This window comes from Phascolarctos cinereus, unplaced genomic scaffold (assembly GCF_003287225.1).
Source record: "Phascolarctos cinereus isolate Bilbo 61053 unplaced genomic scaffold, phaCin_HiC Scaffold_4;HRSCAF=312, whole genome shotgun sequence".
NCBI classification, from domain to species: Eukaryota; Metazoa; Chordata; class Mammalia; order Diprotodontia; family Phascolarctidae; genus Phascolarctos; species Phascolarctos cinereus.
In genome coordinates, this window is record NW_027555847.1 from 322,317,116 (window position 1) to 322,389,204 (window position 72,089).

Below are 72,089 nucleotides of genomic sequence, written 5' to 3' on the forward strand. Positions count from 1 at the left end.
TTAGTCAGGTCTTCTAGTCACCACTATCATTGATCAGGGAAGGTATGGTTAGTAAGCTAGTGAAAGGGAATGCTACAGCTCTTTTAATCATTTTTTTGGCTCCTCACTAGGACTCTGTTACAGTCTTCAGTCATCTCATAATCTTCTGGGAAACCTGCTATTCTGTCTACTTTCCACCAGGAGAGGGAGCCATGGGAAATGGTTAATAAGCCTCTCCATGAGAAGGGAGGATTATAGCTCTTTTAGCCAGCGGTCATAAACCACTTCCCCTCAGCCAGGCTATACCAGAAAGTAACATTTCCAGACTAAGATGAAGGCTGATTTTTTGTACTACTTTCTCACCTATGGCATTCTCTGATTCCCTGCTAACTTTGGTTTATGTTCAGAAGCCTTTTAATTAATTGATCTTATTTGATTGTTTTTAATGTATAAAAATCTGTCTCCCCCTGTTTTCAGGGTCCAGTGACAAAATTCAGGAAGGTTACTGGTCCCAATTTGTTGGGCAATTGCCATGCACTGCTTAATAAATCAATATGCTCAGAAGATCAAACCTTTAATTTCCTCAGTCATTTCAGCTTTCACCTGCTATGCCTCAGAACTAGGGGGACCATTTCCACTCTATCACCTTGGTCCCTGTGAGGAAAGTTAGCTCAGAGTTTAAGTGGTAGCTACAAACATTTGTCCTACCACCAAGTTCACGTCCAGTTGTGGCACAGCTGATGGACAAATTACTCTCTTTCTTGCAGGACCTGGTGTCTGAGGCTGCATCAAGCTAGTTGCTCCAGAGGGCTGGTGCCTTTCTGAGTTCAACTGCTGAACCCCAAGTGGTAGACCCCTGAGCTCCTGGGATCTCACAAGACCTTATACTAAAGGAAAGAAAGCACACACAGGAGGTAACCCTGTCCCAAACACAGACTCACCTAGGAGACCCAGGGAAGACAACTCTCTATGGTGTTTAAGTAACTTAGACAGTCATTGTTTCGGGAAGTGAAGAGAAGAAAATGGCCTATTGATTCCTTTTGTAGGCGCACTTGGTTCCAGCTCAGCAAGTCAAGTCAATCAGCATTTATTAAGCACTTAATATACTTAATTGTTGTTGTTCAGTCATGTCCAACTCTTCCTGACCCCATGGACCATAGCATACTAATGCTGTCAATGGGGTTTTCATGGCAAAGGTACTGAGTGGTTTGCCATTTCCTTCTCCAGTGGATTAAGGCAAACCCAGGTTAAGTGATTTCTTGTTGTTGTTCAGTTGTTTCCAACTCTTCATGACCTCAGAAAGATACTGGAGAGCTTTGCAATTTCTTTCTCCAGCTCATTTTACAGATGAGGAACTGAAGAAAATCGGGGTAAGTGACTTGCCCAGGGTCATACAGCTAGTGAGTGTCTGAGGCTGGATTTGAACTCAGGAAAGTTCAAAATCCTTACTCCAAGCCCAATACTCTATCCACTGAGCCATCTAGCTGCCCAATATGCCTAATTAGTATCCAGTTAAAAGGCTTTCACATTTCCAGAAGCAGACTCACTGAACATCCACGTAAGTCACCAGACACCCTTAATGACCAGTATCCCCTACCTTTACACTTGAAAAGGTGATCAGCCTAGGTCTGTTTGGCTCCAGAAAACAGGAGAGATGAGATGTGAACTATGGAAGAATGGCTTAACAAACAGAGCTGTCCAAAGTGGTGTGGGTTTCCTCAGGAAGCAGCAGGCTCCTGCCTCTCACCAGAAGCCTTCAAGTATGGTATAGAGGGAGATTCTTTTCCAGGTATAGGTATAGGCAGCCTCTGAGGTCTTATTTATTCCTGACATTCTGTGATTCTTACAGGTTGATTACACTGTCATCACTCTTCTCTCGCTTCTTCTCTCTAAAAGTCAGTGTTACACCATCTTTGGTCTCCCCAGTTCCCATGTATATGCATTGCCGTAATAATAATAGCTAACATTTATATAGCACATATTATGCACCAGGTACTGTGCTAACAGCTTTACAATTATTATCATTTGATCCTCACAACAACCCTGAAAGATAGGTGGTATCATCAGCCCCATTTTATAGTTGAGGAAAACAAGGCAAACAGGGGTTAAGTGATTTTCCCGGGACCACACAGGCTGAATTTGAACTCGGGTCCTCTTGACTCTGGATCTGGTGCTCTATCCACTATGTCACCTAGCTGCCTCTGAGATGCCTACATGCCATATATCATCCAATGTCCCAGATCTGTTTTCTTACCATTCTGCTCCGATTGGGTTGTGCCTGAGCTGCTGTACACAATACTCTTCTTCATTTAAGGTTTTCCTACCAACAACTATTACTTTCAACAAAGGGGTAGGCATAGTGGGAATCCTGGTGTTCCACCTGTCACACACCTCTCTTCTACCAGCACCTGCTGATAAAATTCACTTCCTCCAGTAGTCCCTCCCTATGCTCCATGAATGCTTAAGCCCAGAGTAGAAAGAAACCCAGAGAACCACAGAGCAATTTGGCCTGCATTGTGGATAATGAAGAAACAGAGACCGAGCTCTGAGCTCCTCACCACCTGGTTGTCTGCTTTGAATGTGACTCCAAAAAGCTGTCTTTCCTCAAAAGAATTCCCTCACTTGGTGAGCCAGCCTCTTCCCTTTCATGTTCCCTTATAAAGGGGCAGCAGCCATCCTCAGCATTATTTTTACCCCTTTTATTTGTACTGATCTTCTTAGCTGAAGCTCAAATCTTACCTACTGGGAAATAAGGCTTAGGGTGTAGGGGGAGGTAAGAAGATGATTAAAGTGCTGTCACCCCAAACCTGACACTCCATTCACCCATGCTGGCATCAGCTCCCTTCAAAATAACCATCTCTGAGGGATACTATAAGAATCAAAGTTGTGCTAGGGTGAACATTGAAACCCAAAGGAACTCCCCCATTCCAAGGCCTGGGCAAGTTACTTAACTTTTGTGAACCTCAGTTTCCTTATCTAGAAAACGAAGAGAACTGCACCTACCTCAAAGGACTGTGGGAAGCCAGCTGGTGCACTGGATAGAGCACTGTGGTTGGAATCAGGAAGAGTCATGTTCATCGGTTGAAATCCAACCTCAGACATTTACTAGCTGTGTGACCCTGGGCAAGTCACTTTGCCCAGCTTGCCTCAGTTTACTTATCTGTTAAGTGAGCTGGAGAAGGAAATGGCAAACCACTCTAGTATCTTTGCCAAGAAAACCCCAAATAGGGTCATGAAGAGTCAGACATGACTGAACAACAACAAAGGATTATAGTCAGGATCAAATGAGATGTGTGCAAAGCACTTTGCAAACCTGAAAGCATTTTTAGTGTGGTATACTGGACAAATAAATTATATTCAAAGTGGCCACATTCTATCCCAGTCAGACCACATTTGGAATATGGCACTCGATGTTGGCCATCACATTTTCAGAAGGAAATTGACAAGCTAGAGTAGATTCAGAATGCAACCAGGATGATGAAAACCATGCCAGGCTTCAGCCTGATGGTGTTTGGCTTATGGCAGAGAAGACTTGGAGGCAGGGACATAATAATTGAAGAACTGTCACATGGACAAGGGATTAGATTTATTCTGGGAGAAGGAGAGGGCGAGGTGGAGAAGAGAGAATTAGAATGTATGAGTGGAAGTTGCAAAGAGGCAGATTTAGGCTCACTGTAAGGTGACACCCCTGGAAATCAGAAAGTTATCTAGAGGGCTGCCTTGAGAGGCTGTGGGCTTCCCCTCGCAAAGACCTTAAAGTAAAGACTGGATGACAACTTGTCAAGGATGCTCTAAGGATGGGCTGGGAGGCAATTGAGTGGTGCAATAGATACAGCACTGGACCTAGAGTCAGGAACAGTTGCCTGAGTTTGAATCTGACTTCAGATACTTTCTAGTTGGGCAAGTCACTTTACCTCTGTCTATCTCAGTTTCCTCAAGTGTAAAGTGGGGATAAAGATAAAGATAGCACCAACCTCCTAGGGTTGTTGGGAGGATAAAATGAGATAGAATTTGCAAGTGCTGGGCACAGTGCCCAGCACATAGTAGGTGCTTCATAAATTTGTATTTTGTTTCTTTTCAGGGATGGGCTGGAGTAGATGACCCTTGAGGGCCTTTTCTACTTTGATTTTGCATGAAACTATATGCCTCAAACTATACAATGTTGTCATGTGTTTTACTGGAAAAAGAGGGGACCCCCCAAAAAAGGGGAGAAAACCTCCTTCCACTGAATAATACAATGCATTTTCTACTACCAAAAGAAATCGTAATACCCAATGAGAACATTCACTTCAAGGAATAATGCTAAATTTTTACTAGAACTACTCTAGCAACTTGAGATTTTATTGAGAAAATAGTTATTTTGACATATCTAACCTCTACTCATTTTTCAGAAATTCCTTACATATTATTAGTCATAGCTCTAAGTACTTATATAGCATTTCTCAGAACACAGTAATACCTCAGACATTGCTAGTACTTTGAAACTGTGGGTGGTATTTTTGATTTTAAGTTTTGTTTTTGTTTTCTAATAAAACCAATATTTCATTAGGTTTACGCCATGTATACTAGTATGGATGTTCAAAATGTCCATTGTTGAATTCTAGGAATAGGAGAACATAAAACAATTCACTGAAATACATATAATTCTTATCTTGAGTCAGTCTTCTAGGAAATTCAAGTTATATTACAAATACTTCCCATTTCAACATCATTATAAATTAAGTAAATGAAAAATAGCTTTCTAGTCTACAAATCAGGAAACTGAAACTGGATCCAGCTCAATCCCCTACTCCGCCCTCTAGGTCTTGGTACCTCTAGGTTTCTCCAAGAGGTAGAGATGCCAAGTTTATGCAGCAAAGGATGAATGACTAGTATTTTCCCTAGCTCATGAAAATCAGAACCATGAAGTACTTTTGGCAAAGTCATATCTCTTTTTTCTTTTCTTTTTTTTTTTTGATTTTATTAATTTATTTATTTTTAGTTTTCAACATTCACTTCCACAAGATTTTGAGTTCCAACTTTTCTCCCCATCTCGTCCCTCTCCCCACCCCAAGATGGCGTGCATTCTGAATACCCTTCCCTTAATCTGCCCTCCTTTCTATCAAACTCCCCTTCTCTTATCCCCTTCCCCTTCTATTTCTTATATCTTATATCTTATTTCCCAGTTGCATGTCCATTTTCCTACAGGGTAAGATAGATTTCCATACCCAATTGAGTGTGTATGTTATTCCCTCCTTAAGCTAAATACCATGAGAATAAGATTCATTCCTTCTCACCTTCCCCCATTTCCCCTCCACTGTAAAAGCCTTTTCTTGTCTGTTTCATGTGACATAATTTACCCCATTCTACCTCTCCCTTTCTCTTTCTCCCAGTGTAATCCTCTCTCACCCCTTAATTTTCTTCTCCAGATATCACCCCTTCTTCAACTCACCCTGTGCCCTCCATCTATCTATCTAGCCATCCATACATATAATTTTTTTCCCCACCAACTACCCTAATACTGACAAATGTCTCATGAGTTACAAATATCATCTTTCCATGCAGGAATGTAATCAGTTCAACCTTAATAAGTCCCTTATGATTTCTCTTTCTTGTTTACCTCTTCATGCTTCTCTTGAGTCTTGTATTTGAAAGTCAACTTTTCTATTGAGCTCTGGTCTTTTCATCAAGAATACTTGAAAGTCTTCTATTTCACTGAATATCATTTTTCCCCTGACGGATTATACTCAATTTTGCTGGGTAGGTGATTCTTGGTTGTTATCCTATCTCCTTTGACCTCAAGAATATCATATTCCAAGCCCTCCAGTCCTTTAACGTAGAAGCTGCTAAATCTTGTGCTATCCTGATTGTGCTTCCACAATACTTGAATTGTTTCTTTCTGGCTGCTTGCAATATTTTCTCCTTGACCAGGGATCGGTGGATTCTCTCAATTTCTATTTTGCCCTCTGGTTCTAGGACATCAGGGCAGTTTTCCTAATAATTTCTTGAAAGATGATGTCTAGGCTTTTTTTTTTTATCATGGCTTTCAGATAGTCCAATAATTTTTAAATTATCTCTCCTGGATCTATTTCCAGGTCAGTTGTTTTTCCAATGAGATATTTCACATTGTTTTCTATTTTTTTATTCTTTTGGTTTTGTTTTACAATGTCTTGATTTCTCATAAAGTCACTAGCTTCCATTTTCTCCTTTCTAATTTTTAAGAAAGTATTTTCTTCAGTGAGCTTTTGGACTTCCTTTTCCATTTGGCCAATTCTGCTTTTGAAGGCAGTCTTCTCCTCATGGCTTTTTGGACCTCTTTTGCCATTTGGATTAGGCTATTTTTTAAGTTGTCATTTTCTTCAGTACTTTTTTGGGTCTCCTTTAGCAAGCTGTTGACTAGTTTTTCATGACTTTTTTGCATCACTCTCATTTCTCTTCCCAGTTTTTCCTCTACTTCTCTTACTTACTTCTCAAGATCCTTTTTGAGCTCTTCCATGTCCTGGGACCAATTCACATTTTTCTTGGAGGCTTTGGATGTAGGAGTTTTGACTTTGTTGTCTTCTTCTGGTTGTATGTTTTGATCTTCTTTGTCACCAAAGAAATTCTATGGTTTGACTCTTTTTTTGCACTGTTTGCTCATGATCCCAGCCAATTACTTGAGTTATAAACTCTTTGTTAAGGTAGTGGTCTGCTTCCAATGTGAAGAATGTACTGTTCCAAGCTTCAGGGGTTTTGTGCAGCTGTTTTCAGAGATACTTCTAGGGATCTGTCAATTTTCAGTTCTTCTAAGGTGGTATGATCAAGGGTGAAGTGTTTACTCCTTTCCTGGCCTGGGCTCTGGTCTATGAGTGACCACAAGCACTCTTTTCTGCCTTGGAACTGTGAAGAGGATTCTCTCTGTACTGCCACTACAAGCTCTACCATGCCAGTCCTCCTTGCCCCAGGACCACCACCCAGAACTGTGATCCAGGTCCAAGCACAGGCAAAGCAAGAGAATCCTGCACCAACAAAGAGATCCCTGCAATCCCCCTCTGATCAGCCATTTGTTTCCCCCTTCATCTGTGGGCTGAGTTCTGGAAGCAGCCACCACCCTGGGGCTGTGCCTGAGACTGGGGCTGGGCCTGAGCTTCTCTCTCACTGTGGTCACAGACTTTTCCTACTGACCTTCTAAGTTGTCTTTGGCATTTGTAGGTTGAGAAGTCTGGAAACCACCACAGCTGCCTGTGATTTAGTCCTCTGAGGCCTGCTCCAGGTTCTCTGAGGCCTGGTCTTTGACTGCACATCCAGGCTGAACTACGTTCCTCTCCCTGCCTGGTGTGATATACCTTTCCAATCAACCATCCAGGCTGTCATGGGCTGGAAATTTGTTTCACTCTGTCTTTTTGTGGGTTCTGCTGCTCTAGAATTTGTTTAGAGCCACTTTTTACAGTTATTTGGACGCGTCTGGGGACAGCTCAAGCAAGTCACTGCTTTTACTCCACCATATCAGCTCTGCCCCCTTTCTTTTCTTTTAAATGTATAAGCCTAATGCATTTTTGTGACCTGCAGGAGTAAAATTGATAACAAAATATCAAAAAATCCACTGATTTTCATGCAGCTATTTACAAATGAGGTATCCAATAAATGTAGTGCTGTTGTTCAGCTGTGTCTAACTCTCGGTGACCCCATTTGAGGTTTTCTTGGCAAAGATATTGAAGTGATTTGCCATTTCCTTCTCCAAAGTATAGTATTACATACTAAACAATATAAACTTTCTAACTATAAACTCAGAAGGCTAGCTATAAGAACTAGCACTGTAATTTCATTGGTACAGGGAACTCCCAGATAAGGGAATGCCCTCCACTAAGGCAAGTCACCACCCTCTACAACTTGCAGTCTTAGTACTTGGAGTAATGAGAGGAAGAGCAGCTTGTGCAGGGTCACTCAGTCAGTGTTGTGGCAGAGGTAGGAATTGAACCCTGGTCTTCAAGGCCAGTTTGTTATCTACTCTGCTATACTCTTTCTCACAAACTCAAAAAAGAAATTTAAAACACATAAATACTTGGTTTGATATAGAGGTCATTTTATATGTGTGTGTGTGTGTGTGTGTGTGTGTGTATATATGTATATATATATACATATATATATATACACACACATACATATACATATATATATATGTATATGTATGTGTGTGTATATATATATATGTATATATATATATACATATATATACATATATATATATACACACACATACATATACATATATATATATATATATATATATATATATATATATATGCACATATATACACACATATATACCAACAGAATCATAGAACTTGAGAGTTGGAAAGGGACCTCAACAACCATTTAGTTCAACCCATACAATAAAGGAATTCCCATTACAATAGATCTTGACCAGTGGTTATCCAGTGTCTGCTTGAAGACTTTCAAGGAAAGGATATCTTCCACCCCCCAAAACATCCCATTCCACTCTGGGATAGCTCTGTTAGTTTTTCCTGATAGCAAGTCTAAATTTACCTCCTTGTAACTGCCACCCCTTGCTCATGGTTCTATCCCACTCATATTTGACTGAACTTGTTATATATTTTGAATAACCTAAATTTTCATTCTGACCACATTTTCACTAATAAGGCAAACATTTTGAACAATAACCATCTATTTTATTTTGCATAGTGCAGCAACTCTGAATTGTGAATGTAACTGAGCACAGTTCCTACATAAACATAACTACATTTTACATCTCAGTTGTTGAAATTTATTTTTATAGTTTGAACTAGAATTAATATGGGTTGAGATATGCGAGGACAGATATGCCTACATACTTCAAGACATCAATGATATGTGAAACCCAATGTCTGGCGATGTTGCCCTAAAGCCAGCTTAACCTGTCTTCTTGAGTTGCCATATTTACCACCAAGATATGATGAAGTTTCTGGAGACAGCCTGGTCTCTTGAGCACATTTGGGAGATACTACAATTTTATCAATAACTCATTTACAAACCACTGTCTGGGGGCAAGTGGCTTCTACTCCTGGCTATGGTGATTTTTAGTTTCAATTTCTAAAGGAGAAATTTTCTGGCCTTGTCCCCAAATTCCTATTTGGTGCCAGCAGGCCTCCTTCTTTGTAGTCTGCACTAAATATAATAATGAACCATCCAATCATGAAGACAATTTTAATAATCTTGGATAATCCCATGTCTTCTTGACCTTGGCACCAAGCTAATCACTAGCTGGAAGATGCATCTCACTTCTCTGCATTTTTTTTAAAAGATGCTTCAGTGACCCTGCTCAACCCTGCAGGGTGGCCACAAACCTTCCTTTGTAAAAACAAAACAAAGGAACAACCAAAAAAACCCCACAATATCTGCAAAGTGTAATAAAGTTAAATACAATAAAATAAGATATGCCTGTCTGTATAAGCAAAACTAATTCCCCCTATTTTATTTCATCAACTCAATATTCCCTGTTGCTATACTTTGTTCACCCTTGTCGGTTTACAAAAACAAAGTGGTATGCACACACCCCATAAGATGATTAAGATGGTGCAAATCTGGATTCTCTGAAGCACATCCTTCCTATTCCATGGTCCCAAGGCCTTTGTACGATATATCTTCTGATGCATTACTTTTGCCTGCTTTTATGTAACTATCTCCTGAAATATGCAAAAGAAAGAAACATGCTTAGAAATATTCACATCCAATTAAGAATAAAAATTAATTTAAGAAAGATAGCTGTCTCAATCCAGTTATATGCCTTCAGTTTGCAGAAGCCCATGATGGTGATAAAAATAAAGTATTAAAAGAAGCAGAGATTACCAATAGTGAGAGCTTAGGAAATGACACCCATCAATATCCCATGAGCCAAAAGCTGAATTTTATTTTACCTTCTGACGGGGACTTTTCAGTATCTGATATTATGGAGTTTGATATTAAATCAGAAAACAACTATTTTACTATAATGTCAATTTCCTTTTTTCCTGTCTCATAAACTTAAAAAAAATTAAGTATCCTTTAGTTAAATAATTTGTAGCTGCATTTGTAAACAAATAGAAATGTTAAAAAGTAAAACAAATTAGCAAAATTATCTGAACAAATTCTACTTTTAAATTTGATATATCACACATTTTGTGAATAAACCAAATCAAATGAGCTACAAACATATCAAGCCAAAACAAACTGCCTTCACCGGCCATGTCATAACACATACATAAAAGTATACCTAAGTATACATACATATATGTATGTGTTTGTATACACACACACACACACATTTGTATATATGGGGAGATATATCTGTATCCTGAGTCCATAAGCTCTCCATCAAAAGGCAGTTAGCATATTTCACCATGAGTCATCTACCGTTATGGCTGGTGTTTTGAGACAGTCCTCCAGCATAAGGGAGTCCCACCTGGGAGAACTTCCACAACTGGGTTCATAGCATCATACACCCTGGGTGTAGATGCACCTGTCAATAGGTTAAGTCCTTGTCCAGGTACTCGGTTTATGTCTAAGGAAAGGCCTGTGGGCCAGCCAGAGACGCAGGGGAAAACAACCTTGTAATGAGTGCAGATGCTGAGAATAACATGTAAAACATGAGTCAGTTCAATGCAAAGCTTTATTGCAAGCAATGGGGAAAAACAGGAAGGAAAAAGAGGAAAGGGGGAGCTGTCATACAACTCAGGTGCACACACTAACATAGGGTATAACTCACATAAGGGCAGCACTGTTCTGGGAGCAGAGACACGGGTCCATCCAACAGAAAGGGGGTGTTCCAGCAAGGAGGTGCACTCCTGCTGGCGGGGGTGTGCTCCATAATGCTCTTCTGAGAGTGAAGTTCTTATTCTATGATTTTGGATGGCCTCCCTGGGACTGGCCAAATTGTTTATCAGGAATCAGGGCAAAATATTATTGGGGGTGGTGGTGTTAGGCAGAAAAAAACAAGCTGGCAGTAGATAAAATATTATTTGGGGGGGGTGTCATCAGGGAGAAATACAAGCTGGTGGTAAACAAAATATTGAGGAACACAGCTGTATCAACCTTTAAAAAATGTTATTGTCAGTATTTTTCCAAGAATATAGTCTATAAGCTACAGCCTCCCTTAAGGAGAAACTGTCTCGGTGATCTCAAGACCACCAGGCCTAATCTTACATCAGTTGGTCACTGCACTGAACAGAGTTCTGAAGTCTTTCAAGGTTATCTTTACAGTATTTTTGCATTGTATAAATTATTCTCATGGTTCTGCTTACTTCACTCTCAGTTTATACATGTTTTTATAGGTTTCTTGGAAATTGTCCCTTTCATCATTTGTTACAGCCCAACCGTATTCTATCACATTTATACCACTTGTTCAGTCATGCCCAATTTATTGGTAGCCCGTAATTTTTCCAGTTCTTTGCCATAGCAAAAAGCTACTATAAATAATTGGGTACAGATGAGTCTTTTCCCTATTTCTTTGACCAAAGAAGTGTTTTTTAGTATCAAATACTAAACAGGATGTTTTCAACACAGCCAAAAGCTGTAGCAGTATTATCAATCTTTACAATCCTGCCTATAAAAAATGTTTTTATATATGTGGCAAAAATTATATGTTTATCCATAGGTGGAAAAAATGCCAATTCTTCAAGCTTTCCCAAGAATGGGAACTTGTCCATCAAGCCCTGCATCAATAAGAAATCACAATTCATAGCACCTGGGAGCTAGTTAGGGCTTTCCTTTGCAACCGAGAAAACTGGAACATAAGGAGAGGAAGGGACTTGCCCACAGTCAGAGAGAAAGAGAGTAATCAGCAGAGGTAGGACTGGAACTCGGGTCTCTATATTTCTGGTCTAACAAAGCAGGTTTTCTCCCCTACCCCCTTTATTAGCTGGTTAAAATGTCAGTGCCTACTTCAGAGCAGGCACATTTTTCTTTTGCTTATAATTATACTGTGCTGCTTGCCTTCAAGGTACAGGAATTGTGATTATCTAACACCATGGATGGGTCTATAGAAATAATTTTCAAGGGGAAAATGCCCTATAGGAAAAAATTAATGTTTAAACATATTTTATTCATCACACATGCCCCAAAAACTTCACAATCCAAGATTTTCCAATTTAAAAAAAAATTTTAATTTTCCCCAGGTCTTCATATCTTTAAATACAATCAATGACCTAAAGATCTAAATTCCAAATTAACGCAGAGAAATTAAGCCACATGTTCACCTTTTATTCCCTCCTTTCATCTACCAGTTCTTCAGGATTGAACCTTGTTTGGCAACTCATTAAATGAGTACCTGTCACTGTCTATGATAATTGCATCTACTGGTCCAACGCGGACCCACAGAGTGAATCTGGAAGACAGTTCCATGATAAAATGAGAAAGACCCAGTTTAATTCAAACTGCAGGTCCTTGGTTCTGCCAAGCTAGATTTTCCCATCTCCTGTTCTCATAATAAAAGTTTTCTATTCTGGAATCCTGGATACAGATTCTTCCTTCAAGCAGCAGCTTCTAGACAACAATCGCCTAATGCTGATATAAATGATCTACTACTTCTTCAGATTGTCCTTGACAACACATTGGTTCTGCCACCTCCTTTTCAGGAGTTAGAATCAAGCATAAAAACTGAACTGATGTTGATAGTATTTCCCTATGGCAAAGTCCTTAATACTGCTGAACCACTGCATTCAATAGATTTTGCATAATGGCTGTTTTCTTCAATATCTTGAGATGCCTCTGGTAGGTTGTCAATAACATATATTTGGCAGAAACACAATTATAAACTGAAAGGCCATAAACTTGGCTTTAGATTTAATGAACTTTCAATCTCCAAGTGACCAAATTGCATTTACACATTTACAATGAAATCTCATTTGCTGGTGTGAAACTTTTGGGGGGTAGGGAGCAGCTTTCTAAGACAATGAAAACATTATGCTTTCTGCAACCCTATCATTAATCTGAAATATCCCATGCAGGGACTGGGTTTTGGTTTTCTGCGTATTGTGTGTCTTCCTCCATCTACTTTTTTTTTTTTTTAAAACAAACCTATGCCATCTCATTACCACATGAACCAAGCAAATGAATCTTATTTTCCCTAACCTATGCCCTTCAGAGGTAGCCTCCAGTTCCAAGACTAGTTTTCCCAAAACTCAAACTTGGTCTAAAACATGTATTGACTTAGACTGATAACAATCCTTGATTAATCTGCAAATTTTTGGTCCCTTTCCTTCCAATATGTGATCCCTATAGTACTTTCTACTAGGTTTAGCTTCAAATTATCAAATTTATTTATACAGAAAAATAACCAAAAAGAAGTAACTAAAAGTTCTTTAAAGCCAAAGGTTATCTATTGTAGAGAAAGAAATATATATAAATACAACCGTAGTACAATAAATCTCACTTGTCAATATTAAGTCCTGCTCTTAGCTAAAGGATTTAGGAACAGCTGTTCAACATGTGTTATGGGTAATAAAGACATTCAAAGCTAGAAAGAACAATTAGTAAATGAATCACACTTATGTTTACTTGTTTGCTATTAAGTATAATAATTTGTTAAAGGTCATATCTTTTGATTGAAGATATTAGCACATAAAAGTAATATCTGAGCCTGATCCCACTTATGAAATATAAAAAAATATGCTATCAAAAGAGATTAATGAAAGCATTTTGTAAACCATAAAGCCACTTTAATGTAAGCCATTATTAATATATACTTGTGGAAATTTAAACATTTTCATTTACTTAGAGACATTTAATATCTTTAAGCAAAGCTGAACATCTTGTTAAAATAGTTCATTCTAAACAAAGCATAAGCAAAAGTGTGATTCATAATTCTGCTCATTGTTTCTGTTACACATATGCTCCCCAAGCATTAAATTCCTAAGTTCATGATTTTCAATTCATGTAGATTTAACTGCTGTTATATCTAAACCTATACTTATAAATGAAGCAGAAACAAATATTTAAATAACATGAAAACTAGCTAATATGCTTTCCCTAAAGTAATTGAAGAAATAAAGGAAATTTTAAAGATGACAATACAATATTTACAAGAACCTATGGATTCTTACATAAATGTTGACTTAAAGATAGAATAAATTAAACAGTTTCAGAAGGACAGATTCAAGAAACTGCTGAGCTCAAATCAACATGAAATGAACAAAGTAGTCTCTTAGATATGAAACCTGTTTCTGGCCATATGGGTCTCTGAATTAGAACTTGACAAGATGAACTGAGCACCGTTAGTAATCTTTAAGACACTGATCGAAAAACACGTTGCTATATTTTTAAAACCCCAGATGCAGTTCTAGGATGAAAGAAGCTCATTATCCTTAAGAATAAGCAAGCTTCTAATTGGAAATAAAATGGCCCTTATGGCTGAATCCCTTAAGCACTTCAGTAACCAATAATGATAAAATAGATTCTTAAAAATCTAAAGCTGCTAAGCTATGCCTTTGGGTTTTTCAACTGCTGTCTAAGAGACAGCCAAGTTGATTGTTGTAAAGGTTTTGAGTACACTATACACTTCTTGTGTATGATGGTTTAGATAGGGCAAAGCCTGGGGTAGCTACAGAATCTGACATGCAGTACCCTTGTTACCCTAGCCCTCGGCTACTCTTGAGCTGGGCAAAGTTAGATATGATATGGTATCTCCATACCAACAGACTCAATTCTCTTGGAATCTAAATTTGATGCCAACTAGGTCTAGAGATAAGCCAAAAGTATAAGTGCATTACACTAATCAGGGCCCTTGCTAACCTACAATGTGCACACACATCAGCACGTGATAAAATTATCCTGAAGGGCGCTGGGTCAGGTAATACAATGTGAAACCATCATTTATATTTGATGTGTGCAGTAACCACACCAAAAAGATTGGGTTCATGATAACTTAATTAAAAACATATTTTTTTACTGCTATTTAAAGACAGCATTTTCCATTAATAAAAGTTTTTGTACTTTTCCTAATACCAAGAGAAACCTTAGATTTCTTAACAGAAGAAAAAGCCTTAGCCAAACAGTTATACAGTATTACATACATTGTTTGAAGGAGATTAAATTAATATACTTGAATAAATTAAGAGGGCACATTCAGAACAATGGAATCATAGCTTTTGATCAACAATGTGTGAACTAAAGGCAAAATTTTGCCAAGGTTAAGATGGTTTCATTCAGTACAATATATTTTCTTTTCAAAAATTCACCCTAACTGCATTTTAAAGCATGATCAGGCTGGACTACAAGCTTCTTTATAGAGCAACAAGCAGCATGGAGAGGGTCTCCTTTTAGTCTTATTTTCTTACTTGTACCTATTATAATAGCTTTCCTTTTGCCTGACCACACTTATTTATAAGATTATTGTGGCATTCAGATGATTTGAAGGCAGCTGAAGCACATGCACAGAAAATGATGTCTGTCAGGGTGAAAGGGGCTGAAATGAATTGCTTTCTTCATCTGCTTTAGTTAATTTGAGAGTTGGCAGTTTCCGAGGAGGAAGTTGAGGGCTTTGGCGAAGATTGTCATCCATCTGCGGAGAGTACAAAAGATACATCTGATCATCCGACTCATGTCTGTAGCATCATTAGTGCGGAGTGTGGTCTCCACACCCAAACTTTCTGGTTTGCATTGTTTCTTGGGCCCATATATTCACATGGCTTCTAATAGAGCCTTTAATTTGCAGTTAAATGGCAAAATAGCTGAAAAAGGTCAAATGACTCATCTCTGATATATTAACTGACCTGAGGGACAATCATATAACGGATAATGCCTTTGATTCTATTCTACAAAACTTTAATCAGAACCAGGCCAAGTATTTTTTATCAAACTGGATTAGCAGGTAGCAATGAAACCTGACCCACAGAAGCCCGGTAGAGAAAGGAGGAGGCAAACAACATTAGGGAAGAGTCACTTCAGCCCCAACTCATTCTGACTATGAAGATTTTCTCAGAAACTGGATGAGTCCTACAGATGCCCTAGACAGAGAGATTTATAATGTAAAGGAAGGCCCTGGACTTCCAGGCTAAAATGGTTTACTCTACAGAGGAGGAGAAAAGCTCATTGTTCCCAGAGCAAATTAGCATCAACTCAATTCAACAAACATATAGTAAGCCCTTTCTATATGCAGAGCACTGAGATAAGTACTAAAGGAGATGTGCAACTTAGAAAAACAAGAACCCTGACTTGATGAAATATGGTTTAGTGGATTCTCAGATCCATAACAGTCTAATGGATTCCTGGATCCCCAAACTAAGATACAGATGATTAGGAATGGTGCCCAACTTCTTAATTCTACTAGGGATCTTATTTCACTGTCATGGGGACTTAACCATACCATTTAGCCTTTGGCATTTGGCTCATAGTTTCAAAGTAGCTCCTAAAGCAGGTGTCATCCAGACAGGAAAATTAATGTAAACAGCATCTTATTTACCCTCTTACCAGGCTGATTTCCCAACAGAGCTCAAGGTGCTTTATAGATATCCACTAACTCCACATCCTAGCCACAAGTTAAAAAGGAGAAAGCTACCCTCACCTCAGCTTTAGAGAAACAAAGGTATGACATACATTCCTGTACAGTGACCCTTGTTATAAAGACCTTTTAGTAAAATAGGTTAACTATCTAATTTTTGAAATTAAATAGAGTTTTATTGGTAAGCTGTTTTAATCATTTATGCAGAATTTTGTATCTTTTCCTTACAAGAACTGTTTTATAAATCTCCTTTTACTTTTTTTCCGCCAGTAATCTGAGCAATGGTACTACAAAAGATGCTTGGTAAATGACTCACCAAGTCTGTCCTGGAAGGGAAGAAGGGCATAGAAGGGAAGGGTTAAATCAGATGTTGGATCATAGGGGAGTCAGAGTGAGCCCCATCAGAATGCCTGAGTGTAGAAACTCCCAACGTGCTGGTTAGTAAGACTACTGGGTTATATGATGGGATCACATCAGGACTTCTCTGTTTTCTTCCATAACACCGATTTACCATAGTTCTATCTCCTAAGTGCCATATGTGGCAGTGTTAGGGACAACTCTAATATAACAGTTGAGTATCTAAAGGGATCATGAAATATCTTTAATATCTTAATGTCTTAAGTCACAGAGGGTGCTAGATCAATGTCAGTAAATCACCTGATTTTTGTATTTCATACTTTTTCCTAATAAACTGTCAAACATTTAAAATATTACTTCCTCACGATTTCTGTATATAATGGGTAAGGCAACAGACCAAATTTTACACATGACTCTACTTTCCATGTGACTTCAGAAACAGGTCTTTATATTCTTATTACTTAGTTTCTTCCATCTATAAAATGAGGACAACTCTTAAAATTTATCACACAATGCTAAGAGTTAACAGAACTGCAAAAGTTATGAAGCAACACAGGCCTAAGATGCAAAGCATTATACATAAATTAAGAATTATGCATTACTTTAAGAAAAAAAAAGATCTTCTAATACAAGAGTTTAACCTGAGGTCCAAGATTTTTTTTTTAATGTTGATAACTAGCTTTCAATACAATTGGTTTCCTTTGTAATCCTATGAATTTTATTTTGTGCATTTAAAAACCTCATTGTGAGAAGCATCCATCTATTCCACTAGACAGCCAGAGGGGTCCATGGGACAACAAAGGTGAAGAGCCTTTATTCTCAAAAAGGCATCAATAATGAAAGTGTCATTTTCAAATTTTGTTCTGTGAAATCCTTCTACCTCAACATACCCTGATGATGACCAGCATCTTCATCCTCTCAAATGTACAAGCCTTCCCCAACAATGCAAAATACCTGTGCTTTTGGAAGATTGGAGAATACTTGTGATATCTTTCCTTGGTTTAGTCTGGGAAAGGTTAGGATAAGGGGAACAAAAGGGCTTTGTGCACAGTGAGGAATGTTATTCGATGAAGATATCTTAAAGAGAAGAAATAAGCAGTAAGTACTTTTCTGTACAATATGTGTCAATCTTCAATAAAAGGGAGAGACAGATAATGCATGAAGAGTTTAGTTTACTTTTGTTTGTTATTTTTCTAGGCTCTTCAGTTTGGGAAGCACTAATAGCAAAGGAAAAGTATACTATTACGTGCTTTGCAAAAACACCCAGCATTGCCAGTATGCAAAGAGCTGACCATGAAATGAGATCAGGACCCAAACCCAGCAACTATTGTATCTGCTTCACTGGATTATTCAACAGAATTACCAATGATTCAGTCATCTTTCCTCAGAGTAATTAGTTTATTACTTACTTTAAGACACTAAATTATATTTAGCTGTGAATAAATAATTATTTAAACTCCCTTTTCAAAAATACTACCCAAAGGCTCCATAATAGTGAATGTAATTTACTAAATATTATGCTAATGCACACCTAAATTGCAACATTAGCTGCAAAAGTGGAAATAAGAAAATTATTAGACAGCAGAGATAATGCAAACATGACCTTTTCAATCAAGTTGGATTCCTTATTTACAAGCTGTGTGAGTTTCTGCAGATTTGCATCTACTGTATCTTGTCCCGCTGGAGAGAAGCCTAAAAAGCCAAGACAGAAATCAGAGAATGACAAGAAATTTTGAAAAGCCATTTGCAAAGCCCATTTAGACCACTTGCTGTAAAAGTGCCAGAACAAAGAGAAAAAGCATTTTGTGGCTAAATGCAAAGTTAATGCATGCTCCAAACAGAAAACTCCAAATGTGGCATCAAAGAAGGATTATGGATGAACTGCGTGGCAATTTAGGCTATTTCAGCTGAAGGTTCATACCGTAGTCATAGTCATTAGTGAAAGATAGGCAGGAATGAACATTTCTCCCTGAAATTTAAACTGTCAGATGCTTCCCCACTTATTCTGATTGGGTCATTTATCAAAGTGTCTGTGTGGTCTTCCCTCATTAGCAGCAGTAGCATTACTTGCTACTTCAATTATTCCAAAATCACTCTTCTCCTCACCAATAATATATATTCACTCTGCTGGATATCTTACATCTTTTATAAGGATAAGTAAGGTGTCAGACATATTTTCTCCTCACGTTCATCAAATATACCAGGCCTTCACAAGGACAAGCCACCAAATTCCCCTAAGTAATCACTGTTCTCAATTTGCCACAATCATTTGGGGAGTAAGGTAATAACCAATGAAGTAACCTTCACCTAAATCTATCCACTGCTGACTGGAGGCAGCAAGTAAATGCTGTGGGTGACAAGTAAGCATTAATTGTCTATATCCTTTAAGGAAAAAAGCTGCCTTCCTCTCATCAGAAGACACTCTGTATATATTGGTTTTCTAGTTGTCTAGAATAAGAAAGGAGAATCTACTCACAAGGTTTGATATTTTAAAAACAAGGAATTTATAGAATCCGAGAATAGTTTAAAAAACCAAAATCTCTATTTCTTCAATTATATGATCAGCAACACACAAGAATAAAATTCGGGGTTTAAAAAATACTGTTTTACAATACATCTAAAAACCAATGAGTATTTATACAAGTCTTTAAAAAAAACACCACAAATCTCCATTAAAATGAAGCAATCACAGTAGTTTTCAAAAAGTTTCTATTAGACCTCCACAGGAAAAAAAAAATTCCCTTGGTTTATACACAAAGATAGACCAAGCCAAAAGATCACTTACCTGAAAAGCTAAGCCTAAAGTAACAACTCAGAATGTCATCACAGAATCGACACAGATTGGAGAGTTGTTTCAGGTGCTCTTGTAACTGGACCTTAGGGAAGCGTACTTTGTAAAGAGGTGCAAGGAAACCAAATACATAGGCATCCAGGGTAGTAGGCCTACAGGAAATTAAGAAACTACCTTTAAACTACACAAAATAGGAAAATATCCATTTGGAATGCTGTTAAAAATGAAATTATACCCAAAGGACTGTCAATTCTAAATGGTATCAGGTAGCGCTGTAGAATAAGTACTTTAATTTCCATTTCATTATAGAAGGTCAAACAAGCTTTTACTCATTAAGTATCCACCAATCCTTTAACCAATCATCTAACTTACTGTCATTTAAGAAATCAGAGAGCCCACATATTATGCAAATATACATCTGTGGTCACAAGGGTCAGCCCAACACTAGAAATGGTATGGTAATGAAGCAGTCCTATAAACACCAGCTTAGAGACAGCAGATAAATCTTTGACTCTGACACATAGAATGAGAAAAAAAATTTCTACTGAAAAACCTTTAATCTAACACAGAAACAGTGAGGAACTATTATATTTTTACAAAAAAACTTTGTTTTGTTCAGAGAACAATCTCCAATTTTGCACCTGTACATGCATCATTAAACTGATATTTTAAAAAGAAATGTCACTCACGTGTCTCCAAAGAAAAACTGAGATGTTCCCAATCTGTCTGATAGAAGATTTAGGCACTCCTTGGCATCTCTATATATCTAATAGGGAGAAATTTCATCTCAAGAATAGAAAAGGCATATTAGATTCTATCAATGCTTTAGCAAGGCATCCTTAGGTAACAAGTTGGTCTTTGCTAATCTCCTCATCTCCTCTCCTGATATAATACGTGCCTTAACTCATTCAACTGTACCTGGGCTTCTACTTCTTTGAGGTGGAAGAGAGGAGGCTCTCCCTTAGTAAGGAGGATCCTGTTCAATGCTCTTTTAGACATTCTTCCAGGCAGAATCAAGCTTAGTGGAAAGGGGATTCGTGAAGCAAACCATGGCTTTGTCACAGTAAAGTAATTGTCATTCTCAACCCAGAATGTATGGAGCTACATGAAAGAAAAGCAAATTAAAAAGAATGCTTCTTTTAAAAAGAGAATGTTACAGTTTTTCATAAACCTCTGTGCCAAATCCTAATTAGAATGGCTTTCAAATAGAATACTAGAGGAATTATAAGATTTATTAGTTCTTATAGTTCATTTGATTCCATGCCAGGGAAAATTAAGTATTATCCAGCCTTCTAGCAGTATAATTTGTTACCTACAAAATGAACATCATGTGTCACTATGTTTTAATAATATTTAAATAATGCATCTAAGTTCCTAAAAGATAATGACTGGCCAGCTCTATGTTCAGAATGCACTTCGGGCCTATCACATTGTAGACTCTACATAAATATTTTTTTAAGGCAAGGGGTTTTCCCCTCTCCTCACATAAGCTTAGTAAGATGTAGTTTATAAGACAATAACTATGTTTCAATAATTATGTTTATAATATTGGCTGATTCCTCTTACCACAGCAGGAAGAAGCTTCTCTTCAAGGAGGGCAATGTAAGCTAGTGTATCTGCACCTTGTTTTGCAGAGAGGTGATAATCAGCATTATATTTCTATTAAAAAACAAAACAACCCAAAGACAGTCAAGGCCCTTCTCAAAAGCAATAAATCAAGACATATTAGGAATCTTATTCTCCCTCACAATGATTTATAAGACAAACATTTATTAAAAGAGCACAGGAGAGAAATAAAAATTCTATGTGATTAATCTACAGTAGCAACTCCCATGGATTTTTTATAGCAATCAGCCAGATAAAGTATTTAATACTACATCTAATTAGCATATAACTAACCAATCCATAAAAATCTATCCTATAATACTTCTAAAGCAAAATCAGAAAGCTATCTCCACTTAATTCAAGTTACTTCTCTGGGTTTGGTCTATTTTACTTTATGCCTAGTAACAAAACTATACTTCAGTTATTTTATAGAAGTTACTACATATTGAGAGCAAAGTAAGTAGTCCTGAAAATGCTAAAAAAAAAAAAGTGTTCACACTTCTCTCTATAAATATGATTCTTTCTTACATGAAGGGATCATAATAAGGAGGCACATAGCCATTCCTTGATCTTTCTGCTGAAGCTGCCAGACACTGGCAATCAGCATGCAATATTTGTGGTACAGAAATGTCTATTAGGAAATGACTCCCAATCTGTCTAATTTATTTTAATTTTACATATGACTATCCCTAGCTATTAATGTAAGACTTATTTCACTAATATCCACCAAAACAAAGTGTCTATATCTCAAAAGCATTTCAATTTTTGGTAAAAATTTTAGAGGGAGGAAGAAGTATACTTCAAACACTGGGAACTTGACTACCTAAGGAAATAAATATGCAGTTGGGAAAATGTAGGGCAAGTTTGAGGATTGCCAAGTACTACAATTTGATTGTATGTTTATTATAGCACCATAAACATGGTAGGCACTCAAGTACTTCCACGATTAATGGATTGTTGTAGAATAGACAGAGACTTGTCCTGTGAGTTCATTGATATAGGGAGACCCCTTCTCTTTAAATTATAGTCTTAATGAGTTGCCTAAGAGCACTGAGAGGTCAAATGATTTGCCCAGGGTCACACAGCCAGTACATGTCAGAAGCAGGAACTGAATCCAAGTCTTCCTGGGCTCAAAAAGCCAGCTTTTTAACCACACTTCCCTTCTCATTTAAGGAAAAATATTAAGTCTATTCCTATAACTATGTACCTAAGTGTAATTATCAGTCAATCATACCTTAATTTTACAGTTAAAAAGACAAAATGGGGAGACATGAAAGCTGCCTTAATACTTAGAAAGGAAAAATAAGACTTGGACAATTCTTTATTGTCTATGAGAGAACTGGGACCATTAAGTAGAAAGTGGAAGTTACAAAGAGGCAGATTTCAGATCAATATTCAAAGATATTTCTTGATAACTAAAAGTTTTTTTAAATGCAATGGTCTGCTTTAGAAGGTAGTAAGTACTCCAGCCCTAAGGCAATTCAAGAAAAGAACAACCACTTACGGATGGTATTCCTGCATCAGACTCGGTGTTGAACTAAACGACCTCTTCCAACTTGGAGCTCAAAGGATCATAGATTTGGGGCTACAAGAAATCTTAAAGGTCATCTAGTCTAAGGCCCTTATTTTATAGATGAGAGAACTGAAGTACAGAAGTTAAATGATTTGCTCAAGGTCACACCCAGTAAGTGTCTGAGAAGGGATATGAACCCAGGCATTCCTCACTCCAAGTCTATAATCAGTGAATGTGAGAACTTTTCTTTAACTTAAGTTTCAGAAATTTAATAAAATGCTAGACAAATTCAATGTATAAAATTATAAACTGGATATATTATACATATATGAAACATTCCATATATTACATATATATAAAACATCTGTAGATTGTGTATGTGTTTCAAAGTCAAACAATGATGGAGCATAGTTCCTAAAAGCTGACAATTTGCTATTTAGAAATATACTAGGTGATTACTAATAAAGGACAGATGTACTTAATGAAAGCAATTTTTCTTTAAAAAAAATTTTTTTTAATCATAAAAGGCACCAGGGGAAAAAAGTCAAAAAAATCAAACTGAGAAAATAAGCAGGTAATAAAATGACCACCCACCTGTTTTCTCAAAAAATTAAGTATTTTTGCCGGTTGAGATACAGTATTGTCTTCTGATGTCAAAACAGGTACATCTCCTATAAATCAGAACTATAAGTAATTGAAGAACAGTTTACATACTACAAAACATTTCACTTAACTTGACCAATGCTTTAAATTTATATCAATTTCACATTCGTAGGGACAAAATATGAGTAAGCACATGTATTTTTTAAATTGAAAGGGGAAATTTTGGGACCCTGACTGGGCTTATACCAAGAACTGATATAACCCAAACACAACTTACAATGAGTTAAAAGCAACACACATAAGTCTTTTTTAAAGGACTCTCCTCCCTTGGTCAAGTTCATTAATGACAACCTCACCACTTTAACCTGAAATACTTGGGGGATCAGGGCGGAAGAAAAGGTTTAAAATGTTCCACTATTACCTCTCGAACCTCTCCAGGTGTTATCTATAACACTGACTTTCAGGGGCGCACCAGAAAACTTGGCATAAGCCTGAAAATAGAGCGTGCGGTAAAACATTTCAGTCCGGGTGCGGACACATCAACCCAAAACTCTGAGCAGCGGCACACACCTGGCCAGATGTGAGCCGGGGCCGGTGCAGGACCCGAGGAGGCTGGGGCAGGGCGGGGGGACAGATGGGGGTGGGACCTAGGGGGATGGGGAGGGGGCAGGAGAGGAGGGGGGCGGGGCAGATTTATTTTGTTCCAGCCGCTCACCCCAGACAACCCCGTGCTCGCAGGACCTTGGGGTGAAGGGCTGACCCTCGTGGCACAACTTTGACAGCAGGGCTGCGGGCGGGGCAAACCCATGCCCACTCCCCCAAGTTCTGACAGTCTGTCGAAGGGCCCTTAGGGTCATCGAATCCACCTCCCCTAGTTTTACATCGAAGTGGGGGAGGGGGCTGGCGTGTCCTCCCTCCCCCCACACCGGCCAATGCCTCCCTCTTTACCAAGGGGATGAGCCCAGAGACAGGCAGTGACTGGACCAAGGTCACAGAGGAAGGAAGCCGCAGGGCCGGGATTCGAGCCCAGGCTCCTGGAGGACCCGAACCCAGGCTGGCGCTCCTTCCTCCTGACGGTCACTCCGCCCCCTCCCCTCCTGGCCCCCCGCAGCGGAGGAGGCGGATGGCTCCTGGGGGGGAGGGAGTTGGAGGGGCGGCAGGCGGAGCCCAGGCTGCGCGTCAGCAGCTCCGCGCCCGCGACCCCCCACCCCGCCCTCCCTGAGGGACCGGCCCCTTACCAGAACCACCAGAGACTCGCTGTGGACTGACGGAAGCCCCCAACCGCCGCCCCAGCACCTGAGCTCTAAGGGGGCCGCCATCTTGCCACCACCGCGACCTCTGGCGCCCCGGAAGTGCCCGCCCCCTCTCCGCTCCATTTCCGGCACGTGGGAGCTGCAGAGGACCGCGTGCGAGTGTCTGGGAAGGAGCAGAGGGAGCGAGCAGAGGGAGGCTTCGGGGCTTCCCCAAGGGAGGAGCCCCAATCCCAGCCCTGCGGCCGAGGGGCGACCCTAGCCAGTCACGTAGTCCAGCTCCAGATGATCAGCCAGGACATCATTTTAGAGTTCGGCACCACGAACAAGAGTATTTCTCCTGGATGTAACTTGTTTTGTGTATATTTGTTTGCTTGTGCCCGTTAGATTGGAAGCGAAGCTTCAATTGCCTTGTCTCTTCTGTGGCCCCCTTCTCCCATTGGTGAGTTCCATTGTGAGGAGGGGCACAGATCAACCATCCCTCATTCTGCTGCCAGCCCTGACTGTGCCCACCTGGCACATACCTCTCTCACCCTTCCCCCTTTGCTTTTCTGTTTCTTTTTTATGTTGTTTTCTCACATTAGAATGAAGCTCTGTGAAGGCAGAGGCTCTTCCCTTTTGCCTGCATCTATATTTTAAGCCCTTACAACAGTGCCTGACATATTAAGCCTTACATAAATGCTTTTTGATTTGTCTTGACTTTCCTATGTCATCTTATTTGAACCTTATAACCACCCTGTGGGGTAGGTGCTGTTATTATTCCTGTTTTACAAATGAGTAGACTAAGGAGTCACTTAATAGACTAAATGACTTGCCAGGGGTCACCCAGCTACAAAGTGTTGGGACTTTATGACACCAGATCCTCTACTGGGTCACCTAGCTTCAGGTCAAGGATTTGAATTCAGAGCTTTTTGACTTCAAATCCAACACATTCTATTCAGTCAATCAACAAGCACTTATTACTTTTGTATGCTGGCATCAGTCTCTACCAGTGGGCAGAGTTTTGTGCCACTGGGCTGAGTAACCTGGTTACAGATAGATAAAGCATTTATTAAGTGTGTATTATGTGCCAAACACTATGTTAAAGGCTGGGGTTACTAATGCCAGCAAGCAAGCCAGCTCCTGCCTTCAAAGAGCTTACATTATAATTCATCAAATATCCATTTTTTTCATTTAGGATTATATGCAACCTTGCTGGATAAGTTATCTTTGGACACAACCCCAGCTCTTTTGCTCTTCAAAATATAATGTTCCAATACTTAGTCTTTTAGAGTAGAAGCTGCTAGGCCTTGTGAAATCCTGACTGTATTTCTGCAGTATTTACATTGTTTTGGGTTTGTTTGTTTTTTCCTTGTGGCTTGCAATATTTTCTCCTTAACCTGGGAGTTTTGAAACTTGGCTATAACATTCCTTTAAGTTTTCCTTCTGGAATCTCTTTCAGATAGTGAATGGTAGATTTTTTTTTGCTACTACTTTACCTTCTTGTTCTAGAACTTCAGGGCAGTTTTTCTTAGTAATTTCTTAAAATATTGTGTCCAGATTCTTTTTTTGATCGTAACTTTCAATAGTCTGACAGTTCTCATATTGTCTCTCCTTGATCTGTTCTCCAGATCAGTTGTTTTTTTCTAACAAGATGTTTCGGATTCTCTTCTACTTTTTCTAGTTTTATTATTTCTTGGTGTCTCATGACATCATTCAATTCCTCTTGCCCAATTCTAGCTTTCAAGGAGTTATTCCTTAAGATTTTGTATCTCTTTTTCCAGTTGGTGAACTCTCTTTTTGTAATTTTCTTGGATTGCTTTTTCCCCCCTAATTTTTCCTCAATCTTAATGATTTTTAATTCCTTTCTAAGTTCTAATGGAGGAAGACTACACATAAAGGAGAGCTAGGAGAGTAGGGGCGTGGTAGGGGTAGTCACACCCCACAGCACAGCCTTTCTGTCTGGGTCTCCAACATAAGGCAAAAGTTGATCTGTCAGGGCTTAGGGGCCCGGGGGTAGGATGAGGAAGGAAGGGTCCAGTAAGAGGCACCAGACAAAATGCGAGAATGGTACTAGCACTAAGACAATAACACTGTCCCTGCCCCCAAGGAGTTCACTTTCTAATGGGGAGGCTCTGGGCTTCTTTCCCCCAGCATGCACAGATACTTTCTGGACCTTTGTATTTCCCCTTCCTAAAAGCCCTAATGAGAGGAGTAGATTGTCACTTTTTAAATAGGACTTGTGCTGACTCTGACTCCTAGTGGTTGTGTAACTGGACCCATGGCAAATAATTTAACCTTTCTGTGCCTTCCAGGCAGCTCCGTCAAACTGTGAATTGCATAACTTGCCAATTTACATTGACAGAAGTATCTTCTCTCTGGAGCTCACCTATACCAATAGAAGTACATATTCAGATTAGAATATGAAAAAAAAATCCCTAACACCCCCTTCTCCCAACTTCTCCATTTCTCAAACCTAGGACATTTTAAAATGTCTTAAATCGAGCAGCTATAGACTAAAGAAAGATAGGGCCACAGGATTTAGTGATGGAACCTCAATATGCTGTAATCCAACCCCCTCTTTTTATAGGTGGATGAATGGCTTTAGAAAAGTAGCTTGCCTAAGGGCACAAAGCTAATAAGGGGCAGAGAAACTCAAGATTAATGAAATACAGTTTTCAGGCAGTTGTCCAGTTCAAACAGCTTAGAGGGAGAGTTGGACATTTTGGTGCTACTATATGCTAGTCTCAGAATGGCTGTGAATATACTGGTTGCTCTGTATTCAGTCCAGCCTTCTGAGGCAGTTCATATTAAAAGAGCAAAGCAGAACTGCACCTAAAAACTCTTGAAACATCTCAGAAGTCAAAATTTTACTTTCAGTAGTACTATAGGTGAAACATACCATGTGAATATAAAATTAATTGTGCTATAATTTTTTGAAGGTAAATATGTAATAATATGCATTGTCTGTGTAACATTGAAAAAGTCACTAAGCTATTCTGGACCTCGGTTTCTTCATCTGTAAAATGAGGTGGTTGGACTAATCTAAATTCCTTCCAGCTGTAAATCTGTGATCCTATGAAGGATTATTATTGCTAAGACATTTGGATCATATTGTCGTCTTTTATCATAGTTCTCAACATATATTAACAGAAACCAGTCAATGAACAAGCATTTACTAAACATTTACTATTTGCCAGGCAGAAAACAAGAAGGCTTATTTTAACTCAGTTCAACTACTAATAAAATCTGTACGTGTATTTTGATTGTAAACTAGCAGAGGATGCTAGGATTCTGTGATTTGGGGTGGAAAGAGATCACTCGGTCAATAAACATTTATTAAGCCCTTTCTCTGTACAGGCACTGTGCCAAGTGCTGGAGATCTAAAGAAAAGCGTAAGACAGTCCCTGCTTTCAAGGAGCTCACAGTCTAATGAGAGGGACACATGAAAACTATGTACAAACAAGCTAACTACAGGATAAATTGGAAATAATCAACAGGAGAAAGCACTAGAATTAGGAAGGATTGAGAAAGGCTTCTGATAGGAGGTAGGATTTTAGCTGGAACCTAAAGGATGCCAGGGATTCAAGAAGTGAAGATGAGGAGGTGGAGAATTCCAGGCGTGGGGGACAGCCAGTAAAAATGCCAGTAATCTGGAGATCGAATATCTTATTTGAAGAACAGCAAGTGTCACGATTGAATTTTGACAAATGGGTAAACTGAGGCAGATCTCAGAACAATATAACATTAATTAGCAAGGACATGTTACCTGTCAACAAATGGGTCAGTGGCTTACCTCCATTAATGCCAAAGATCCCAAGCAAAAAGACAATTCCCCTTAGATAGGTTTTGGGGAGTACAGAACAAAGAACAGAGCAGGGTAAATGACATCATAGGATTATGGGCAACATGCTTGGTTGGAATTTGGTTAAGGGGGCTAGCAATGATACCTCCTCCCTTCTTTTCTCATGAGACTAAAGGTGATCTTTGTTTGAGTTCAGGTGCAAGATGGTGGTCCAGACTTTTGGATAACAAAACAGATATCTTTGAAGGATATTGTAGTGGAATAAAGATATCAGGCCCAAACTCCGTTGTTTTCTCAGAGTTCACCAAGGTCAGTTAAATTCCTTGAGGCAGGAGAGCTAGAGTTTAAAATTTAACCCATTAAAGGCCGGCTGAACTCTGAACTGAGTTCAGAGACAAAGAACCACGACTTAAGCAGTTACAGGGCAAAATAAATTACTTGTAAAAGGATCAACAAGAAGATGATACAGGATCAATCTTTGTCTTCTCATGAGGAAGCCAGTGTCACTGGATCAAAGGGTATGTGACAGAGTGTAAGGTCCAAGAAGATTGGGAGGATGGGGTAGATCAGGTTGTGAAGGGCTTTGAATGCCAAACAGAGGATTTTATATGTGATCCTGAAAATGATTGGGAGCCACTGGAGTTTACTGAGTAAGGGGGTGGCATGGTCAGACCTGTGCTTTGGAAAGATTACTTCGACAGACTTGTGGCAGAGAGACCAACCAGCAAGCTGTTGCCATAGCCCAATTGTGAGGTAATGAGGGCCTGCACCAAGGTAGTGGCTGTGTCAGAGGAGAGAAAGGGGCATATGCATATTTCTTCAACGTTCCTTCCACCATGAAACACTGCTTGTACTATTTCTAGCAACTTCAGATTAAAAATTAAGAAACCTTTCAGTCTTTGGATTTAAGAATCCAGGCTTCTGTATTTCCCAGCTGGCTTCTGATCTCATCAGTCAGTTGAGCTCTGCCCTCACAGCACCAACTGCCTGTTGGACATCCCAAAACATCTCTCCCACCAAACCTCTCCTCTTGCGTACTGCCATGTTACTGTCAAGGGCACCACCATCTTCCCAATAGCCCACATTCAGAGTCTCGCTATCTTTGATTCTTCAGTCACATTCACTTCACATAGACTGTTGCAGAGCCCTTCATTTTTACCTTTACAACGTCTCTAATGTAAGTTACCTTCTCATCGCTTATGCAGCCACCGTCTCAGTGGGGGATCTCATCACCTAATGCCTGGATTATTGAAATAGCCTTCTAATTAATCTCCCTACCTCAAACCTCTCCCCACTCCAATTTATCTTCTTCCACTCCACTGCCAAAATGATTTTCCCAAAGTTTGGGTCTGACCATGTCAGCCCTCCGATCCCCACTTCATAAATTCCAGTGGTTCCCTATTACCTCCAGGATCAAATGAAAAATGCTCTTTTTTGTATTTAAAACCCCTTCACAACCTGGATGATTCCTACTTTTCAGTTTTCTTACACTTTATTCCCTTCCATACACACTAAGACTCAGTCACACTAGACTTCTTGCTGTTTCTCACACACAACACTCCATCTTTATTAGAAGCCTCCAACCCCTCTTAATTCTAGTGCCTTCCCTCTATTAATTATTTCCTGTTTATCCTTTATGTAGTTTGTTTGTACTTTTTGTCTGCTTGCTGTCTCCCCCATTAGACTGTATGTTCCTTGAGGTCAGGGACTGTCTCTCCTTTTTTGTATCCCCAGCATTTAGGAAAGTGCCTGGCACATGGTTTAATAAATATTTGTTGATTCATGACTAATATGGAAATATGTTTTACATGATTGAACATTTATTACCTGTGTCAAATTGCTTACCATCTCAGGAAGGCAGGCAGAGAGGGAGAAAATTTGGAACTCAAAATTTCATATAAAAAATGAATGTTAAAAATTATCTTTAGGGGCAGGTAGCTGGAGCAGTGGATAGCGCACCAGCCTTGAAGTGAAGAGGACCTAAATTCAAATCTGGTCTCAGACCCTTGACACTTACTAGCTACGTGACTTTGAGCAAGTCACTTAACCCTGATTGCCTCGATAAAAAAAAATCTTTACATGTAATTGGAAGAAATAAAGCACTATTTAAAAGAAAATAAATAGATAAATGTTTGTTGATTGATTGACTGTGCCCCTTGATGGCTATCCTCCATGCCTGGAATTCTCTTCCTCCTCCCCTCTACCTCCCAACTCCTTTGGCTTTCCAAAAAACTCAGCCCAGATCCCACTTTCTAAGCAGATCTTCCATGCTCCCTCCACCACTAGTTCTTTCCCTCTGAGATTACCTACCATTTACACTATTTGTATGTTGTATATACAATGGTTTGCATGTTGTCTCCCACTGGAATGTGAGCCCCTTAAAGGCAGAGATGATGTTTTTGCCTTTCTTTGCCTTCCCAGCCCTTAGCACGATTCCTGGCACATAGTAATGGCTTGATCAATGCTTGTAGGCTGACTATGGAGTCCCTAAACCTTTCTAAACTTCAGTTGCTTCGTGTATACAATAAAACTATAATCCTGTATATCCTACCTCATGGGGCTACTGTGAGGACAGTACATAGGAGGGAGCTTGTAGTGGTGGGAAAAACGATGGTCTTGGAGTACAGAGAGAAGTGAGTTCAAATACCACTTCTGACATTTACCAGGTAGCATAGTAAATAGAGCACTAGGCTTAAAGTCAGGAAGACTTGAGTTTAAATCCTGCCTCAGACACTTCTTAGCTGTGTGACCCTGGGCAAATCACTTAATCTTTTCCTCCTCTAAAAAATGGGATAATAGCACCTTGACACCTACATTATAGGTTGTTCTGAGGATCAAGTGAGATGATACTTGTAAAGTGCTCTTGTTACTTGTGTCACCTTTGATAAGTCACCAGCTTATGTGAAGGTTAGCTTCCTTGTCTGTAAACTTGGGATAAAACTACTTGAAATACTCACAACCCATATGGTTGTTGTGAAAAAGTATTTTGCAAACATTAAAATGTAGAAATGTGAGTTATTATTAAACCTTAATTTGATGTGTGTTGTTTAGTCATTTTTCAGTTGTGTCCAACTCTTCGTGACCCCATTTGGGGTTTTCTTGGCGAAGATACTAGAATGACTTATTTTCTTCTCTAGCTCATTTTACAGATGAGGAAACTGAGGCAAACCAGGTGAAGTGACTTGCCCAGAGTCACACAGCTAGTCTGAAGCCAAATGTGAACACAGGAAGATGAGTCTTCCTGACTCCAGGTCTGGCACTCCGCCCACTGTCACCTAGCTGCCCAATTTGACATATAAATGCAAATTAATATTGAACCTGTAAGAGAAGTGGTTGAAGCTGAGATTTCCAGAAAATGTAGTGTAAATATGCTATAGAAATCTAATTAAAAGTTGGCCCTTCTGTCAGAGTTGGGGTGATAGGAGTTGTCTTAGGAATCTTCTGTTTGCAGAGCAAAGAAAGTAAGAACTTTCATATTTAAGCTATTCAGGGGTGGGTCTTTTTTGTTTTGAACTGGTTCTTCATAATCAGATTTATCTGGAGTGCACTGCTAATATCCATAAACCATGAACAAAAGCTTAGACAGTTCAGCTAAGATTCCCTAACCCATAATCAAACACAAAAAGTCATATTAAACAAAGGACCCAGTTTCCCCTTGTCTTGTTTGTAAGATGGGGAGAGGGAAGGAGGAGGGTTTCATTGATGCCAAATTTCCCAGCTGTCTCCTGCTCCTGGCACTTATGGAAGCTAGTTCCCTGACAATTGAAGAGATATTAAATCTCCCACATTTGGACACCCACTTGGGACAGGGAATAGAGTCCTCCTGCATTTAATGAGGGAATCCTATCCCAGAAAAGATTCACTTGCCCATTTAATAATTTTTTTTTCAGTGAGAACACTCCTTTCTATATTTTGTATGAGAGTGTCCAGAGGAGGGCACCCAGGATGGTGAAGGTCCTTGAGTCAATGTCATTTGAGGAACTGAGCATATTTACCCTGGAAAAGAGAAGATTTCAGGGGTTGGTGATAGCTGAGTTAGAGCATTTGAAGGGCTGTCGCATGAAAGAGGGATTAATTAATTAACCAGGTTCTGTTTGGCCCCTGAGGGCATAAAAAGAGCAATGGATAGAAGTTAAAGAATAAGACTTATTTAGGCCTGATGTCAGGAAAAACTTGACAATTAGTTGTATAAAGGTGAACTGGGCTACCTCAGGGGAATGTATTCACCCTCCTTGGAAGTCTCCAAATGGAAGTTAGATATCCACTTGTTGAGAATGTTATAGTAGGGATTGCTTTTGAGTATAATTTGGACTAAATTGCTGCTGAGGTCCATCTGCCTCTCAAATTCTGTGAAATGTGAAATCACTAGGGCAGCCTCTTATACAACCAGAGTGAGTCGAATTCCCGAAAGCAACATAAGACTTCAGCCTCTCGGAATTAGGATTTGTATGCCTGGTTGGCGCCTTGCACGTTTTCTTGGCTACCTGTTATTGCTCATTTAATTGGAATCATAAATTTCAATGGCCCTTCATTCCTACCAGGAAGAATGCTATGTGCAAAACGCTTATGTATGTGTGGCAAGACCTGAATCAAAACAGCATAATGGGTATTCCAGGCTATGTTTTCCCGAAAAAGTCATTCAAAAGACAGATTATAGTTTCACTTGGTGATGTTCTGCATAACTCTGGAACTCTGGCCTTGGCATTCCTCCACAACTTGGCCCCTTGCATTTCTTAACTTGATCTGCCTACCATGACGCTAGCTTTTGTAAGGTGGTTGTTTTTTCCCTATCATTAAAAACCGCTTTGTTGTGGAACCCTGCTTCAGACGTGAATGGAAGCTATGATAACAGACAACACTAAGTGACTTAAAACTTTGAAGGGTAAGGCTCTGTCCTCTAATCAGTCACCATGTGGTGGAGGATGATCACTGGTCTATAGACCTAACTTTCCAATTCAGACACCTAGCTGCTGTGTGGCTGGCAACTTTGAAGCCTCAGGTTCTCCATCTCTAAAGTGAGAGAGTTGAATTGTGGCCACCAAGATTCCTTCTAGCTCTAAAGTCATATGATTCGAAGTGAAGCTACCAGCGCTTACCCCTGTGATCTTCAGTCTTACCCCTGTGGTTTCAGTCAAATGTGGCATTGTCAACCCCGTGTCATCATAATCAGTATTGAAGTCAGTAATGATTTTTAAAATTAAATCAGTCAGCAAGCTTACTTAGCAAATATTGCATATCCAGTAGAGAGGTAGTGCTACATAGTTACATAGAGAGCTGACCTTGAAGCCAGGAAGACCTGAGTTCGGGTGTTGTCTGAGACCCTGGATAATTCATTTAACTTGTCAGATCAGCAGGTCTCAAACTTTTTGCTTTCAGGACCCCCTTATACCCTTATTATTGAGTGCCTCCCCTCAATCTATCTACTACTTACCATATTAGAAATTAAAACATCTTAGTATTATTATGAAAATAGTTTTGACCTTGCAGATCCCCTAAAAGGGTCTTACAGACCTCCAGGAGTCCCCAGACCATACTTTGAGGGATCATGAGTAGAAAAAGTTTAAGAAGCCCTGCTCTAGATGACTCATTAAGGGTATGAGTTTCAGAGAAGGAACCAGGTTTTCTCATCCTGGAGTTCCTTATGCCAATGAAATCACAAGTACAGTCCCTTATCCCTACATATCCAGCATTGTACTAGTATATTGGGGATAAAGTTTATGGGATTGTAGAGCTGGTTCTTGACCTTAAAGTCTTGTTGAGGAAATATGACTTAAAGGCCTGAAGCATGTTAGAGAATTACATATGATAACATATAACCAAGGACTCAGTTATGTCAAAAAAGACTGTAATCATAAGAATTTGGAAGACAAAAGTCAGTGTTGGCCAGAGGCACGTGGAAAAAGTTTAATGGAGGAGGTGAGTCTTGAGTTAGGCTTGGAAGGATAATGAGGTTATAGCCTGACAGAGAAGAGAGAAGTGCCCATCCCATGCTAGATAAGAGCAGAAGCAAAGATTCATAGGTCCCAATAAGTTGTGTGTTGGGGAGATGACAAGAAGGCTGGAGTAGATCATTGGTCTAAAAGAGAAACAAAAATAAGATTTGTTAGGCAAGATGGAGACAGACTATGGAGTCTCTAATGTTAGACTGAGGAATTTGAACTTGATAGGAAACTTCTATAGATTCTTGAGCTGAATCATGATTTGAAAGTAGTGTTTAGGCAGATTAATCTGATAACAAGCAGTGTATAGGATGGATTGGGGCTGGAAGGGAGAGGCTAGAGACAGAGAGACAAGGCTGAAGGCTACTTTTAGTAATCTAGGTGGGAAGTACCAGAGGTCTAGAATGAATTGATAGCAGTGAGGATGGGAAAAAAAGAAAAGAAACAAGTCTGAGAAATCCTATGAAGGAAGATTCAACTGGTGTTGGTGATGGATTACTTATATCAGAGAGAGGGCCAATAAGTCAAAGATGAGGTTTCATGAGTAGCAAGTGGGGAATGGTGAGGTCATTGACAGTAATGGGAATTTTTGGAATTGATGAGAATTTGAAGGGTAGAGTTAAAGATGATGAGTTATATTAAGTGTTTAATTGGGTGACTGCAGTACAATCCTGTAGGAAATTTGAGATACAGCTCTGGTGCCCAGAGTGAGAACAGCATTTGATTGATTTAGGAGTCATCGGCTTAGACATGAATAGTTGGAGGGGAAGAGAATGGATGGGTTTTCTTAGAGATCTGTTTTAGGGCTTACTCTAACTTTTGGATATTTCCTGGGGGCCCAACTCTTAGAAGCAATACACTTGAACTGAACAAAAGGCTCTGAGCAAATGTTAACCTATTCACTATACTCATAGCATGCTCTCATGTCTCAAGGCTGGCTCCAAAGAGTCAAGAATTAAGTAAGAAACTCTGGGCATGAACAGTCATTGGCACCTTTGTTCCTTGTATGAGCTCATAACCACCTATGCAAGGGAAAGTTTCTCGGAGTCCAGCCAAGGCCATGAAGAGCAATTTCTTCTCTATAAGAAGATGCCTAAAGTCAGCCATGGGATGAGTCAGACTCTCTTCTCCCTTCCCTTTTTTCTTCTACAGAAGCATATTAAAAACCTCCTTTTTAGTTCAACTGAAAATATTAAGAAATAAATATTTCTCCAGCCTAAAGTCCTTTCCAAACTTTTCCCTTTAGGAAAGTGTGTAAAAGGTCAAGAACAAAAACTGAAGTTCCTGGAAAATGAATTAATGGTGGTAACCAGAGTTAGAACCAAAAATACCTCTGATCTAGTTAAGATCGTCTCCTTCCCCTGTCCTTTGAAGGGATCCTAACCAAAGAGCCGTACCTTCTTTCCCATTCAGAAGGAATGAAGGTTTGTTCTCACTCTTTGAATCATCAGAGAAGGAACTAAGTAACTTTAGGAAGAGATTAAGTGACTTGTTCAATCCAGTGGAGTGGAATGTTAATCAAAATGATATTTTAACATATTATGACCTTTTCCTTGTGCAAAATTCCTACAGATATTGCCTTAAATTGTCTTGGTATGTTCGAGGTATGCAGGGGCTTGAGGGACTATGTTAGCTTGATCATCTCTCTCTTAAGTTAGAAATACTTGTATCTAGAATAAGGTTAAATTAATAAAATCATTTCTGGCACGTTTGTGCCTAAAATGCAGAGGGTTGTGTTAGTATTTTTCACCTACAATCTTTTTTATGCCACCAGCTACAATACTCAAAGAACCCAAAGCATAGATACAAAAATAGTTAACGAGTAAACCCCCTGGCTTCCCTACGAGTCTCCAACATGGAGCCCCCAAAAGCAAGGCAATATCTCTAACATAGATTGGAGATGGGATTTTTCCTATACAAAAAGGGGAAAGCTAGGAAGTCATCTTGGGAGCTGACACACCATCATCCCAATCTGGTTGCAGATTTGATGGAACACAACACCTGTCCTGTGTCCAGTCAGCTGTAAAAAATATTCCTTAATAAATCCCATTTGGACATATGTCTATTGTGTATATGTGTTGGGTTTTTTTCTCCTTTTACCTTGCCAAGTGTGAATGCTGACTTATCACATAATCACCCATTTGGAGATGCTATTGCCATGAAGCAGAGGAATAAAAATGGGTAGGAGAAATTGTCCCCTTATTTTGAAACTCCTCAAATTCATAGAAATTCAGAACGCTGCAATTCAGATTACAAACATCTTGGCTCTGGGCATTTTCTCTGCTGTCTTCCATGCCTTGAATGCTCTCCCTCCTTATTCCTGCCTGCTGGCTTCCCTGGCTTCCTTTAAGTTTAAACTCTGCATCTGGGACCATCTCCAGCCATCCTGATCTATATCTCACTACTGAACCCAGATGGCTGCAGAGGAGGGAGTGAGGCTGGTGACCTTGCACAGCCCTCCCTCACTTAAATACAATTCACTTGCAAGTCATGGATCACCTTCCTGATGTCATGGTCCTCTTCAAGAACTAAGGACAAACTTGTTCCAACTCAAATCCCAACTTAAATCCCATTGCCTTTCCCAATCCTTCTTAATTCTAATGTCTTCCCTCTATTAATTTTTCATATTTATCCTGTATTTAGCTTGTTCGTACATATTGGTTTGTTATTTTCCTCATTAGATTGTGAGTTCTATGAGGAAAAGGACTGTTTTTTGTCTCTTTTTGTATCCCTGGCACTTAGCATAGTGCATAACACATACTAAGTGCTTCATAAATGTTGATTGATTGATGAATAGCCCTAACTCAAGAACAGAAAATAAGAGGAGTAGAAAACTAGGGACTATGTTTTGGAGGGTACCTTGCAGTTAGGGCATGAGAAAAGGGAAGAGTTAATGAAAGAGATAGAAATGTAGCATTCAGAGAGGCAGTAGATACTTCCAGTATCCTGGAAACAAGAGTTTGCTGGAGCCAGCTCTTGAGAGCCATTGTTAAATTTTCATTGTAAGTATTTACACTTCAGAATTTGGCAGATGTTACAAATGATGGCTCCGTTTATTGTTTCATTGATTGTCTAGGCTTAAGAAAGTGATGGAGAATGTTAATGATGCAGATTAAAATGTGTATTGCCTACAATTTTTTGAGGGCTAGTTTTTAAACATTTACTAGCACGTCCCTGCTAGAAGTCCCTTTTATGAAGAAGAGAATATTTCATAGTCAAGTGGAAGAGAGGGATCAAAGAGAATGAGAAATGAAAATTCATTTAGAAGGAATTTACTGGTGACTGCTGAACACTTTCAGTAACATGATGGGTGTGGAAGCCATACCACAAAGGTTAAGGGAGAAAATGGGTGATTAGAAAGTGGAAACAGTGCTTGTTCAAGGAATTTGATGGGCAAAGAAAGAAAAAATGGAGCAGGAGACTAAGAGGGTGTGTGTGTGTGTGTGTGTGTGTGTGTGTGTGTGTGTGTGTGTGTGTGTGTAATGATTAGATAGGTCTGTATATTTCTGAAGGCAAACAGGGCTAATGAGTAAGCAACTGAAAATGCCAAAGAAGCAGTGTGTAAGTTTTAAAGCAAGAGCCTTCAGGAATCAAGACGAGAGAGAATCTATTGAAGAGAGAGAGAGATTACCTTCAGAAAGCATGACCTCTACTTCTATCCGCACTGGAGGAAGGAAGGAGAACAGGATAGATTCATAAAGGCATGTTAAGGAGAAGATCCATTCAGGAGAAATCACATGCCAGATGGCCTCCCTCTTCTCAGTAAAGTTATAGGAGGTATTATCAGCCCAAAATGAGGGGATATGAGGGCTTAAGGTGAGGAGAACCCATCTGGCACAGCTGCCACATGGGGAGTGCATTAGAAGGTTAGTGAAGGATGGAAGAAAAGGAATACTGAGGGTAACAAGGGCCAAATTGAAGTTAACGTGAACTTGCATTGGACAAAGTATGAACAATTATGTGCCTTCCAGCAGGAGCAATTAATGGACCAGGAAAAGTGGAAAAAGTAAGATCAATATGGATCACCAACTGTGATATGGCAGCTAAAAAAGTGAATTTGTTCTTAGGCTGCATTAAGAGAAGCAAAGCTTATTCCAGGAATGAGGATGTCATAGTCCAATTGGAACCTATCCTGGTTGGACTACATCTGGACTATTGTTTTGGTTCTTGGTTTTTGGGGGTTTTTGGTTTTTTGGGGTTTTTTTGGCTAGACAGTGGGGGGTAAGTGACTTGCCCAGGGTCACACAGCTGGTAAGTATTATATGTGTGAGGCCAGATTTGAACTCAGGTCCTCCTCACTCCAGGGCCTGTGCTCTATCCACATGGGCAAGTCACATAACCTCCCTAAAATGTGGATAATAATAGCACCTACCTCGCAGGACTGTTGTGAGGATCAAATGAGATAATTGTAAAGTGCTTAGCCCAGTACCTGGCGTATAGTAAGTACTACATAAATGCTGCCGTTATTATTATTAATTTCTCATCTGAGTTAACCATTCCCACTTCCTTCAACTTGTCCTCATATGGCATTTTAGGGAGGTTATGTGATTTGCCCATGATTACACAGCTAGTAAGTATCTTCCTGACTCCAAGTCCAGGCTTCTAACCGTCGAACCACCTACCTTTCCCAAGAAGACTCAAGGAGGGAGACAGGATGGCTCTAAGAGTTGGAAGGATTGTTCTGCTTGGCCCCAGAGAACCAGAATTAGAAGCAATGAGTGGAAGTTTCAAAGAAGTACATTTAGACAACATAAAGAAATGCTTGTTGACAATTTATTGTTATTGTTGTTCAGTTGTGTCCGACTCTTTGTGACCCCATTTTGGGGTTTTCTTGACAAAGATACTGGAGTGGTTTGCCATTTTCTTCTCTAGCTCATATAACAGATAAGGAACTGAGGCAAATAGGGTTAAGTGACTTGCTCAGGGTCACACAGCTAGTAAGTGTCTGAGGCCAGATTTGAACTCAGGAAAATGAGTCTTACTGACTCCAAGACCTATGCTCTATCCACTTTGCCACCTAACTACCTGTCTTGAAAATTAGCGATATCTAAAAATGAAAAAGGGCCACCTCAGGAGTGGTGGGTCATACTTGTGGAGTGTGTTGTAGTCAGGCAGGGAGTGAAACAGGTAGCCATGTGGTCCCTTCCTATTCTAATATTGTGTGATTCTGTGGGGAGGTGGAACCAATTTGGGGGAATAAAACAGCAAACTCTCTGGAAGAGTAGGCTGGCCAGGAAGGCAGCAGCAGTGGTGTCAAAACTCAAATAGAGTTTTTGGGTTTTATTTATTTTGTTCAGCATTTCCCAATTGTATTTTAATCTGGTTCTGCCACTTGGGCAGATACTTCTGATCTACAACAACAAAAGGAGCTTTGTTAAGGTATCTGCCCTTGAAGCCCAAAATAAAGAGTCTTTCTTAAGTAACTAGGAGAGGCTAATGGTCTGGATGAAGGGAAAGAATTGAGTGATTGAAGGCCCACCAATAAGCAGAAAATAGGTGGATAATACTGGATTGTAGATTTAGAAGTAGAAGGGATTTTAAAGCTTAATCCAGTCCCCTCTTTGGAAACTGAGGCACAGAGAGGTTAATGATTTGTCCAGGGTCACACAGTAAGTATTTGAGGTGGTATCTGAACACATCTTTCTGACTACATGTTTAAGACTTCATCCACTATGCCATGCTGTCTCTCCTTCAAATTACTATGCTCCCTTCCTGATAGCATTGCTATGGTTGAGCAAAATGAATAAAGGGACAATTAAAACACATAGAAGAATTGGAGAATGGCTAAACAAATAGTGGTACATGAATGGAATGGTAAATTACTGTGCTATAAGCAACAATGAATGTGATAAATATGGAGAAGCATGCACTGATGCAGAATGAAGTCAGTAGGGTCAAGAAAACAATATATACAATAACAACAATGCAGATGGAAAGAATGACCATAAAAAATTAATGTTGTAAAATTATAAAGAGCAAGCATGGTTCAAAGAAAGAACGATGAAAACATACTCCCACCCCAAAGCTTTGCAGAGGTGGGAGGTCCACAAGTATTGCACATTAAACATATTTCAGATTTTTGATCAGTCATATTGATTTTTCCACTTTTTTTTGTCTATTAAAAAACTACTATTTGTTGTATGATGTGAACTCTGGAGAGGCAGCTAGATAGCTCAGTGGATAGAGAGCTCTGGGCCTGGAGTCAGGAAGACATGAGTTCAAATCCAGTTTTAGACACTCACTAGCTGTGTGACCCTGGGCAAGTCAGTTAACCATTGTTTGCCTTAATCTGCTAGAGAAGAAAATAGCAAACCACTCCAGTATCTTCTTCAAGAAAACCCTATATGGAGTCACGAAGAGTAGGACACAACTGAATGACTGAACAACAACATGATTCTCTGGGAGGGGAAGGGACATTGGGGAAAATTATGGTGATATAAAAAACAAAACACATCAATAAAAAAACTTACTTAAAATACATGAATGCATATCAGAGTTTATACAGCTACAGACTGAGAATTATGCTTGGAAGGAGTTAAACATGAAGTGATGGGGAGTGATGCAATAGAAAGGGTCAGTGGGGTCTGAGATAACTATATCTTGCTTACTCAGTGAAGTTCAAACAGGCAACTAATAACATATATTAGGCCTTCAAAGAACTTTTGATTTGTCAATAGGGTGTATAATTGAGTTGTTTTTCAAGTGGCAATAAGCCACTCTCAACCAATTAATTGGTTCCCCTATAATTCATAACAATGCCTCGAGAGACAGTTAGCCCAGATTAAGGGTAGCAGACAGCTTCTCTCTGAATAGTCTCCATTGGATAGCTCTGCCCTCAACTTCTTCAGAGACCAGTGGAGAGTGAGTCATCTGTAGAAGTTACTGGGGTCTTCAGCAGTAATGCATTCTGAACAACATACTGCACACTCTGGGATGGAAAGCTATTTGGGCTAAAAATATATTTCATGTGCTTTGTTCTAGGGGGAAAAGGAGCTATGTGGGGAAAATTGCCCTTGTTGAATGTATAAATGCAGTATTGTCTTCTACATTGACTTGGCCCAATCTGTAAGGAAAGATTTAAAATATTGCTTGCTTTATGTACTTTATTTTAACAGTAGTGGAGAGAAAACAATGATTTCTTTTTCCTTAAACTTGATTACATGTAATGAGTCAAGTTATTTCCAGCACCTCTGTTACTCTTTATGAGGCAACATGGCATAGTGGATATAAAAAGCTAGCCTTGGAGCTAGGAAGACCTGGGTTCAAGTCCCACCTCTGACATATCCTGCCTTGCTGTATAAATGTCACCTATTATTAACTTTTTTCAGATTGTGGGAGTGCCATTCAGTGGATTCTGTGTATATACCCTCCTTCATGAAAACCTGATTTGCAAACTCTAGATTTCAGAAGTAGATAAATTGCAGGTGATTATTTGTTTTACAGAAGAATTCTTTGCTTTATGGACAGATTTACCTTTGGGGTTGGAGTGAGACTGGAGTTATTTCTAGTTCTAGGATTAGATGATATTGTGGTTCCCTGTGTTCCCTGTGCAAATGTAAAATGTTCTACATGAAAAAAATCAGCTACCAGAAAAAATTTTCAGAATTATATCTGATGTATAAATTGAACCGTACTTCCACGATTCCTAGTTTTGTAGAAGCACCCTCTCAATAATGTCAACTATACTGCTGAAGTATAGTGGGTGAATTGGGTCCCCTCAGATTGAAAGACAAAGATAATTCACCTGCCTGCTTCCTTAATGACAGATTGTCTTGGATATCAGAAAGAATCCAACCCAATCCAGGTATTTGAAATAAAACCAACTTATGCTTTTACACATGTTTTTTTTCCCCTATGATTTCATTAGATCTGGAAGGGACTTGGGAGACCATCTACTTTAAACCTATCATTTTACAGATGAGGAAACTTAGGCATAGAAAAGGAAATGGATATGACTGAGATTGATCAGTCAATCAGAAAGTATGTGTTATATTATTATTCTCCCTATTGAGGGAAACATGTACATTAAAAGTATATGCAAAGTAAATATAAGGAAATTTGTTAAGTGGAAGATACTAGCATCTTTGGGGATTAGGAAGTACAAGGTGGTCCTTGACCTGATCTTTGAAGGGAACTAGGAATTCTAACAGGCAGTGGTGAGGTGAGGAGGGAGTGCCTACCAGATAGGAGGAATAGCCCATGGAAAGCCTAGAGATGGGAGAAGTGTTATGTGTCCAGCAAAAAGGCTAGCTGGCACTCCGTGGCTATGCCATAAAGTATGTGAATGGAAGTAACATATAATAAGGCTGCAAAGGTGGGTTGGAGACAGGTTGTAAAGGGCTTTAAATGTCATGCAGACAACTTATATTTGATCCTAGAGGTATCAAGGGATACACTGGGAGTGGGAGTAAGATATCAGACTCATGCTTTTGGAAAAATCACTTGGGCAACTGTATGGAAGATGGGTTAGGGAGAGAAGAGACAGGGGAGACCAGTTTGGAAGCTCTTACAATAGTGTAGGTGAGAGATAATGAAAGCCTGAACTATAGTGGTGGGTATGTGAGCAGAGAGGAGAGCTACGTGAAGGATATAGAGACAGAAGAGGTAATATTTTGGAGTGAAGGAGAATGAGAAATTGGGTATGACCCTGAAACCTGGTGACTGGAAGGATGAAAAAAAAACCCACAAGCTTTGAAGAATACTGAGATTGGAGAGAAAGATGATGAGTTCTGTTTTGGACATTTTGAGAATGAGATGATTATGGGACATCCAGTTTGAAATGTCTAATAGGCATTTGGTAACCAGTGGGATTGAAGCTCAGGAGCCCTCAATTCCAGTTCTCTTTTCCTCTGGATTTTATACAGTAATTTGGGGCTTCCTTGCTTCTAATACGGAGCTAGGTCCTAGCCCACTAGCAATAGGGTCAAGCCAAGAGTGGACCTTGGCCCACCACAAAGAGTATAACTGAGGTGCTAATGCATGGTGGAGGGTATGTTCCTATCTTTATTACAAAGCCAAAGATAAGTAATTTTGAACATCAGTTACTTTTCATTACTTCTAAATCTTAGCACAGTGATGAATTTCGTTTATTAACTGACTGACTGACTTTGTTTAATCACATGGGAGGGAATAAATCCAAGGATTATCATATAGAGTTCAATTTTAATCCTAGCTTTACCACTAACTAGCTGTGTAACCTGGACAAGTCACTTCAGTCTTTTGGGTCTCAGTTTCTTTATTATGTAAAATGAAGAGGCTTGAACTAGATCAGCTTAAAAATTCCTTTCCAGTTCTAAACTAAGTCCCTGAAATGCCTATTTCCTGAGGGGAAATAAGTATCCTCCTGAGGGGAGGAGGTATCAGGTTATAAGTCTGTAAACTAGGACTTTGGAGGCTGCAAAATAGAGGTATGTAGTTTTTCTTTGTTAAAAAGGAGAGGCCAAAGTGGGACATAGGGGTGAAGGGAGGGGTTTTTCCAGAAATAACTGAAATATTAAAAAAGGTATCAATAAAACTTTTTTTCCCTTAATATAGAAATCATACCCATCCTACCTGCCTCACAGAATTCTTATAAGGATCAAATGAGATAGCACTTGGGAAAGAATCAGTCAACAAGGCATTTATTAAGTGCTTATTATGTGCCAGGCAGGGTGCTAATGGTATTATACTTGTACATTAATAATTCTCCATTTTTTCTTCCCCTCAGAACATTGCCTTCTTTCCTACATATTTTTTATTTCATTGGCTCATTCGTTATTTATAGAACCTATTTACAAAGCAGTACATTTATACTTTTATTCTCTTTCCAGACTGACATTCCAGCTCTGGGTATGCCCACAATTTATGAGACTAATTGGTTCTCAATTAAATTGTTGATCTGGTGCTTGAGCATTATTCCTCCTGTTTGCATTTCATGAACCAAGTGGTATCTTAAATTGGGCCAAGTATAGCTGTCATTCTGCTAAGAAAAAGTTATAATGAGTGCAAAACGACACCTAGAGGTGAGTATCTGTATGTTTCTTTTCAAATGCTGTGTTTTCATAGCGATGTCTTGGAAATGCTCTATATATGAAGGATTGGTAGCAGCAAAGTAGCTTTCGGGCTTTCCTGCTCTTGGCCAGTTACCAAAAGAATAACTAAGTCAGGCTGTGCTAAGGAAATTTCAAGTAGTATTAGTGCAGAAAATGTTTGAGTAAGGCTGCTAACTACACATCCCTGATATGGCCATCTATTTCGGATTTTAAACCCCTTGTTTGCAAAATGGATTTCCTCTCCTTTGAGCTGCACCAACTTTGCATTTAGTAGATATGATTCCTCTACCGAAAGCATGCCTCCTTGAGCTGGAGAGGTGACCCTGGGTTCTCCTTGGCTGCGGCAGAGGAATGCTAGCTGGGACAGGCTCTGCCAAGCTGCAGAGGGTTCCATTACGAGTTGGGGGATGGGCTAGCTAACCGTCTGTCCTCCAAGGTCCAGCCTGGCTTCAAGAGCGGGCTCATGAACTCTTGCTGGCCCTCTTCCAAGCCTTCTCGGGGTCGTGGGCTGGATCAATGCGGTGGGTGCTTCCACCGACAAAATTACAGCTCTTTGGAGGGTTCTGGAGCAATTATATTGCTAGTAAAAATAGCCACAAATTGGATGCTGTTGTTCACCTTGTTGGCGTATTTTGTCTTTTGTCCTCAGGCACATCTGCCTGTTATAGACATGAGCATTCCAATAGACGCTGAGTGCCAGAGGCAGAGAAGCACTTCGCTAGAAATACGTAGCTGCTGAGATTAGATAGGATCAGAGGTCTCTTTTGCCATTTGACAGCCCCACGATGAGGTTACTTTGTCATTTCCCCTCTGCCTTTCATTACTTTAGTGACGCTTCAGAAGGGTCACAAAAAGCCCCTTCAGAGGCTGCTGATAACCATCCAGACTTGAAACACTGCTCCCCATATTCACAAAGACACTGGCTGAAAGGTGGGGGCAGGGGAGCCAATGACTATAATTACCCAGGGCAAGGGCATTAGCGGGCAGAGAACCCTTTATGTTCAAGAACAAAATTTCAAAAGCAGTAAATGTCATTTTGCAAAGAAGTCTGTCATGGAAGTAGAGCAAAGAAATACTAAGCAGTTGAGGAAAATCCAGGATGAAAAATAAAAGAACAAGAGACTGTCAGCAAACTGAAAGGCAGCAAATTTAGAATGGCTTAATAAAGGGCCTTTGAACATGCAGGTAATATCAAAGTATTGGCAGGTTCAACTGCTGTCTTTACAGCAAGAGTCGACACCTGTTCTATCAAGGGTTGCCGACCCACATAAAATAATTTTAGGACCATGTGTAAAAAATTTCATTTTTTTTCTTAGAGACATCTGAAACACTGAAGTTATCTGCTTTTTCTATTAAGAGCAGAGAACATAAAATTCTTTTCAATAAGTATAACAGGCACTAAAAAATACATCCTGGCTCCATGTTATGGTCAGTAAGTGGGTAGAGGAAAGGCAAAATGTAATGAAGAGGATGAGGGAAGAGAATGAAATAGGTGATGATGAAAAGAGAGAAAATACAAGATGATGAGATGAAAATTCAAGAATATAAAGGGAGGGAGAGGGAGACAGAAAAGTTAAAGGTCACACTCTGATGTTTATTTGGACTATGTGCATCAGAGCATTATCACTTGGTATCTGTTTCTCTCTGAATTATTGATCACACAAATAACTATTGATCACAACTATACCATCAGTCAATAAGCATTTATTAATTGAAACCATGCTTAGATGATCTTACATTTTTTAGGAAAGATAACATGTACATATCTAAGCACATACAAAATATATCAACAATAAATATGATACAATTACAACTGCTCTCAACCTTAGCCTTACAGGCTCTGCTCTGAATGGGATAGCTGAATGGTCCATCAGGATAGAAATTAATCTCCAGTTTTTAGTCTCACTCACATAAGCAATATCACCCTCACTGCCAGATGAAATTAAGCTTGAGTCTGTGATTAGCCTCACAGGAGGAACTTAGTTAATCAAATAGACCCTATTCTGATCTCTGTGATCTTGCCATAAGGTATTTCAGACCAACTCATTTTTGCTGTTGTTCAGTCATTTTTCTATCATGTCTTGTTCTGTTGTGTCTGCTGAGATCCTGTGACCTCATTTGGGGTTTTCTTAGCAAAGATACTGGAGTGGTTTGCCATTTCCTCCTCCAGCTCATTTTACATATGAGGAAACTGAGGCAAATGTGAAATTACTTGCCCAGGGTCACACAACTAGTAAGTATGCACATTTTTATAGCCCTTTGGGCATATCCACTGAAATTTATATGTGTGTATACATACATACATATATCTTGTTGAGTTGTTTCAGTTGTCTTCATGTTGTTCAGACACTTCATGACCCCATTTGGAGTTTTCTTGGCAAAGATACTGGAGTGGTTTGCCTTTCCTTCGCCATTTTACATATTTTTTTTACATATTTTACACATAAGCAAATGAGGCAAACTAGGTGAAGTGACTTGCTCAGGGTCATACAGCTAGTAAGTGTCTAGGGCTGGATTTTAACTCAGGTCCTCCTGACTCTATGCCCCAACAATCTATTCACTCTGCCACCTAACTGCCACATATATACATAATGCATGCATATGCTCATACATGCACGTATATGTACATGTATAGATATATACAAATTCACAAACATGCACACATACTTATTTAAGTTTACATTGTTTCTCCCTGGTTGAATGGGCAGGTACTGTTTCATTTTGATCTTTCTATTGTAAGTAAGTAAATGCTTTGAATATTATAATAGATACTTAAAAAGCAAATGCTTAGACATATAACAATTACTAGCTGTGTGACCCTGGGCAAGTCACTTAACCCCGATTGCCTCTCTCTCACACACACACACACACACACACACACACACACACACACACACACACACACACAAAAAGCAAATGCTTACCAAATTGAATGGAAATGAATTTCAGTAATTCCTTTCCATGAACTGATAACCAAGTAAATATATGGAGAAGAATTTTTAAAGCAACATATATATGTATATATGTGTGTGTATGTATATATATATGTGTGTGTGTGTGTGTGTATATTATATATATGTGTGTGTATGTATATATATATATATATATATGAATGAACTCCTCACATTATGAAAAAGATGAGGCTTTACAGTATTTCCATGTTAGGGTAAAACCAAACAGGTGGAAAACCAGGCTCCAGAAGAAATTGCATATACATCTGTTCCCTTTTTATAAATTATTACTACACAAATTCTAGGTGAGTTATATGGAAGTTTAATCTTCCTATAAAACATCTGGTATTTATCATTATCAGAAACAGATTGGCTAAGGTTTCTGGAATAGCTGTTCATATATTTTGCATGCTTTAAAAATTCCTGAACTAATCTGCTCAGTTTTCTAAAGCGTGTGACAATGTAGAATATTAGGTATGGTATGTGGGGACTTTCCTTTTCTTTAGCAGGGGGTGAGTTGTAATAGAAGATATGAAGTTCTAGGAGGAAAAAAATCACAAGAGAACATGAGAACTGAAAAGAATCTAAAAGATCAGCTCATCCAACACCCCTAGGTTTATAGAAGAGGAAATGGGTACAAGCAAGTTAAATGACTTGTCCAAGGTCACACAGAGTTAGCCCTAGAACCTAGGTTTAGATTACATTGGCTCATCAATTTAGAAATGGAGGAGACTTTAGAGAATAAGCCCAGCCTCCTTTTTTTTTTTAACAGATTATGAAGCTGAAACTGAAGGAAATGATATGATTACTCTAAATGATCATACAACTAATAAGCAGAAGAACCAGGGCCAGAACCCAGTTCTCCCAATTCCTTGTCAATAATCTTAGATGGTAAGATTACACATGTTCTGGAAGTAGCTGAAAATTGTATGGGTCATTCAACTATTCCAAACCCAGCCTACCATCCACATCTGTCCACTTCATCTATGAGATCATGAAAGACTTAGTTAAAGTCAATGGCTACTATTTTTTCCCCCAATTCTTTTACTATGCTGTGAATTTTTGATAACCGCTCTATCTAGGTCTCTATCTAGACTTTGTCCGAAGATCTTCCGATTTTTATATTATTTTAAATATTTAAATATGTTTTGTATTTTATTGAAACCTTTTGTCATTTCCTATATATCCTCCTACAGACTAAACCCTGCTTTGTGACTAAGAAAAATAATAAAAACATCCCAAACAGGCTGCCTGACAATGCCTACTGTGACATTCTGTCACAGTAGTCCACCACCTCTCAAGTCACAAAGCAGGAGCTTTATTTCAGTATCTCTTCTGCCTGGCCATTGTTGGTTTTTTTTCCATTACTCGGAGTTAATGTGTTGTTTTGAGCCTTAGTCATCTACTTTTTTTCTGGCTATATGAGAATGAAATGATACAAAGGCCAAGAATTTGATTCAGATGACCATTTTCAAATTTTTCTGAACCACATCTCAGAGTACAAATGCCTGTTTATCTGCCTGACAGGGTTGTGATGACATTCAAACAAGATAGTCTTGCATACATAGTGCCTGGCACATCCTAGGTACTTAATAAATGTTTGATTAATTGACTTAATATATGAAATGCTTTGAGAAGCCTTAAAGCCTTGGAGTCAGGAGGACCTGAGTTCAAATGCAGCCTCAGACACATAACATTCACTAGCTGTGTGACTCTGGGCAAGGTTACTTAACCCCAATTGCCTCACCAAAAAAAAAAAAAAAGTAAATGTGAAAGTCAGTTTTCACCATGCTGCCTATATTATGGGGAATATCTTCATCTCCCTGCTCCAGAATATTATATTCCCCCAGCCCTGCACTGCCAAGCTCTGACAGGTGAATTTTTATCCTGTCTTACCTGGAAACAGGCCAGCCAACCAATTCCAGCCCTCCCTTTATGCCTTCTCCCTTAGAGTGTAAACTCTCTGAAGACAAGGACTGTCTTGCTAGCTTGTACTTGTATCCCTAGCATTTAGAACAGTGTTTGATTTATAGTAAACATTTAACATTTTATCTGTTATTTGGGATACAGAAGAGGGCACTAATTGCCTCCCAAGAGGGTGTTAATAGTCTGCAACTCATTCATTCCTAAAAGGAAGATCTTAGAATAAAATGAGTTTTAGAAAGATCATTGCTCAGTTATTTCAGTCGTGTCTGACTCTTCTTGACCGAGATACTAGATTGGTTTGCCATTTCCTTCTCCAGCTCATTTTACAAAGGAGGAAACTGAGGCAAACAGGGTTAAGTGACTTGCCCAGGGTCACACAGCTAGTGTCAGAGGCCGAACGGACAGAGCAGTTATCAGTAATTCACAGCATAGCAAAAGAATGCGGGAAAATAATAGCCATTTACCTTAACTATGTCTTTCATATTCTCCTTATAGACAAAGTGGGAAGATGTGAACCGTAGGATATCACCATTAGATAGGTTTGCAATAGTTGAATGACCAATCCAGAGTGTTGATTAATGTATCCATGTCAGCCAGCTTGGGGGGAAGACTCAGCTGTTTTATAAGAATTCATTTCTTGGCCCCATTCTGTCCAATATTTTTATCAATGACTTGGGTGATAGTATGGATATAAATAATCAATAAAATAAAAATAATAAAAATAGCCTGTTATAGTTTTCCAAGAGAAAAAAGGTGACCCTCTTAGGCTATGTTTACAAATAGGTATAACTAGTTTTCTGAGATAAAATTAGGTGTTTTATTTAAGTATCACATCCTTCAAGAATAATGAGCATCTTCCAGCTTCAATTGGTACCTTAAGAAAGCTTGCTCCTGGCAGGAAGGTAGGATAGCAAACTGCTTCAGTGATTGTGTTAATTTTTTAAAAATGCTTTCGAATTAAAAAATCTAAAATTTATCTGGACACTCTTCCATTTATAAATAACCACCATCTTATAACACTAATGGGAGGGGGGGTGAAGTGGGAAAGGTAATCAACTTTCTAGCTAAGTTGTATTAAAAAGAAAAAGGAAAAGTATAATTTTATTTTGTCCTTGGGACAAATTTCCTTGGGAGAGTTATAGTAAGGAAAGATTAACGGAAGTAGTTAAATCATTGATGAGCCTGTGCACATAGTATTATTTTGCAATGTAAGTATGCTATAAAGCCTCATATGTGCTCCAAGGTCATCTGAGAAAGACAGCAATCGCAAGTATTTGGAAGCAGTTCCCAAGTTCCAAGCATCTCCAGAGGAATAGTCAGTGCAGCTTTTGTCCCATTCCAGAGTAGGTAGTGTTTTATTTGGAATCCAGTAAATTAACATTCCAACCTGGACCACCTAGCTTTCTAACTCTGTGTGCATGTGTGTGTATGTGTACGTGTGTGTGTGTGTGTGTGTGTGTGTGTGTGTGTGTGTCCAAAAACAACAAAACACCAAGAGATGGCTTGGGAATGGAGTGAAGGCTTACAAACCTCGTACTGTTTCACTTTCAGAAAACACTTGCATGGAATTTTGCTAAATAAAGTCTTACTGCTTTTGTTTCCCCAAAGACAAAAAATGAATCTAGCATTTTGTTTGTCTAGACCAAGATATCTTGGTGTGGCTACATTCCTTAATCTTCTCTGGCTTAGTACCACTCTTATTTCTCCCACCACTCATCCCACGTTCTGGGATCCCAGGAGGTTTAGCTCACCTTCATGTGCCATTGGATGACCCGCAGGCAACTTGACATCTCCAAAACAGAACCTAGTATCTTTGCCTAAAACCCATCCCTCCTCCTAACTTCCCTGTCCTGTGTAAAGTACCACCCAGGTTTCTGTCACCCAGGTTCACAACCTCGAAGACCATTATATGAATAAAAGTTTCTAAACTGGACCCATAATGGTTTGGGCTTTATTTTTAGCTTAGTTTAGATGTCAGCAAACTTTGGCTCAATGGCCAAATTCAGCCTGCCTGTTTTTGTATGGCCTTGAGCTAAGAATGGTATTTTTACATTTTAAATAAAACTTTATTTTAAAATATGAAAAGCATTCATAACTCACTGATCCCTGGGCCATTATAATGGTATTATAATCAAATCACTCTTCTCCAACTGGGTAGATTAGCAATTGAGTTGTGACTCTAAAATGGACCCTTCCCTCTCATTTACATCCCCCACCCATATCAGGCAGTTTTGTCTTATTAATTCTGTCTCCACAGCATCACTCTCATCTCTTCCTTTCCTCCACTCACCTACTCATTGGGGGTAGGAATTACCCAATGCCTAGGACAGTACCTGGCACATAGGATGCACTCAAAAATGCTTGTTTGATTGATTCTAAAAGGTTCCTCGGTTGAGTCAGAAAATTTAATGTTTCCAGTTAAACCATTACTAAGTCTTTCATTCTAGAAAGGCCATATGTGTGTATTTTTCTGACTCTTTAAGTTGAAACTGAATTGAAATCAATCATTTGGAACTATTAAGCTCTTCAGAGGAAAACTCAAAATCTTTCATTTGGTGATACATGTGAGGTATTCCATAAAAATGTGAAGACTTGTATGAACTGGTAAAGAATGAAGTAAGTGGAACCAGGAACACAATATAAATAATGACCACAATCTTGTAAGTGCAAAGAACACTAAAAAGGTTGAAAGCTTGGTAATTATAATGACCAATATTGACCCTGGAAAGAAATAAAGAAATGCGCTTTCCTCCTTTCCTCGGACAGTTGGTGGACGGTGGATGGAGAATGTTGTATTCACTGGCAGACTTGGTCATTGTGGCACTGGTTTTTGCTTTTCTTTGTTACAAGGGAAGGCTCACTTTGGCAGGGGTGGGGAGGTGGGAAGAGTATCCAGAAATGCCTGGAAATTGAGGGAATGCCATCAATTGGGGATGACAAGTCATGGTATATGATTGTAATGGAATACTACCATGCTATAAGAAATGATGAGCTGGTTGATTTCAGAAAAATATGGAAAGCGATGTATGAAATAATGACGAGTAAAATGAGCAGAGCCAAGAGAATGTTGTATGCAGTAACTGCAATATTGTTCAAAGAGCAACTGTGAATAATAAGTTATTTTAAGTATTATATATACTTAAATCAGCTACAAAGGACCTATGAAGGAAGATGCTATCCACCTCCAGAAAAAGAACTGATAAACAAAAATATGCATAGTATGGGTTTATATACGTGTGTGCGCATCTGTGTCAAATGGAGGCCTTCTCTATAGTATGAGGTGGGGAGGGAGGGCAACAGTTTGGAATTTAAAATCTAATAAAAAAAATTTGATTTAATTTAAAAATAAATAAATAAAAGACATAAATCCAACTAACAAAAGGTAATACCAAAATAACTAGAGGGGAACTCTTTCTTTTGGTCATCCTAACTAAGTTTAAGGAGTAAGGTGGGATGGGGTAAAATATCTGTGATAATGTAAAACTGTTGATCATATCTTAGCAAACTATCCTTTCAGTGAGAAAGGATTTCCCTTCAGGTCTATAGTTGGTCATGTTATGACTGAAGAAAATGCAAAGACCAACGTCTACAGCAAGAAAGAGCCATTACCTTTTTTGGGGGGACGGGTGCTGGGCAATGGGGTTAAATGACTTGCCCAGGGTCACACAGCTAGTGTCAAGTGTCTGAGGCCGGATTTGACCTCCTGACTCCAAGGCTAGAGCTCTATCCACTGCACCACCTAGCTGCCCCCAAGAGCCATTACCATTAGAACATTGATTCTAGTCCGATGTGAAGGAATGTAACTCAGTGTCAGATCACAGGCCTGATAACAAATAATAGCATTAAGAATTTTGATTGAGTTCTGATAATACAAGGTATATGAAATTTAAGCACATATGACAATTCCAACAAGCTGTTATTTGTTTATAGTCACTAGGGAAGGTAGAAGACTTTGGTTCAAATAAATAACTGATTAGAGTTACAATACAAATGTAAATAGGACCACGATTCATTAATTTGCAAATTAGTTTTTCATGACTGTTTGGTCTGGACCACTAGATGTTTGTATATGTATATCTGTTGTTGTCTATTGTGTTTTCAGACTCAATGAAAATGAATGGGATATTTTTATTTTCATTTTTGAAAATTAATTTCATTGTTAAATCCTGAATCAAGCATAGGAAGGAAGATCAATAGTCAAGATTAGGGGGTAAATAAGGGTAGTGATTTGTCTTTGGATGGTGTCCATTATTTTCCTTGACTTCTGGGAGGGCAGAACTTGTTTCAGTGTCACTGAGTCTAGAAAATTCCTTTCTCCTTCACTAGGGTCGGATCAAGGATGAACGAAGTATGGGGTATGCCAATGGGGAGAACAAGTTGTTCAGGAGGAAGTGTGTGTGGTTAGTCAGCCATGTGGACTCTAAGCAACAGTGGAACTAAGAGTCCCATCTTAGCACAGGAGAACTGCTGTTCTAGACCTGATTGAGTTGGTGAAGAAGAAATGATGGATCCCCTGGAAGTCAGTGATCATGATACCTTGGATTTTGTGAGAAATATAGAAGAAAACACTGGGAACCAACTGATATGTATTTTGAACATTAAGAGAAAGGATTTCAAAGAGAATTCAAAGAAAGAAAAAAAGAAAAGCTAGGTAAGTTTTGGTTGTATTCTGGGGAAGCAGTTGTAACTCACTGTAATGAGGAAGAGAGTGCGGGTAGGAAAAGGTGGTTCTGGGACCAATGTAGCTATACTGGGAGCTAGGTGAAGATCTCAGACTTTTAAAAGACATATATAGGAAATGTAATTAAGTACAGATAACCAAGGATGACTGCAAGCTACTAGTCCATTCTCTTAAGGTATTCCTTTTCCTTCTTCATGTGGTATATGAAACAGGGTTTTTTTCTTCTTATTGTTTTATGTCATATTATCTATATTGTTATAAAGAATGGCATGAGAAATCAGAACTCTTACTATGGTTTGAGCTGAAGGGCAAGGGGCAGGGAGGGGATTGTCCCATATGCGTGTATATATATTTCAGAACCTTTTTTAAATGTAAAAGCTGTACATTTCTGGGAAGTTCTGAATTGTTGTCTTTTTTTCCCCTTCAAGCATTTTGCAGTGAGCTTCTTTTATATATAGCAGACAATTTGAAAGAATACAAAAATATATGAAGTTCATTAAAAAAAAAACTATAGTATATCGCTGGTGTAATACACTAAAAAGACTTTGATAAAAAGAAACAATAATAAAAGGCCCCCATTTTAAATGTTATTCATATATACCTTGTGGATGAAAGCTATACACTTTTACTCACTTTTTTAGATGAATAAATTATTGAATTATTGAAAAAAAAAGAAGAAGAATGGCATGGTCTTCTACTAGCAGCAGGAGCACTGAAATCTGAGCTGAGACTTTCAACAAATACTTTCAACAAAGAGAATCAGTCCCAGTTCTTGATGTGTCTACCTCCCCTGCTACCAAAGATCTTCATGCAGTACATGAAGGCTGGACATCCATTTGTCAGAGATATTGCAGACGGAATTCACGATTTGGGAAGGGACTGGATTATATAACTTCTGAGGCCCCTTTTAACTTGTAGTTCTGAAATTCCATGATGGGGGGTGGGGGCATTACATAAGTGGATTCCTGGCCAGTCACTCCCTGAACACAATGCCAGTACAAGAACTCCAAGTGCAGAAGGGGGAGATAGGCAGTTTGGGTCATCCTTTGAGCAGTGGTGGGAACATCCCAACCTGATCCCACCTGGTACTGAGATTGGAATCACGAGTTCTAATGGAAGAGACTGCTGGGTGCCCACTTCCTCTGTGTAGCCTTTGTAAAAGTTAAAGTACCATGTGAACTGTAAAATTGAGCTGTGTTGATTATAATGTAAGCTGAGCTTTTTAGAGACAACAGGCAAGGGAAAGGGGGTAGTGTGAGCAGAATTGTAGGGGACATGGTTAGGCTTGATAGGGAAATAGGGTTTCTTTCTTCCCTTACTTCAGACCATAGGCAGAATGAAAACCTAGATACTAATCTGAGTCTTGACATGTATCTGGGAAAGTCATTAATGTTTGATTTCGTTTCCTCCTTTACATAATGTAGGAAACACATTTGGTCCTGTCCCTACTAAGAAGAAAACATTAGTATTCAAACAAAATACGCTGGATTCATATTTTTCCGTCCTTCCTGGTATTATTTAGACTTTTAGCATAATCAGGTTACCTCAGAGATAAACAAATGAACAACTGGTCTTAGTACAGGTCTGCTTCCACAGAGCTGGAGAAGCATAAGAACTGTTTTATCCTTTGACACTCTGTGAAATTCAATTCTACATAAAATAGAGTTGACTGGGTAGTTTATCATTATCACTAAATGTCTGTGTATATTTTGCATTTACTTCTCTGCATTGTTTTCCTTGAGTGGACTTGAGGAGAGGAATGGTTTTGTTTTTATGTCTTTACTGCAATGTGAAATGCATATATGTATATATAGATACGTACATGTATATGTTTGTGTGTGTGCATGTATGTCTATACACACATGCCTGTAGACACATACATGTATATATTTTATGTGTTTGTATGTATATCTGTATCAGTGTATATATACATATATGTATATGTGTATACACACACATATACACACACACACAGATGCATATTTTTGTGGTTGTTCAGTCATTTCAGTCATGGCCAATTCTTTATGACCCCATCTGGAGTTTTCTTGGCAAAGATACTGGAGTGGTTTGCCATTTCCTTCTCCAGCGCATTCTACAGATGAGGAAACTGAGGCAAACAGGATTCAGTGACTTGCCCAGGGTCACACAGCTAGAAAATATCTGAGGCTGTATTTGAACTCAGGTCTTCCTGACTCAGGCCCAGTGCTCTATCCAATGTGCCACCTAGGTGGCCCTAAACATACATACATGCATGCATGCATATATAAATCTATGTGCATACATATACATGCGTATGTGTATAGATATAGATATAGACATAGATATATAAAGGTTTACAAATATCTCATTTTCTGCTCACAACAACCCTCGCAGGTAGGAGCTATTATTACCTCCATTTTACAGTTGAAGGAACTGAGAAAGACAGAAGTTAAATTTAAGTGACGTGCCCAGGACCTTACAACTAGGGCAGGATTTGAACCCAGCTGTTCTAGACTCCTTGTCCAGCACTCTGTGCACTGTGCCACCTAGTGGCCTGCACGAGCAAGTGCTTGATAAATTCTTGGTTTTGAGCTTGTGACCTTCGACAAGTTTTTGTTGTTGTTGCTGTTTTTCAAAAAGAAAAAGAAAGAGATTCAACAAACATTTACTAAGTTACTACTGTGTGCTGAGTACAGTGCTAGAGTGGAGGTGGGGCGGGGGCAGCATAGAACATTGAAATAAGATACAGACCCTTCATGGAACTTACAGATTTGTAGGGAAATATAAAGTATACTCAAATAACTGCACTACAAAGCAATATGTGGTGGTCACATTAGATGCCCCAAAAAGTTTATGATGTCAAAGGGTAAAAATTCCACTTAATACTTACTAGTGTTACTCTCTGAAGAAATGGTTTGAGAATATGGGATCAGAGCCCAGATTATCGTGCCTGCCACGAGAGATCCCTCTTGGCTGAGGGCATGTTTGTCTATCGCATCTTGAGGAGCGAATTTTGGAAACAGCCTGCTTCCCACATTCCCCTGGAGCCAAGAGAAAGAGACAGTGGCATCTATGCTTTAGCCTCCATGACACTGAGTCCTGTCAAGAACCTCTGGCTCCCTTCCCAGTAGTAATCCAGTGGATTCTCTACGTGTTTTTAGGGGCAGAAGATAGAGCTTCAAACCCTAGGCAGAGTTCTAAGAGCTTTACTGAAAGCTGCTGATGTTCAGTACTTCCAAGGGGAGGGACTCAGACCAGGCTCTGCCTGCTCCTACCCAGTTGGCTGTTAGAAACATGCAGCTGGGAAGGAAAATGTCACTTTATCCCTTCTTCCATCCACTATCATCACATCCAGTTTGATAGAATATTAAAGGAGAAAATCCATTGCAAATATTGACCAACTGCTGCCTTTGCAGGAAATCTAAACGTTGGCAAAAGCCCCAAGCATATTTGGGAGGAAAAAATCCAACGCTTCACCAAATGGTGTTAGTATTAAAGCATAAATCTTTAGTATTTACCTTTCAGCTGCTCTGTATTTTTTTCAAAGTTGTTTCTACATAAATAAGTAATCTCTCAAACCAGTCTTCTTTCCTTATTTATGAAGCCCATAGACTCAGTCGGCAGCAAAGTTGTAATTCTACACATTCTGTACAAGGTAGCAAGAGAAGCTGGATTGTGGCAGTACTCATCCTCAGTAAGTCATAAATACTTTCTGTAATAACCCTGGGAATGGCCCAGCTGACAGGTGCAGTAAATTCTCTTTTTATATTCCTTTTCATTTGTTTAGATTTGCCTGTGTAATAAGCAAAGTGCTGGAGTCAGTGTTTTTTTCCTGTTCCCTTTTTATGATCTGCTGGATTTGTGACCTGAATTCTTTGTTAGCCATTATTAAAAGATATAAAGGAAGAAAAAAGCTAATGGTAACCAAAAAACTTCAGAGTGGAAAGGAAGATTTAATGAGCACCGGGACATTTATTCTCCTGGTTCTACATTGCATGTGCCCCATCTCGAGTCTAACTACAAACTCCTTTACTCCCATGTTTGCTAATCTCAAATTTTTCTATATTAGTTTTTTCCCCTTGATTTCTGTCTTCCTCTAATCTGTTGAATACTGTTGTAAGCAAAATAAAGGACTTTGATATATTTTCAGACTGTGTTGCCCCAGGACTATCTCTAGGTCAAGGTTGCCCTACCTTCTATTTTTTCCTGAGGGTCTCCCCCAGAACAAATATGACACCCTGGTCTCCTCACCAGTCTTCCATGCCTTCTCTTCTCCTGTTTCTGTTTGTTCTGTGGTGGGCCTCCTTGCGTATCCTAGGATGCGATATCTCCATCTCTGAGTAGTTGTACTCCAAATACTCAAGTCCCATACATCTTTCGACAAATTTCATTTCAACTATTGATACTTTTACCTAGACTCACTACTCCTTGGTTAGCATGCTTCTATCTCCTTTTACTCCTCCCATCCCAGTGATCCTGAATCCCTGATAATCAACATATAAACCTGGTTCCCCATTCTTATCTGGCTACTCCTGCAGACCTAACCATCTTACCATCTCCCTCTACCATATCCTACTCCAGATCTGCCCATCTCTCCCACTGTGCCTCCTGGAATGCCTATTCCATAATTTAAAAACTTCTTTTCATCTTAAACATCTTTCTCATCCCTTCCATCTTCTGGCTGTCACTGAGCAATGGCTCCCTCCTGAAAACAATGCTTCCCTCATCACCTTTCCTAATACTCTTATTCTTGTATTCTATGCCTCACTGATTGGAGTAGGCAAGTCAGACTATTCCTTGGTCATCATTTCTGCTTCCAGACTGTCCCTCAGTCACCTTTGCTAGCAACTCGTCCTTCTTTGAAGTTCACATGATACAGATTTATAACCCAATCCAAATCATGGTGCCCATTATCTATCAACTCCCAGGACACAGTAGGTACTCAGTAAATATTTCTTGTTGTTGAGGGTCTTAGAGAATGGTAAGGAAGAATGCCTAGAGGTTAGGAGGGAGAATGGGGAAAGCATATGAACTGGTTACTAGGGAAAAAAGAGAGTGAGAAGTGTAGTATAATATAAGAATGAATCAAGCTACTTACTGAAAGAATAAGAACTTGAATGTCAAGAAAACTAACATGATAAAAGTTGGATAAAAAGGTTTAACGTGAATGTAGTCTAGCCTTGAGGAACCAATATTGGGTCCCCAGGGACTGGGGTACTGCATCAACTTCTTTTTCTATAATCGGGCACGTGATTTGGGTCTGGTTTAGTCCTGAGACTGGAACATGGTTCCTGTTCTCATACTTTTCAGCTCATTAAACTTCCACGTGGGGACAAATTTACTTATAGCTTAGGTTACAGTTCATGTTTAGGGTTTCCTCAAAAAGAGGAAAATAAAAAGGAACCCAGTGGACAACATGAATCAGGTACAGGACATATGACATTCCTAGACTCAACAGAAGTGCCAGGTATAAGATTCCCTGGATGCACTCAATAAAATGTAAGACAGAATTCAGCAACTTGACTTAAAAATAGCTAACATTTCTGTAGTGCTTTAAGGTTTGCAAAGTGTTTTATGTTTTACATCTACTGGCTCATTTGATCCTCACAACAATCCCATGAGGCTGTTATTATTCTTATTTCACAAATGGAGTCACTGAGGTTTTAAGAAATTAAATGACCAGGGTCACATAGCCAGGCTTTTAAGGTGGGATTTGAATCCAGTTCTCCCTGATGCTCAGTCCAGCACGCTATCTCATTATATTACTGCTGTTAATTCTGCTGGGAGGTTAATTTTGTTGTTGTTCAGTTGTGTCTGACTCTTTGTGATTCCATGGACCTGTCCGTGGGGTTCTCTTGGCAAGGATACTGAAGTGGTTTGCCGTGTCCTTCTCCAGTGGATTACCTTTTGTCAGAACTCTCCACTATGACCTGTCCATCCTGGGTATCCCTGCATGGCATAGCTCATAGTTTCATTGAGCTACTCAAGCCCCTCCACCATGACAAGGCAGTGATCCGGAAGGGGGGGAGGGTGGCTGATAGTTATACTGCATAAAAACAGAGAGCTTTTCATGGGACTCTTAATTAGGTAGTTTACATTTCCTTTTTGCTCTGCACTGTCCAAACAACTCTATGTAAATTCTGCTGGTAAAATGGCAAGATTTGGGTCTGGCTTCTTGTTGGTGGCCGTCTTCTCCAAGAATGCTGGAGTGGCTTCTAGGGGCTCTTCCTCTGCTGCCGTTCAATTTGGTCTCAGTGGGTCCTTCAGACCTGTTCAACTTACAAGGTTGCCACAAAGCCTGGACCTAACGATCTCAAAATGCTTGTTTTCCTATGATCAGGGAAGAACAAACACGAAATAGGGAAACATTAGCCAATAATCCAGGCAGTGTCTCACCTCATTGAGTCTCCTCTGCACTAGCTGCCATGTAGGTGTGGTCCCCATGATGCTGGGGTGGAGAAAGGTCGATCCTCCTCTTGCTTCACTGGAAGGCTCTTCCATTGAAAGAAAAGACTGAGCCGGAACATGGCTCTTCTTTTAGCTGATACAGTGTCCTGCCCCTCTGCTGCAGTCACAGGGCTGGGGGGCACCAAGGGAGGCCTGAGGGCCTGCTTCATCATGCCCTTTATGGATCACCACATCACCAGAAGCATGCCTCAAAGACCTTATGTGATTGAACAGAATGAGGAATGACTGTTTTGAGCATACTCTGTGGGATATGAAATAGCCTATATAGGTCAATTCAGCCTCCATTACAAGAGCATTAAAATGCACAAGTACTTTTTAATGCATTATTGATGCTTTAAAAAAAATAATATTCACTTCCCACTGACTTCTCCCACTTTCCTAACAAAGAGCCCTCACTTGAAATAATCATGGAGGACCGGACAATAGGAGCTCCATCCTCTGAGCAAATACAGTATGCTCTGCTTGCTGCTGACCCATGGCAGGAGCCTTAGTGAGTCTACTTCTTGGAAGGCAGATGTGTAATCAGGTAATGTACCTTAGAGCCTATGTATTCAGTAACAGCCTCTTGTCTGCTTAGCAGGTGGTAAAAAAAAAATGGACTTTTGACTGACTGCTATGCCAGAACTGGGTATGCATTCAAAAGTCACTAAATGACCAATGTCTCCTCTTCCTCATCTGGCTGCATTCCAAGTGAGGAGGCAAGGATTGCTGTAAATCTCCAGTGGAGAGAGAGCCAGCTCTAGCAGGCCACCCTACCCAGGGCATAAGCATGGGGTTCTTCTCTTGATTCTTACCCTGTTGTCTGTCCTTCTCTTTCGTGCCTTTCTTGTCTTTCCTTAGTTCCTAGGTAAACTTAGGTAAACTAGGAAAGGCTGGGAGAGCCATCAGAGACCAGGAAACTGGAGTCCTTGTCAGAGTTTATGGAGAGTTGAGCCTGGTATGCTAGCACAGCCCCAAGGAATGACTGGGACACCAGCACTAATTTCATAAGCCTGGGTCAGCTTTGATCCTTAAAGTTGCAGTCCTCAAATTGTGCTTGCTTAATTTGAGAAAAACCACATTTTTTTCTTTTTTATTCAATTTTATTTTGATTTTGGAGAACATCTGCATTCTCTCCCTACCATTTTTCTTCTTTACCCACGAGAAGCAAGAAAAACAAAACCTCTGTTGCAAACATGTATAGTCAAACAAAAAAAATTCCAATGTCAGCCATTAGCCAAAAAACCATATACATACATATATACATACATATATATACACCCACACACACACATATATTATATATATATATATGTATGTATGTATGTATGTATGTATGTATGTATGTATGTATGTATATGTTTCCATCTTCACTCTATCATCTCCCTATCAGGAGGTGAAAAATAAGTTTTTCTATTAAATTAGTTGTTCCTTCTGTTAAATAAGAAAGAATTCTACTTGAAGGACTTTCTTAAATGCCTGCTAGTTTTTCTATAAAATAAGTCGTAAAATTTATTAAAAATAAATTGTGACCTCACAGGCCATCTATCTAGCCTAACCCTCCCATTTTACAGATGAGGAAACTGAGACCCAGGGAGGTGACTTGCCCAGGCTTACACAGGGAATAAGTGTCAGAGGTGGGATTTGAACCAAAGACCTCCAACACGAGAGGCCCACTATACCACACTGAGCCCCACTCACATCTATTCAGAAATTTGATTTTTGTTCAAGATGGTAACCTTGACACACATTAAAAAAAAGAGAGTTCAGAAAATATATGAACATAAAGAATGGGAACTTGCCTTATAGTTGTCTCATCTAAAAAGAAATGAAATTTCAAATCAGTGGAGAATTTTTCTGAGAAAAGATATTAAAAACCCTCAGCAATAAAGACTGAATAAAGAACAAAAACTTATTGTACTATAAACTCCCAAGTAAACGTAAAACTATACGGGTTCCAAAACGTGCAGTGATATTTTGTATTTCAAACAGTGAACATGAATTTCAATACAGTTTAGCTTTCAAAAATCTTAATTTAGCAAAGTTTTGATAATCCATGCACACTGGCAAAAGATTTGTCTATATTTGTGAAAACTCTGAATTCTAGAACTTTTTTCCAGAAATGCAATTTTATTTCTTCCAAGTACATTCAGTGACTTTAGCTGCTAAATAAATGTTTCAAAGAAATATCCTGCCAGGCTTGCCACAGAGAAGGAACAAGGAGTCAGGTGGGCTGGCCCAGATTCAAGGAAATATTTAGGACTATTCAAAACCAACACAGCAAGATATTTAAAAGATAGTTTTTTCTGACATAAGCAGAATAAATAAAGCAATGAGCCCATTAGGAAAGCTATGAAAGATACTCAGACTTGGGGAAACTTGGAAAGGCAACGAAACAAGTTGGGTAATCAAACTTAATCATAATGATATGGTAATAATAATAATAGCATTTTTTTTAGAAATGCAATTTTATTTCTTCCACCTATATTCAGTATCTTTAGCTGCTGAATAACAAAACAAGTTGGGTGGGCAAACAGTAGTTTCATAGTAATAATAGCATTTATATAGATCTTTGAGTTTTGCAAAGCACTGTACATAAGTTCTCTCTTTTTATCCTCATTGCTCCTTATTCTGATCCTTATTCTGCTTAGTTTAAGTAAGAGTTATAGTACTAACAGTTTTGACTATCGTCAATTGGTTTTCTGTTCTTTCATAGGGTAGAACAATTGTCTGCAGATTAGAAGAGCAGATTTCTGCATAACTGATCATTGTATTTAGTGGTAGACAAAATCTTAGAGAGCAGCTAGTCCAATTTCTAAGGGCAGCTAGGTGGTGCAGTGGATAGAGTGCCAGACCTGGAATCAGGAAGATTTTATCTTTGTGAGTTCAAATCTGGCCTTAGACACTTACTAGCTGTGTGACCCTGGGCAAGTCGATTAACCTTGTTTGCCTTGGTTTCCACATTCATAAAATGAACTAGAAGAAATGGTAAACCGCTTCAGTATTTTTGCCAAGAAAACCCCAAATGGGGTCACAAAGGGTCAGACATGACTGAACAACAGCAAGGTCTAACTTCTGCATCTTATGGATGAAAAAAACTGAGATGCAGAGAGATTAATGGACTTGCTCATAGTCACAGGATCACAGATTTAGAGACAGAAGAGATCTTAATGGCCATCTAGTTTACATCTTACTTTTTACAGTTGAGAAAACCAAAGGAAGGCTAGGTGAATTGTCCAAAGTTCACAAAAAAATTAAGTGACAAAAGTAGAATTTGAACCCAGGTCTTCTGATTCTCAACTCAGTGTCTGTAACACTGCACTCTGTTGACTCTGTGGTCCATAATTCCAGGATTCCAACCAAGGATCTCTAACTCTACATCCATTGTTCCTTGTGAAATACCAGATTGGGCCTATTCCTAATTAAGAGTATCCATTTACATGCCAAAGAATCAGTCTCAAAGCTGGAAGGAACCTCAAAAGTTATCTAGTTCAACTAATACCTGAACAGGGAGTTAGTTTCCTCTAGAACATTCCCTGGCAAGTGACCACCCAACCTTCCCTTGAATATTTTTGGAGAGGAAAAAACTCCTCACCTCCTCACTACCTCCAGAGGCAGCTCATTCCGCTTTTGAAGAGCTCTAATTATTCAGAAGTTTTCCCTTAAATCAAGCTTTAATCTTCTCTTAAAGCTTTAATCTTTAATTTCATCCACTGATCCTGGTTCTTCTGTCTGAGGCCAAACAGAACAGTTCTAATCTCTCTTCTAAATTAGAGCTTTTCAAATCCTAGAAGACAGTTATCATGCCCCTCCCCAGCCAATATTCTGTCTTCTCTTCATTAAGTACAGGGTAGGGCTCCATTTAAATTACTTCAAAATAATTACTTTTGTCAGATGAGAACATTTGTTGGTCAAATCAATTGGATCAGAACTAGGTGTGAATAAGACTTAGACACATCCTTAAATCAATCAAAGACATTTCAACTAGGAGCAGCTCAATAACACTGATGGACCTGTATATAACCAAAGAACTAGCTCAGAACATAAGAGATTTGAGTGCCTGGTGGTAGAGAGGAGAAGGAATTCTGGGGGTGTGGATGGAGAAGAAAATACTTCTACCTTGGTTGGAGAAAAATGTTGTTAGTTATGAAGGCTGGGAGAATTTTGTACTATCCATTGTCTTCCTAGGAGTATCCCCAGAACAACTGACAACAGGTCGTTGTTGTGTTGTTGTGTTTGTCCTTGGTTCTGGAAGAGGACAGTGACATCATGGAGGTGATGACATGACTTGCAATTGACTTTGATTTGAGTGAGGGAGGGCTTTGCAAGGTCACCAGCCTCACTTTCTCCTCCAGAGCCATCTGGGTCCGGTGGCCAGATATTCATCAGTACCACTAGAGATGGCCCAGCTGACAACAGTGTCTACATCAGGAGCCAAAGACATACAGAATACAGATTCAAGACTCAAGTCAGCAGAAAGAATTATCCCATACATAAGGGAAACATTTTGAGGTCCATGGTAAAGAGACTTCCAAGAGCTATGTTACCCTTCCTATACATGCTCTCCAAGCTTGAGTGAATTTTTCCCTGGACTCTATACATACTGTTGAGGTAAAGTGTCCCAGGGAACATCTTATAGTAAATTAGTAAATATCCTCTTTTTAGGAACTAGCTAGAGCTAGCTGACATATCAATGGATAATTATAGGTGAAGCACACTGGTGGGGGCTCATGAACTATGACATTAGAGAGACAATACTCAAACCCTCCAAGCTACCCTTGGAGCTCTAAAGAGAAATGTGGCCAGTTTTTTTATGAGTAACTAACTCATCAGTCTGTGTGTAAGTCAGGATAAGGATTACTAGAGTCTACATATGCTGTATAAACACACTAAACCACTCCTCTTATAATATGAGTCATAGACCTAGAACTGGAAAGAAACCCAGAGCTCTAATTTTGCAAATGAGAAAACTGAGGCCCATAGAGGTTAAATGACTCCCCCAAGGTCCCACAGTAAGCATCAGAGACAGAATTTGAACTCAGGGCCTCTGACTCAAAAGCCAGTGTTCTTTCCACTATACCGCACTAACTCCCATATTCCTTCTACTCCTTTGGATGCACATCAGCTCATCAATGTCTTTCCCAAAATGTGATGCCTAGGACGAGTATCCGTCCTCTGGATTTTATCCAATGAGGGCAGAATACTTCACCCCGGACACTCTGCCTCTCTTAATGCAGCCTTAAATGAGTTACTTATTTTTGGCTGCCATATCACCCTATTGACTTGTTTGAGTTTGCAGTCTGTTAAGGCCCTTAGACCCTTTTTTTATGGGAACTGATCCTCTCCTATTCTGTACTTATAAAATTGATATTTTGACCCCAACTCTAAGATTTTACTTTCACTCCTGCCAAATTTCATCTTATTAGACTTGGCCTGTTGTTCTAACCTGTTGACCTTATGTTAGCTCCTAATTCATTCAATGCATAGCCTCTCTCTCCAAGTTTTATGTTACTTTTGAATGTGATGAGTAGCCATCCTACGCCTTACTCTGAGTCACTCCTAAAAATGTTGAACATCACAGGGTCAAGGACAATTCCTTAAAGAACCCCACTTCCAAGGACCTCCTTCCAAGTTGGCATTGACCCATTAATGATTATTCTTTGCATCTAGTCATTAAATCAGTTATGAATTCTCCTAGCTCCTCTCATCTTTCTAGTTAGCCCGTGAGGAGAGTAGAAGAGATTTTGTCAAATACTTTGGCAAAATTTTAATATGCTAAGAGTACATAAATAGGTCATAGTTTGGGCACAGTAGTCCCTTAAGGGACTGTAGATTTTTTTCAAGAAGTTCCCAAATACATGTGCCAATTCACGAATAAACAAGCATAATTTGTGTAGGCTGAGCAAATATATCTTGCACCAATGTGCTATTCTTTTTCAAACATACATACGTACTGTTGTGATCAATAAAATAATTCATTTAAAGGCTTTGCTGACTTCATAATACCTTTTTATAATTGTGTATGATAACCAATGAATTAATATTCATTCAACACTTAATATTCATAGTTCAATTATTTTTATTATGGGAGAAAGGAATTGTAAAAAGTTTTGGTGTTGAAATGGGGTCCTCAGACCCAAAAAGGTAGGGAACCACTTGGCTACCAAGTTCCCCTGGTCTTCCAATTTAGTAACTGTCAAAAAAGGAAATGAGGTTAGTCAAACATGACCTATTCTTGATAAAGGCAGTCTGCTTACAGACTGTTCCTTTAACAGTAGGTCCCAGATTTGTCAGAAATCTGGCAGTCACCAGCTTATAGTTTGCTGACTATATGCTCTTTCTTTTTAAAAATCAGAACATTTGCCTGTTTGCAGGCTTTTCTCCCATCTCCATTATTTTTCAAGGATCACTAATAGCTCCTCCGTAATTGTATCTGACAATTCCTTCATTAGTACCCTGGGATCAGCTCATGCAGGCCTGGTGACGAACTCAGTGAAGGCAGCTATTCTTACTGTCTCACAGACTTTCATTGTTTCTTTACTTATTTTGGGTTTTAACTTCCTGTTAACTATTTCTGTTCTATCCTTCCCAGGGTTTTAGAATCATGGAATCTTCAGCATGGGAGGGACCTCAGAGGTCATCTAATCCAACACCTACCCAAATCTGTAATCCTGACATACATCACCAATAAGGGATCAGCCAGCTTCCACTTAAAGGTGTTTGATGGGTCGAGTCAACCAGTCAGTTGAAAAGCATTTGTTAAATGCTTTAAACGTGGCGTGTCTGGGGGACGAAGAAAAGCAAAAATAGTCTCTTCCCTCAAGGAGCTCACATTCCAATAGTGGAAATAACATGTAAATAACTGCACATATAAATATATACATATATGTATGAATATACTTATGTCTGTGTGTACACATATGTGTGTGTGTGTGTGTGTATGTGTGTGTGTGTGTGTGTGTGTGTGTGTGTGTGTGTGTGTGTGTGTAGATATTAAACAGAAGGCGATTTTGGAAGGCTGAGGGGTGAGGGTAGGCAAAGAGACAGGACCAGAAGAGACCTCCTGTAGAATGTGGGATTTGAGCTTAGAGGGTTTTATATATTTTTATTTATTTTATTTTTTAATTTATGGAATAAAACAAACATTTCCATAATATAATAAAACAGATTGCACATGAAACTGCAAATCTATTATGTACAACTTGGTATTCCCTTTAAATATATGTTATCATATATATAAATATATAATAAGTTAAATTATATAATAAATTTCTTTTTTTTCCCTTATCCCCCCACCTTCCTAGAGAAGGTCACCATTAGACACAAATATATATATATATATATATATATATATATATATATATATATATATATGTAAAATCATTCTATGCATACTTCTACTTATCAGTTCTTTCTCTGGATGTGGACAGTGTCTTCTTTCATATGTCCTTTGTAGTTAATTTGGGTGTTTATAATAGTCAAAATGACTTATTTACTCAAAATTTTCTTCAAACAGTATTGCTGGGGGCAGCTAGGCGGTGCAGTGGATGGAGTACCAGCCCTGGAGTCAGGAGGACCTGAGTTCAAATGTGACCTCAGACACATAACACTCAGTCTGTGTGATTCTGGGCAAGTCACTTAACCCCGATTGCCTCACGAAAAAACAAAACAAAAAAACTCCCAGTATTGCTGTTAGTGTACACAACATTCTCTTAGTTCTGCTCATTTAATTTAGTTTTAAAGGAGACCGGGATAGCTGACAGAGGAGAGGAAGGAGAGCATAACAGGGATGGAGGACAAGAGTGAAAGGAACAAAGTGAAGAGGTGTGTGAAGAACAGCAAGAAGACAGGTATGGCTGAATCATAGTGTGTGGAGAGAAGCTAAGTGTAAGGAGACAGAAAAGATAGCAGGGGGCCATGTTCAAAAGGGTTTAAAGGCCAAGCAGAGAGTTTTATGTTTGACCATGAAGATAATAGGGAGCCCTGGAGTTTATTGAGTAAGAGGGGTGGAAGATGATCCAACCTGAACTTTAGGAAAATCATTGAGTGGAGGATAGATTGGAGTGGACTGGGAGAGCAACCAGAAGGCTAAGGTCAAAGGTCCAAATGGGAGGTGATGAGGGCCTGAACTTGGGTGCCAGCTCTATGAGTAGAGAGAAGGGACAAAAGATGATGAAAAGTTAGAAATGGTGAGATTTGACAATAGACTGGGGAAGTGGGATGAGTGACTGAGGAGCGGAGAATGACACTGAAGTTGTAATACTGTGTCACTGGGAGAACAGCAATGCCCTTATCAGTAACTGGGAAGTTCAGAAGAGAGGAGAGTGAAAACGTTTGACATCAAGTTTGAGTTGGTGAAGCAGGACGGGCTCAGAAGAGAGGTTAGGATTGAATATATAAATCTGGGACTTTCTCCTGATTTAGCCCATTTTTAAAAAAGTCTATGTATTAAGAAGTTTTTCCTTGGGTTAAGCCAAAAGATGCCTCCCTGAAACTTCCACCTGCTAGTTCTTATTCTGATCTCTGAAACCAGGCAGAACCAATGTAATCACTCTTTCACATAACAATCCTTCAAGTATTTGGAACTCAGCATGGTCTAAGTCTTTTCTTTTCAACGCTAAACACCTTTTCCTTTAACCAGTTCATTTATGGCATGGTTTCAGGCCCTACCACCATCCTGTCCAACATCCTCTAGATTCCCTCCTGACGTTCTCACAGGACAGTGATAGCACTTTTGTATTCATCCTTCATTACCTTCCATGTTTTTTTGCATATCTTTACAAAAATCTAAGCTGGTTGATGTGCCACATCTGACTCTTTTAATCTACCCTCTCTTTTCTTCTTCATTAGAATCAGATGTGTTTACATTGATAGAATTACATTTTAGAGAGCTTCTCTTTGCACTAAGCCAATTTTCTTATGCAATTTTAGCTGTCAGATCCCCACATTCCATCTTCTGAACCCTTTGAAATCTGCTCTTTAAAAATCTAAGATGCACATTTAATAGGGGTCTGGTGTATGCATAGAGTGCCCCCTGTGGCATCTCTCTGTGGAGAAAGGACAGAAGCCTGCTTGGAGGAGAATCAAGATGATGTGTGAGGGAAGTCTTGAGGAGGCTGCTGAACATGCAGAGACGTCCTGTAGCTGGTTCCAGCTGCTGACCACGTGATGAATGGAGAGGCTCCTTAACCAGCTGCAGAGGCATGCAGAAGTCCCTGGTGGGCTTCCTCCATGTCTCTCTCTCGCCTAAATACTTTTGGCTGTTTGGTTCTTCACTGGCCTCTTTTACTCATAGTGTCTGGGGAGAGACTATGCTGGAAAGGGAAGGGCCTCGGGGCTTCCTCCTCTCTGGAGCCAGGCGGTTGCTCCTTGGCTTCTGCATTTGATCTTTTTCCCTTTTAGTGGAAGGAAAGTGGAGCCTCTGATATCCTGAATTCAAAATGTCAGGTGGGTTCTCCAGCGTTCTGGGTTTCCAAAGCTAATGCAGTGCTGATGCCTGAGGAGCTCCTTGTTGTAGTTGTAGTTGTAGTTGTAGTTGTTGTCTGTCCTTTGTTCTCGAAGAGAACCATGATATCAGGGAGGTGATGCTGGAACCTGAAAGTGAATTGGATTTAAGTGAGGGAGGTTACCAGCCTCACTTCCACCTTTGAAGCCATCAGGGTTCAGTGGCAAGATATAGATCAGGATGACGGGAGATGGCCCCTGCCCAAGGAGCAAAGAGTGGGCTTCAGGAGCAACCCTTTAGACATATACCAAGGGAAGCTGGGATGAGGTAAGGACCACTGGCCAATCATGCTGAATCTGGACACAAACTTGGTGAGACCATCGCTTTGTAGAAACTAGACTAATATGAACCTACACTCTTTTTTTTTAAATTTTATTTGGTTTTTTGTTGTTTTTAAATTTTTTATTTTTATTTTTTTGAGCCTACACTCTTGACCCCCAGGGATCTTGGTGGTATAAGGGAGAGTATGCCCTCAAGATAATGGGGATACTGTTTTTATGTTTTTCTTGCTATACCTTTGAAGTAAATATCCTTTTGTAAAAAATCTCATTGATATTAAGTGGTTAAATGGAACTAAGGCTAATCTCTGCAGCTTAGTAATAGAGAAAACACAGTGACAAGCTGATGACATTGGAGAAAAGAAGACACCCTCGAATCCTAAGGAGGAGACATAGCATCTTTGCTCAGCGAGAGGCGACCAGAGTGTACTTGCTATAAATGTCAAACTATGCTCAGTCTCCCTCTCCTCTATTAAGCAAAAATAATAAATTAAATAAATTGAATTTAAAATTAAAATAAAAAATGGCCACTTCTCCTCTATCATTTCTTTTTCAGCAACCAGTTAGTTCCTTATTATGTCAATTCCCTAACCTTCTTAACAGGCTAATTTTCTTACTTAAGTCAAACACACCCCTAAGATTTGTTACCACTCATCATTTGATTTGAAAAACTTTGCTTTCAAAGATAGTACAAAGGTGATCTTAAGTGAGAGGCAGTGTTGTATAGGGAAAAGACTGCTGGGTCTGGAGTCATAGTCCCTGCATTCAAATCTTGGCACTGCTACTCACGAGCTATATGACCTTGAGAAAGTCACTCTACCTTTTCTGAGCCTGTTTCTCCACCTGTAAAATGAGGACTGGATAGGCTCTAAAGTCACTTCCAGCTCGAGGTCTATGATCTCTCTCCCCTGTGGCCCAAGGCAAATTATTAGAGATTCCAAACTAATTTTAATAATGACAACTGACATAGGTAAAGTGCCTACTATGTGCCAGGCACTGTGCTAAGTGCTTTACAATTATTATCTCATTTGATCCTCGCAACAATCCTGGGAGGTAGGTGCTATTATCAACCCTATTTTACAGATGGGAAAACTGAGGCAAACAGAGGTTAAATGATCACACATCTAGTAACAGTCTGAGGCCCAATTTGAACTTGGGTCTTCTTGACTCCAAGTCTAGTGCTCTATCTACTGCACCACCTAGTGAAGTCTATCCTGACGGGTTCTTACTGGACTTCATAATTTTGCCACATTTCCTTCCCTTTTACTACGTTCCTCATATTTTCTTCAAAAATGCTTTCAGATATTTGGCATCGAATATGTGATTTTCCTGGCACGGAATCTATTGCCATCAATAGACACTACAGGAACCACCCAAGTGGATGGATTAATTCATTGTTTAATGGAGCGGAACAGCTACTGTAATAAATATTTGTTGTCAAACACTATCTGGTCTTCCTGTTGGGTAGATGCTAGCTAGGAACATTTGACTGTGAATTTCCTTGCTTGGTATTTTACAGATAACTCAGTGAGGAGGCCGGTTGGTTCAGCAGAATTGTTCAGGATTCAGGAAGATCCAGAGATCGTTGACACCAGAGAAGAGAAGGCATGAGAGGGGGAGTGATACTAGACTGGAGGACTGTCAAGCTGAAAAAAGACCAGACTGATTTTTGTGGCTGTTGGGTTAGGCCTAACTCCAGCATCCTGTTAGTTCTGGTCTCATGTTGGAATGAAGTGAGGTACTCACCAGTCACCAAAGTAGGTTTATTTTACACAAACAGCAAGGATATGCAACAAGAATACAGTGGCTTCTCTAGATGTGACCCCTGTCCCCTCCTCCACACGGAAAATTGTTCAGCAAGGTACGATGACTTGGATGGCTTTCAGACACCGTGAGTCAGAGGGCAAGAAATCCACAAGGGCAGGACTCGTTATGCCCTTAAGTGACCAAAAAGCTGAGGCAGGGGAGGCAGGGGCCAATCAGGTCCCAGAGACAGCTCTGCTGCCTTTTAGGGAAAACTAATCCCCATTCCTGAGAAATG

At 39.3% G+C, this 72,089-nt stretch overlaps 1 protein-coding gene across 5 annotated transcripts; it reads right to left on the reverse strand.

Annotated features, from left to right (window-relative positions):
* Positions 1-5,038: 5,038 nt before the first annotated feature.
* MTX3 (metaxin 3) lies at positions 5,039-24,620 on the reverse strand. Of its 5 annotated transcripts, none has more exons than XR_002326809.2 (9): positions 24,516-24,620; positions 23,699-23,768; positions 23,269-23,345; positions 21,123-21,215; positions 20,475-20,657; positions 20,246-20,322; positions 19,551-19,708; positions 9,491-9,620; positions 5,039-7,500 (listed from the first exon to the last, which is right to left on the reverse strand). XR_002326809.2 is itself a non-coding variant. In XM_020998392.2 (9 exons), the coding sequence occupies exons 1-9, from the start codon at positions 24,594-24,596 to the stop codon at positions 15,359-15,361; spliced, it is 939 nt and encodes a 312-aa protein (XP_020854051.1). In that variant the 5' UTR covers positions 24,597-24,620; the 3' UTR covers positions 10,565-15,358. The 5 variants fall into 5 exon arrangements, 4 of the variants coding, with proteins under 4 accessions (XP_020854052.2, XP_020854051.1, XP_020854053.1 ...); XM_020998392.2 differs by lacking the exons at positions 5,039-7,500; positions 9,491-9,620 and adding exons at positions 10,565-15,469; positions 18,369-18,457; XM_020998393.2 differs by lacking the exon at positions 5,039-7,500 and having other exon boundaries at positions 8,709-9,620.
* Between the last annotated feature and the right edge of the window lie 47,469 nt (positions 24,621-72,089).

What these genes read in the sequence shown, in the direction of transcription:
- MTX3 (XM_020998392.2), bottom strand. Translation starts at nt 24,596, where the DNA reads ATGGCGGCCCCCTTAGAGCTCAGGTGCTGGGGCGGCGGTTGGGGGCTT. An exon ending in CACCTGGAGAGGTTCGAGAG is followed by an intron (nt 23,346 to 23,698) that starts GTAATAGTGGAA and finishes TCTGATTTATAG; the next exon opens with GAGATGTACCTGTTTTGACA. An exon ending in CAGTTTTTCTTTGGAGACAC is followed by an intron (nt 19,709 to 20,245) that starts GTGAGTGACATT and finishes AATTTCCTGTAG; the next exon opens with GCCTACTACCCTGGATGCCT.